The sequence below is a fragment of the Convolutriloba macropyga genome, chromosome 11 (genome assembly GCF_964194025.1).
Source record: "Convolutriloba macropyga chromosome 11, txConMacr16.3, whole genome shotgun sequence".
Classification (NCBI taxonomy): Eukaryota; Metazoa; Xenacoelomorpha; order Acoela; family Convolutidae; genus Convolutriloba; species Convolutriloba macropyga.
The window spans coordinates 1,363,924-1,436,012 of record NC_134478.1 but is presented as its reverse complement, the minus strand read 5'-3'; the positions used below and the strand labels follow the sequence as shown (position 1 = coordinate 1,436,012).

General features: G+C 35.1%; 2 protein-coding genes and 8 non-coding genes across 10 annotated transcripts; 9 read left to right on the top strand and 1 right to left on the bottom strand.

The window, feature by feature from the left end:
• Nucleotides 1–1,484: 1,484 nt before the first annotated feature.
• Nucleotides 1,485–1,570, top strand: Trnay-gua (transfer RNA tyrosine (anticodon GUA)). Its single transcript is given in 2 exon segments — nucleotides 1,485–1,521; nucleotides 1,535–1,570. It is a non-coding gene; the product is annotated as a tRNA-Tyr (tRNA).
• An 819-nt stretch (nucleotides 1,571–2,389) lies between these two features.
• Trnay-gua (transfer RNA tyrosine (anticodon GUA)) lies at nucleotides 2,390–2,475 on the top strand. The gene is given in 2 exon segments: nucleotides 2,390–2,426; nucleotides 2,440–2,475. It is a non-coding gene; the product is annotated as a tRNA-Tyr (tRNA).
• Nucleotides 2,476–5,092: 2,617 nt separating this feature from the next.
• Trnaf-gaa (transfer RNA phenylalanine (anticodon GAA)) lies at nucleotides 5,093–5,178 on the top strand. The gene is given in 2 exon segments: nucleotides 5,093–5,129; nucleotides 5,143–5,178. It is a non-coding gene; the product is annotated as a tRNA-Phe (tRNA).
• A 2,675-nt stretch (nucleotides 5,179–7,853) lies between these two features.
• Nucleotides 7,854–7,939, top strand: Trnay-gua (transfer RNA tyrosine (anticodon GUA)). The gene is given in 2 exon segments: nucleotides 7,854–7,890; nucleotides 7,904–7,939. It is a non-coding gene; the product is annotated as a tRNA-Tyr (tRNA).
• An 833-nt stretch (nucleotides 7,940–8,772) lies between these two features.
• Trnay-gua (transfer RNA tyrosine (anticodon GUA)) lies at nucleotides 8,773–8,858 on the top strand. The gene is given in 2 exon segments: nucleotides 8,773–8,809; nucleotides 8,823–8,858. It is a non-coding gene; the product is annotated as a tRNA-Tyr (tRNA).
• Nucleotides 8,859–9,696: 838 nt separating this feature from the next.
• Nucleotides 9,697–9,782, top strand: Trnay-gua (transfer RNA tyrosine (anticodon GUA)). Its single transcript is given in 2 exon segments — nucleotides 9,697–9,733; nucleotides 9,747–9,782. It is a non-coding gene; the product is annotated as a tRNA-Tyr (tRNA).
• Nucleotides 9,783–10,608: 826 nt separating this feature from the next.
• On the top strand, nucleotides 10,609–10,694 carry Trnay-gua (transfer RNA tyrosine (anticodon GUA)). The gene is given in 2 exon segments: nucleotides 10,609–10,645; nucleotides 10,659–10,694. It is a non-coding gene; the product is annotated as a tRNA-Tyr (tRNA).
• An 831-nt stretch (nucleotides 10,695–11,525) lies between these two features.
• On the top strand, nucleotides 11,526–11,611 carry Trnay-gua (transfer RNA tyrosine (anticodon GUA)). The gene is given in 2 exon segments: nucleotides 11,526–11,562; nucleotides 11,576–11,611. It is a non-coding gene; the product is annotated as a tRNA-Tyr (tRNA).
• Nucleotides 11,612–34,048: 22,437 nt separating this feature from the next.
• On the bottom strand, nucleotides 34,049–39,422 carry LOC142349353 (uncharacterized). Its single transcript, XM_075400836.1, has 5 exons — nucleotides 39,413–39,422; nucleotides 38,523–38,765; nucleotides 38,064–38,219; nucleotides 35,190–35,425; nucleotides 34,049–34,717 (listed from the first exon to the last, which is right to left on the bottom strand). Exons 2-5 carry the CDS (start codon nucleotides 38,755–38,757, stop codon nucleotides 34,274–34,276), a joined length of 1,071 nt encoding a protein of 356 aa, XP_075256951.1. The 5' UTR covers nucleotides 38,758–38,765; nucleotides 39,413–39,422; the 3' UTR covers nucleotides 34,049–34,273.
• A 3,537-nt stretch (nucleotides 39,423–42,959) lies between these two features.
• On the top strand, nucleotides 42,960–46,325 carry LOC142349352 (uncharacterized). Its single transcript, XM_075400835.1, has one exon. The coding sequence runs from the start codon at nucleotides 43,698–43,700 to the stop codon at nucleotides 45,993–45,995; it is 2,298 nt and encodes a 765-aa protein (XP_075256950.1). The 5' UTR covers nucleotides 42,960–43,697; the 3' UTR covers nucleotides 45,996–46,325.
• The last annotated feature ends 25,764 nt before the right edge of the window (nucleotides 46,326–72,089 follow it).

Here is a 72,089-nt window from a genome sequence, read left to right as displayed (position 1 = left end):
ACCAGAATAAGTTGAGAAAAACACTTTTATGTTCATACTTTAATCTTCAAACACGAGGTTTTAGTCTTACCAGACCAAAGTGGGGAGAATAGACCCACATACTCCATATTTAAAAAACTGAAATGAACTGTTGAAGATAGTTTTAATAAACCGTTGATCTGCTGTTTTATACACATAGTTATGGTAATTAAGTTAATTGTTAATTCAAAAGTTCACTCTTTGAAAAAAATTTACCTGAACTTTGTTTAAAGTCAAACAACTAAAATTGAAACTCATCCAAAAATACGTACGCAATGTGGTTCAGGTCCGTTTTTCGTTGTGGTGAATTCCGATCCAGAATCCGTCAGAGACATCGCACCTGACAAAACTACGCGCACTCATCATCAATATCTTCTGAACTGGCCATGACCCCACAGGCCTTCATTGCCCCCTTGTGTAGTTTTTGGTGTTGATATAATAACAGTCACCTATACAAAAAATATTTAATCAATTCCATTTCACAAAGATATGCCCAATAAGATGGCGCCCGTAAAAAATTATGCCATGCTGAATGACTTAAAGATAAGAACGTCAACCAACGATAGATGAGTTGATAGAGCGGAGGACAGTAGAGAAAATACTGAGATCCTTAGGTCCCCGGTTCGAGTCCCTGTCGGTGGAGTTCCGTTTTCTTTACCTCACTTTGTTTACCTCCGCGATAATTGAGTGAAGCTGATCCTTTGACTAACTGGCTACTTCTATAAGTTTAAGGGAAGACACGTTTAATTCTTCTGTTATGAGTCCCCTGATATGAGTCTCATTCATGCGCAAATAGCCTCAAACAAAACGATAACTATGAGCTCTGTCACATCAGACCCTTTCTTCATGAACAACAGTTGTCCCAGGCCTTCGATCCGGCACCTCAAACTTAGCATGTATTACCAGAATAAGTTGAGAAAAACACTTTTATGTTCATACTTTAATCTTCAAACACGAGGTTTTAGTCTTACAAGACCAAAAGTGGGGAGAATAGAAACACATATTCCATATTTAAAAAACTGAAATGAACTGTTGAAAATTGTTTTAATAAACAATTGATCTGCTGTTTTATAAACATAGTTATGGTAACTAAGTTAATACAAAAGTTCACTCTTTGAAAAAAATTTACCTGAACTTTGTTTAAAGTGAAACAACTAAACTTGAAACTCATCCAAAAATACGTACGCAATGTGGTTCAGGTCCGTTTTTCGTTGTGCTGAATTCCGATCCAGAATCCGTCAGAGACATCAGAGCTGACCAAACTACGCGCACTCATCAAAATCTTCTGAACTGGCCAGGACCCCAAAAGCCTTTAATGCCTCCTTGCTAAGTTTTTGGTGTTGATATAAAAACAGCCATCTATACAAGAAATATTTAATCCATTGCATTACAGAAAGATATGCCCACTAAGATGGCGCCCGTAAAAAATTATGCCATGCTGAATGACTCAAAGATAGTAATGCCAACCACCGATAGCTCAGTTGGTAGAGCGGATGTCTGTAGAGTAAATACTGAGATCCTTAGGTCCCTGGTTCGAGTCCGGGTCAGTGGAGTTCAGTTTTCTTTATCTCACTTTGTTTACCTCCGCGAGAATTGAGTGAAGCTGATCCTTTGACTAACTGGCTACTTCTATCATTTTAAGTGAAGACACGTTTAATTCTTCTGTTATGAGTCCCCTGATTTGAGTTTCATTCATGCGCAAATAGCCTCAACCCCACGACAACTATGAGCTCTGTCACATCAGACCCTTTCTTCATGAACAACAGTTGTCCCAGGCCTTCGATCCGGCACCTCAACCTTAGCATTCATTACCAGAATAAGTTGAGAAAAACACTTTTATGTTCATACTTTAATCTTCAAACACGAGGTTTTTAGTCTAACCAGACCAAAGTGGGGAGAATAGAAACACATATTCCATATTTAAAAAACTGAAATGAACTGTTGAAAATTGTTTTAATAAACCGTTGATCTGCTGTTTTATAAACATAGTTATGATAACCAAGTTAATTGTTATTTCAAAAGTTCACTCTTTGAAAAAAATTCACATGAACTTTGTTTAAAGTGAAACAACTAAAATTGAAACTCATCCAAAAATACGTACGCAATGTGGTTCAGGTCCGTTTTTCGTTGTGCTGAATTCCGATCCAGAGACATCAGAGCTGACCAAACTACGCGCACTCATCAATATCTTCCGAACTGGCCAGGACCCCACAAGCCGTTAATGCCTCCTTGTTTATTTTTGGTGTTGATATAAAAACAGTCCACTATACAAGAAATATTTAATCCATTGCATTACAGAAAGATATGCCCACTAAGATGGCGCCCGTAAAAAGTTATGCCATGCTGAATGACTCAAAGACAGTAATGGCAAGCACCAATCGCTCAGTTGGTAGAGCGGAGGACTGTAGAGTAAATACTGAGATCCTTAGGTCCCTGGTTCGAGTCCGGGTTAGTGGAGTTCAGTTTTCTTTATCTCACTTTGTTTACCTCCGCGAGAATTGAGTGAAGCTGATCCTTTGACTAACTGGCTACTTCTATCATTTTAAGTGAAGACACGTTTAATTCTTCTGTTATGAGTCCCCTGATTTGAGTTTCATTCATGCGCAAATAGCCTCAACCCCACGACAACTATGAGCTCTGTCACATCAGACCCTTTCTTCATGAACAACAGTTGTCCCAGGCCTTCGATCCGGCACCTCAACCTTAGCATTCATTACCAGAATAAGTTGAGAAAAACACTTTTATGTTCATACTTTAATCTTCAAACACGAGGTTTTTAGTCTAACCAGACCAAAGTGGGGAGAATAGAAACACATATTCCATATTTAAAAAACTGAAATGAACTGTTGAAAATTGTTTTAATAAACCGTTGATCTGCTGTTTTATAAACATAGTTATGATAACCAAGTTAATTGTTATTTCAAAAGTTCACTCTTTGAAAAAAATTCACATGAACTTTGTTTAAAGTGAAACAACTAAAATTGAAACTCATCCAAAAATACGTACGCAATGTGGTTCAGGTCCGTTTTTCGTTGTGCTGAATTCCGATCTAGAGACATCAGAGCTGACCAAACTACGCGCACTCATCAATATCTTCCGAACTGGCCAGGACCCCACAAGCCGTTAATGCCTCCTTGTTTATTTTTGGTGTTGATATAAAAACAGTCCACTATACAAGAAATATTTAATCCATTGCATTACAGAAAGATATGCCCACTAAGATGGCGCCCGTAAAAAGTTATGCCATGCTGAATGACTCAAAGACAGTAATGGCAAGCACCAATCGCTCAGTTGGTAGAGCGGAGGACTGTAGAGTAAATACTGAGATCCTTAGGTCCCTGTTTCGAGTCCGGGTCGGTGGAGTTCCGTTTTCTTTATCTCACTTTGTTTACCTCCGCGATAATTGAGTGAAGCTGATCCTTTGACTAACTGGCTACTTCTATAAGTTTAAGGGAAGACACGTTTAATTCTTCTGTTATGAGTCCCCTGATATGAGTCTCATTCATGCGCAAATAGCCTCAAACAAAACGATAACTATGAGCTCTGTCACATCAGACCCTTTCTTCATGAACAACAGTTGTCCCAGGCCTTCGATCCGGCACCTCAAACTTAGCATTTATTACCAGAAGAAGTTGAGAAAAACACTTTTATGTTCATACTTTAATCTTCAAACACGAGGCTTTAGTCTTACCAGACAAAAGTGGGGAGAATAGAAACATACATTCCATATTTAAAAAACTGAAATGAACTGTTGAAAAGTTATGGTAACTAAGTTAATTGTTATTTCAAAAGTTCACTCTTTGAAAAAAAATTACCTGAACTTTGTTTAAAGTGAAACAATTAAAATTGAAATTCATCCAAAAATACGTACGCAATGTGGTTCAGGTCCGTTTTTCGTTGTGCTGAATTCCGATCCAGAATCCGTCAGAGACATCCGAGCTGACCAAAATAAGCGCACTCATCAATATCTTCCGAACTGGCCAGGACCCCACAAGCCTTTAATGCCTCCTTGTGTAGTTTTTGGTGTTGATATAAAAACAGTCACCTATACAAGAAATTTTTAATCAATTCCATTTCACAATGACATGCCCACTAAGATGGCGCCCGTAAAAAGTCATGCCATGCTGAATGACTCAAAGATAATAATGCTAACCACCGATAGCTCAGGAGGTAGCGCGGAGGACTGTAGAGTAGATACTGAGATCCTTAGGTCCCTGGTTCGAGTCCGGGTCGGTTGAGTTCCATTTTCTTTATCTCACTATGTTTACCTCCGCAATAACTCAGTGAAGCTGAATCTTTTGACTAACTGGCTACTTCTAGCAGTTTACGGGAAGACACCTTTAATTCTCCTGTTATGAGTCCCCTGATTTGAGTCTCATTCATGCGCCAATAACCTCAACCCCACAATGACTATGAGCTGTCACATCAGACCCTTTCTTCACGAACAACGGTTGTCCCAGGCCTTCGATCCGGCACCCCGACCTGAGACTTTATTACCAGAATGAGTTGAGAATAATACTTTTATGTTCAAACTTTAACCTTCAATCAAGAGTTCTTATTCTTACCAGACCATAGTGGGGAGAACAGAAACAAACATTCCATATTTGGAAAACTGAAACGAACTGTTGAAAACTGTTTTATAAAACTGTTGATCTGCTGTTTTCTAAACAGAGTTATGGTAACTAAGTTAATTGTTAATTCAAAAATTCACTCTTAAAACAAATTTAGCTGAACTTTATTTAAAGTGAAACAATTAAAAATGAAACTCATCCAAAAATACGTACCCCTCGTTCCGCAATGTGGTTCAGTTTGGTTTTTGGTCGTGCTGAATTCCAATCCATAATCCGTCAGAAACATCCCAGCTGACAAAACTACGCGCACTCATCAATATCTTCCGAACTGGCCAGGACCCCACAAACCTTCATTGCCTCCTTGTGTAGTTTTTGGTGTTGATATTAAAACAGTCACCTATACAAATATATTTAATCAATTCCATTTCTTAACGATATGCCCACTAAGATGGCGCCCGTAAAAAGTTATGCCATGCTGAATGACTCAAAGATAGTCATGTCAACCACCGATAGCTCAGTTGGTAGAGCGGAGGACTGAACAGTAAATACTGCGATCCTTAGGTCCCTGGTTCGAGTCCGGGTCAGTGGAGTTCCGTTTTCTTTATCTCACTTTGTTTGCCTCCGCAATAAATCAGTGAAGCTGAATCCTTTGACTAACTGGCTACTTCTATCAGTTTAAGGGAAGACACGTTTAATTCTCCTGTTATGAGTCCCCTGATATGAGTCTAATTCATGCGCCAATAGCCTCAGCCCCACAATGACTATGAGTTATGTCACATCAGACCCTTTCTTCACGAACAACGGTTGTCCCAGGCCTTTGATCCGGGATCTCAACCTGTGCATTTATTACCAGAATGAGTTGAGAAAAAAACTTTTATGTTCATACTTTAATCTTCAATCACGAGTTTTCATTCTTACCAGACCAAAGTGGGGAAAATAGAAACGTACATTCCATATTTGGAAAACTGAAATGAACTTCTAAAAATTGTTTTATTAAACTGTTGATCTGCTGTTTTACAAACATAGACATGGTAACCAATTTAATTGTTAATTCAAAAGTTCACTCCTAAAAAAATTTTACCTGAACTTTATTTAGTGTGAAGCAATTTAATTTGATACTCATCCACAAATACGTACCCCGAGCTCCGCAATGTGGCGCAGTTCCGTTTTTCGTCGTACTGATTTCCAATCCAGAATCCGTCGGAGACATCCCAGCTGACATAACTACGCGCACTCATCAATATCTTCCGAACTGGCCAGGACCCCACAAGCCTTTAATGCCTCCTTGTGTAATTTTTGGTGTTGATATAAAAACAGTCAACTATACAAGAAATATTTAGTCAATTGCATTTCAGAAATATATGCCCACTAAGATGGCGCCCGTAAAAAGTTATGCCATGCTGAATGACTCAAAGATGGAAATGCCAACCACCGATAGCTCAGTTGCTAGAGCGCAAGACGGTAGAGTAAATACTGAGATCCTTAGGTCCCTGGTTCGAGTCCGGGTCGGTGGAGTTCCGTTTTCTTTATCTCACTTTGTTTACCTCCGCAATAATTCAGTGAAGCTGAATCCTTAGACTAACTGGCTACTTCTATCAGTTTAAGGGAAGACACGTCTGATTCTCCTGTTACGAGTCCCCTGACATGAGTCTCATTCATGCGCCAATAGCCTCAGCTCCAAAATGACTATGAGCTCTGTCACATCAGACCGTTTCTTCACGAACAACGGTTGTCCCAGGCCTTTGATCCGGGATCTCAATCTGTGCATTTAATACCAGAATGAGTTGAGAAAAACACTTTTATGTTCATACTTTAACCTTCAATCACAGGTTTTTATTCTTACCAGACCAAAGTGGGGAGAATAGAAACGTGCATTCCATATATCGAAAACTGAAATGAACTGCTGAAAATTGTTTTATTAAACTGTTGATCTGCAGTTTTACAAACATAGACATGGTAACCAAGTTAATTGTTAATTCAAAATTCCACTCGTAAAAAAAATAAACTGAACTTCAATTAGTGTGAAGCAATTTAACTGGATACTCAACCACAAATACGTACCCCGAGCTCCGCAATGTGGCTCAACTCCGTTTATCGTTGAACTGAATTCCTATCCAGAATCCGTCGGAGACATCCCAGCTGACAAAACTACGCGCACTCATCAATGTCCTCCGAACTGGCGAGGACCCAACAGGCTTTTATTGCCTCCTTGTGTAGTTTTTGGTTTTCATATAAAAACAGTCAGCTCTACAAAAAACATTTAATCAATTCCATTTCACAAAGATATGCCCACTAAGATGGCGACCTAAAAAGTTATGCCATGCTGAATGATTCAAAGACAATCATGTCATCCACCGATAGCTCAGTTGGTAGAGCGGAGAATTGTAGAGTAAATACTGGGAATTTTAGATCCCTGGTTAGAGTCCGGGTCGGTGGAATTCCGTTTTCTTTATCTCACTTTGTTTACCTCCGCAATAATTCAGTGAAGCTCAATCCTTTGACTAACTGGCTACTTCTATCAGTTTAAGGGAAGAAACGTTTAGTTCTTCTGTTATGAGTCCCCTGATATGAGTCTCATTCATGCGCCAATAGCCTCAGCCCCACAATGACTATGAGCTCTGTCACATCAGACCCCTTTCTTCACGAACAACGGTTGTCGCTGACCTTTGATCCGGGATCTCAACCTGTGCATTTATTACCTGAATCAGTTGAGAGTTCATACTTTAATCTTCAATCACGAGTTTTTAATCTTACCAGACCAAAGTGGGAGAATAGAAACGTACATTCCATACTTGGAAAACTGAAATGAACTGCTGAAAATTGTTTTATTAAACTGTTGATCTGCTGTTTTACAAACATAGACATGGTAACAAAGTTAATTGTTGATTCAAAAGTTCACTCGTAAAAAAAATTAACTGAACTTCAATTAGTGTTAAGCAATTTAACTGGATACTCAACCACAAATACGTACCCCGAGCTCCGCAATGTGGCCCAATTCCGTTTATCGTTGAACTGAATTCCTATCCAGAATCCGTCGGAGACATCCCAGCTGACAAAACTACGCGCACTCATTAGTATCTTCCGAACTGGCCAAGACCCACAGGCCTTCATTGCCTCCTTGTGTAGTTTTTGGTGTTGATATAAAAACAGTCATCTATACAACAAAAAATATTATATCAATTCCATTTCATAAAGATATGCCCACTAAGATGGCGCCCGTAAAAAGTTATGCCATTCTGAATGACTCAAAGATGGAAATGCCAACCACCGATAGCTCAGTTGGTAGAGCGGAGGACTGTAGAGTAAATACTGAGATCCTTAGGTCCCTGGTTCGAGTCCGGGTCGGTGGAGTTCCGTTTTCTTTATCTCACTTTAATTACCTCCGCAATAATTTAGTGAAGCTGAATCCTTTGACTAACTGGCTACTTCTATCAGTTTAAGAAAGACAAGTTTATTTCTCCTGTTATGAGTCCCCTGATGAGTCTCATTCATGCGCCAATAGCCTCAGCTCCACAATGACTATGAGCTCTGTCACATCAGACCCATTTCTTCACGAACAACGGTTGTCCAGGGCCTTCGATCCGGCACCTCAACCTGTGCATTTATTACCAGAATGAGTTGAGAAAAACACTTTTATGTATACTTTAATCTTCAATCTCGCGTTTTTATTCTTACCAGACCAGTGGGAAGAACAAAAACGTACATGTATATTTGGAAAACTGAAATGAACTGCTGAAAATTGTTTTATTAAACTGTTGATCTGCTGTTTTACAAACATAGACATGGTAACCAATTTAATTGCTAATTCAAACGTTCACTCCTAAAAAAAATTTAACTCAAATTTATTTAGTGTGAAGCAATTTAATTTGATACTCATCCACAAATACGTACCCGGAGCTCCACAATGTGGCTCAGTTCCGTTTTTCGTCGTACTCATTTGCGATCCAGAATCCGTCGGAGACATCCCAGCTGACAAAACTACGCGAACTCATTAGTATCTTCCGAATTGGCCAAGACCCAAAGGCCTTCATTGCCTCCTTATGTAGTTTTTGGTGTTGATATAAAAACAGTCACCTATGCAACAAAAAATATTTAATCAATTCCATTTCATAAAGATATGCCCACGAAGATGGCGCCCGTAAAAAGTTATGCATTCTGAATGACTCAAAGATGGAAATGCCAACCACCGATAGCTCAGTTGGTAGAGCGGAGGACTGTAGAGTAAATACTGAGATCCTTAGGTCCCTGGTTCGAGTCCGGGTCGGTGGAGTTCCGTTTTCTTTATCTCACTTTAATTACCTCCGCAATAATTTAGTGAAGCTGAATCCTTTGACTAACTGGCTACTTCTATCAGTTTAAGAAAGACAAGTTTATTTCTCCTGTTATGAGTCCCCTGATGAGTCTCATTCATGCGCCAATAGCCTCAGCTCCACAATGACTATGAGCTCTGTCACATCAGACCCATTTCTTCACGAACAACGGTTGTCCAGGGCCTTCGATCCGGCACCTCAACCTGTGCATTTATTACCAGAATGAGTTGAGAAAAACACTTTTATGTTCATACTTTAATCTTCAATCACGAGTTTTTATTCTTACCAGACCAAAATGGGAGAATAGAAACATACATTCCATATTTGGAAAACTGAAATGAACTGCTGAAAATTGTTTTTTTAAACTGTTGATCTGCTGTTTTACAAACATAGACATGGTAACCAAGTTAATTGTTAATTCAAAAGTTCACTCGTAAAAAAAAATTTAACTGAATTTTATTTAGTGTGAAGCAATTAATTTGATACTCATCCACAAATACGTACCCCGAGCTCCGCAATGTGGCTCAGTTCCGTTTTTCGTCGTACTGATTTCCGATCCAGAATCCGTCGGAGACATCCCAGCTGACAAAACTACGCGCACTCATTAGTATCTTCCGAATTGGCCAAGACCCAAAGGCCTTCATATTCTCCTTATGTAGTTTTTGGTGTTGATATAAAAACAGTCACCTATGCAACAAAAAATATTTAATCAATTCCATTTCACAAAGATATGCCCACTAAGATGGCGCCCGTAAAAAGTTATGCCATTCTGAATGACTCAAAGATGGAAATGCCAACCACCGATAGCTCAGTTGGTAGAGCGGAGGACTGTAGAGTAAATACTGAGATCCTTAGGTCCCTGGTTCGAGTCCGGGTCGGTGGAGTTCCGTTTTCTTTATCTCACTTTGCTTACCTCCGCAATAATTCAGTGAAGCTGAATCCTTTGACTAACTGGCTACTTCTATCAGTTTAAGGGAAGACACGTTTAATTCTTCTGTTATGAGTCCCCTGATTTGAGTTTCATTCATGCGCAAATAGCCTCAGCTCCACAATGACTGTGAGCTCTGTCACATCAGACCCCTGTCTTGACGAACAGCGGTTGTCCCAGGCCTTTGATCCGGGATCTCAACCTGTGCATTTATTACCAGAATGAGTTGAGAGTTCATACTTTAATCTTCAATCTCGCGTTTTTATTCTTACCAGACCAGTGGGAAGAACAAAAACGTACATGTATATTTGGAAAACTGAAATGAACTGCTGAAAATTGTTTTATTAAACTGTTGATCTGCTGTTTTACAAACATAGACATGGTAACCAATTTAATTGCTAATTCAAACGTTCACTCCTAAAAAAAATTTAACTCAAATTTATTTAGTGTGAAGCAATTTAATTTGATACTCATCCACAAATACGTACCCGGAGCTCCACAATGTGGCTCAGTTCCGTTTTTCGTCGTACTCATTTGCGATCCAGAATCCGTCGGAGACATCCCAGCTGACAAAACTACGCGAACTCATTAGTATCTTCCGAATTGGCCAAGACCCAAAGGCCTTCATTGCCTCCTTATGTAGTTTTTGGTGTTGATATAAAAACAGTCACCTATGCAACAAAAAATATTTAATCAATTCCATTTCATAAAGATATGCCCACGAAGATGGCGCCCGTAAAAAGTTATGCCATTCTGAATGACTCAAAGATGGCAATGCCAACCACCGATAGCTCAGTTGGTAGAGCGGAGGACTGTAGAGTAAATACTGAGATCCTTAGGTCCCTGGTTCGAGTCCGGGTCGGTGGAGTTCCGTTTTCTTTATCTCACTTTGTTTACCTCCGCAATAATTCAGTGAAGCTGAATCCTTTGGCTAGCTGGCTACTTCTATCAGTTTAAGGGAAGACACGTTTATTTCTCCTGTTATGAGTCCCCTGATGAGTCTCATTCATGCGCCAATAGCCTCAGCTCCACAATGACTATGAGCTCTGTCACATCAGACCCATTTCTTCACGAACAACGGTTGTCCCAGGCCTTTGATCCAGGATCTCAACCTGTGCATTTATTACCAGAATGAGTTGAGAAAAACACTTTTATGTTCATACTTTAATCTTCAATCCTGCGTTTTTATTCTTACCAGACCAGTGGGAAGAATAGAAACGTACATGTATATTTGAAAAACTGAAATGAACTGCTGAAAATTGTTTTATTAAACTGTTGATCTGCTGTTTTACAAACATAGACATGGTAACCAATTTAATTGTTAATTCAAACGTTCACTCCTAAAAAAAATTTAACTCAAATTTATTTAGTGTGAAGCAATTTAATTTGATACTCATCCACAAATACGTACCCCGAGCTCCACAAAGTGGCTCAGTTCCGTTTTTCGTCGTACTGATTTCCAATCCAGAATCCGTCGGAGACATCCCAGCTGACATAACTACGCGCAATCATATCTTCCGAACTGGCAAGGACCCAACAGGTCTTTATTACCTCCTTGTGTAGTTTTTGGTGTTGATATAATAACAGTCGCCTATACAAGAAATATTTAATCCATTGCATTACAGAAAGATATGCCCACTAAGATGGCGCCCGTAAAAAGTTATGCCATGCTGAATGACTCAAAGATAGTCATGTCAACCACCGATAGCTCAGTTGGTAGAGCGGAGGACTGTAGAGTAAATACTGAGATCCTTAGGTCCCTGGTTCGAGTCCGGGTCGGTGGAATTCCATTTTGTTTACCTCTTTGTTTACCTCCCTGATAACTGATACCTCCCACTCGTATTTATATTCCAACATTTTTTTTTCAGAATGGGCTAATATATATGCGAAGAGGGCTTTTTGATTCGTCAGTAAACTTTTTACTAACGTCTTTACGAATCGTAAAGGAAAAAACAGAAACATCATTTTGTTGATCTTTTCCCTTTGTCCGCCCCCCCCCCCCCCCCGTATACTATGGAACTGTCCCCCACCCCCCCCCCCCCCGTATACTATGGAACTGTCCCCCCGTGTTGGGGCACGTAGCCATTACATAGTAAATAATCTTGTAAAAATATGGCACGGGCGTGCAAACAATATGGACCCATTAAACGAAAACAAACTAAATGGCAGGGTCGTGTTCTCTCGAACTCAAGCAAAAGCATCTGGGACTAAACGTATCTAAGCCTACATCTGTGATGAAAATATGAAAATTGTGAACCTCTCTAGTCCTAAAACTTTCTGACAAACTTCAGCAACACAAAAGAACTATCTAAAAACTTGATTGAAAGGTAATTGAAGGGTTTTACGATGAAATGCGGCCAAGCTTTCTCCAAAATGTTCTTATTATTGCTGTGCTGATCATTTTCGACTGACAGAGGAGCTACGCCCTGGAGAACAGTTGCGGATCTTTACCGCTTGTGCCCCCCCCCCCCCCTTTACGTTATGCACCCCCCCCCCCCCTCCCCCCAGTTTCAGAGCACGTGCCAGTACATAGTAAACCATTATGTAAAAATATGGCACGTGCGTCTGGGGGTGCAAATATGCACCCACTGAGCTGGGGGGGGGGGGGACACAAACGGAAAAGATCCACATTTTCAATACTCAGTCTGATTGAGTTCCTTAACAATAATGAGCTACTATTTGAAATGAAAAAAAACAACGCTTGGCATCCTTTGATGTTGTATTGAGCTTTTAACCGGTTGAAACTAGGTAAAAAAAGATATACAGAAATCTTTCAGAAATGAGTGAAAAGTTCAGATCAAAATCTTTAATGAAGGATACAGCTGCTCATTTACCTGAAGGAATCGCGCAAACTTGCCTCTTGATATCAAAAAAAATAACAGCCTGGCTTTCTCTCACCTCCATACGCCTATTTTGTTGGGCAACAAGGATTGACTGATTTGAGAAATATGACTTGTTAGATAAGTTGTCCATAAGTTATCAACTTATCATGCCAATTAACATATTTTTCTGACTCATCTTAGTAGGGGAGGAACTATATGCTCATTTGGGTTTTTTGTTCGGTTAATTTCGGGCGATCGATATATTCATCGTAGAGTTCTGAGTGGTATTATTCGAAAGCTCGTACAGCGTAGAATTTGAAATTGAAAAATTTGGAATTTCGTTTTTCCAGGCAGTTATCGAGGTTTAAAATTTTGTAAACAACCGAATTATATCGGTTGTTTTTGTTCACGTTTTCCCGAATTTCGCACAATTGTCGTCAAAATTGCAAAAATTTGTTAATAGTAGTTATCTTGGTTTCACTTTAAAAAAAGAGGAGGTTCGGTGAATTGTTTAATCCGACAACTTTAACTCAGATTTTTGCCAAAGTTTTCAAAATTCAGCCTTTTGTCATTAAAATTGGCACCAAAAATGCTTTTTTAGCCTTTTTCTTCAAATTTGCCGAAAGCAATCGCCTAAAAACTGCTGACACAATTTTGAGTCGAATCGAAAGGCTCGTTTTGCTACCGCTTCTTATATGAATGACCTAGAATAAACAATTCGCCGGTTTCTTGCCAACGTAAAACGATCATTATGCAACATACACTAAACGAAACATTTATTTTTGATATATTGAAAATTTGGGAAATTTTGTCAAATTAACAATTGCGGTAACCTTTGAACCAATTATTTGCAATAAATGAAAGCTCAACAACATCAACGCTAATTTTCTCATCGTGCTTTTTGATAATCAAAACTTTTTCTGAAAGTGTCGTTGCGATGTCTTTTTAAAAACATACTAGCTGAAAGAGCAGTTCAGACAGTGAAGCGGGCACTTCAAGTGTGGACTCCCAACCTTAATGTGTCAATTGGAGCATTCCTGCAAAGGGCACTGATGACACATCACAACACTTCAAAGACGAGGGGCAAAACTCCAGTTGAACTCTTGTTGGGACGCAGAGTGAGATTACCAGCAAAAGCAGATTTGGACTTGTGCGAACCCATTCTATTCAAGGCCAACGAAAAGACAGAGACAATTCCTGCTACCTTCATCATCACGAAGGGCTTGAACACATCTTTCATACAGCCCGAAAACTCAGCACGGACTATTCTAGTGAGCGACAACCAAATTGCGAGACTAGACGAGGACAATGTGAAAACTGAACCAGCAGTGGAGCAGACCATATCTCAATCAGAACAACAACTTCAGAACACAGATGTGGGACCTTCACTTCAAGGTGAAGCCTCTGCAGCCACATCATCTGCAGAGCACCAACAACCCGAAACCTCAGAGCCTTCACGAACATCAACAAGAAACAGAAAACAACCCGACAGATTTGGAGAACCTATACCCACAAACTTGCTTAAAACAGGAGTGAGGATGTGATGGTTTCAAAGAAACATCAAGAAACTTAGAAGTTTTCTTTATTAAAAACTCAAAGAACGAAAGAAGAACTTACCTGACGAACTTTATTGCTGTGTCGATAAATAATGGCCACAAAACGACTCAATTCTAATTTTTTGGCGCTATCATTATCTTATTGACCTATCAATCATATGTCAGAGGCAAATTCTCCCACCAACAGAAAACTGATTCTAACATCCACCGACCTCCAACTAATGAGCTCGATTGTACCCAAGCCATATATGATTCCCATGAAATGTTGATGAAAATAGAAAATCCCCTCCGGGATTCGGAGCTAAGATCTATTCACAAGCCAATCATTTAAAATATTTTTAGCTAATCTAAATTTTCTCGGTACATTTTCGCATAGATAACTACTATCAATACAAGCTAAATTTTGTATATTGAGAGCATTTGAGATCACAGAAAAATCAAAAAGCGTGAAAAACTAAGTTGAAAGCTAAGAGTGTTCTAGAATAGCGCAGATTCTGTAAAGCTAAAACTTTGCAGAAAAACAAACGTTTACAATTAGAACTTCAAACTTAGTTCTGGAGCATTTCAAAAACATTTAGAACCCAGGAAAGTATATCCTCCCTCTGGGCGAGCAAACTTTCAAGCTCTCTTAGCCTCGTGGTAACAGCACCTCACTAACAGTCTTTTGTCCCAGGTTCGGTTCTCACCCATCTACTTTGAGCCTTAAAGTCATTGACCTCTCTCGATATGTTCGCTAAACCATGCAGCTCAAAGCGGCTCTTACGCATGCGCTTCGAGAGGCCCCTTAAACAAGCAAAAATTTTGTCCCATTTTAGAGCTCACGCATTTAATAAATAGGAATTTAGCAAATTATTGTTTTTCTTTTCTATGTTAATTTTAGAACAGAATCGTTTCTTATCACGGTTCAAATATTGGCAGCTCCTACTTACGCCAAAATCATGACTAATGAAAAATCATGATTTCATAGAAAAGCTCCTGGTTTTTATGCCTTTGACAGGGTTTTCGTAAAATTAAATTGAATTCTTGTGTTATTTCCCGCATTTGTTGTTCTTTTTGCCGTCTCGTGACTTTGTGCCATTAATCGAAGAACCAGTTGGTTTCCTCAAAAGGTAAAAGTGAACAAGTGAACCCACACAATGCTTTCAGTTGATACCTAATGGCTGACATGACTTCGATTATAATTGGTTAGAGAAAGTTTCAGTGAAATTTTGAAATTGGCCACTCTTTTCATAATTAAGTCAATTTTCAGTTTAGTCTTAGTAAACTAAGGTTTAATCTTTTTTTCTAGACAATACAAATTAACCTTTTTAAAGTTTAACCTTTTCAATTAATGCTTATTTGGCTTTGATACAAGTTTTCGTAATTCTTGTAATTTTTGTCTAATCGTGACGTTGTTTTTATGCCGCTTTGCTATTGGCTATGAAAAAAAAAAACATTTGAAATATTGGCAACGCAATTAACATACATATTGTTCTTCTAGTGAATAGCGCATGGTATAAACGGTTGCAAAAGTGTTTTCCTGGAAAAACCAATTTATTTTTTGATTTTAGTTTTATTTCGTTCCTTTTGTAGTTGCATAACCTATTATGGCTGATGGGCGGTCTCAGCAGCTTCTCCTAGAGATATATTGAACATAAACATGACCGAAGTTGATTGCTATTCGTTTTAATGACATTGAAATAAATTGTTTTGAAGAAACTGAATTTTTTGAACACAGCGCCCTTTTGTTCTTCTTTTTAACAACTTGCAACTTAGTATGATTGATGAAACGTCCCATCCAGTTTTCTGAAGGAAACATTAATCTCTATACCATTTATATGTTGCAACTCATGGTTTCATGGCTTTGACACTATGTCTCGTCATAAAATTTTGATAGTTATTGATAGTGGTCAATGATTGTGGTTTCTAGTGTTGTCTATTTCATCTAGACCCTCTAAAATGAGGGCACAGTGATTTCTAAAATTTTAGATCAAGTGAACACTCATAATTTCTTCAGTTGATAGCTTATGGTCGTAATCGCTTCAACGAAGTGTTTTGGTTAAAAAAATGTTTGTGGAATTTTGAGATGTGGCTGTTGTCGTTGTTAATTTCTAGTCTTTAGACTAATTCTCCACGAACTAGAGGTAAAATTGCTTCATATATATAGCTTCATATATAGTTTGAGCGTTCAAAAAATATGACTCTTATTTGTCTTTGAAAATATTTGGTTTAAAAGCAACCAGTGATTTTTGAACATTGCTATTTCTTTATCATATTGATGTTAATTTGTAGCAGAGTCTAAAAAAAACTCGTTATATCTTTTTTCTAGATTAACAAAACAGTGCTTGTTTATTATTGCTTTTATAGTTGTGCTACTTCGAGTTCTCATAAAAATTTTTGATTTCAGGATGTTTGCTCAATTTTTTAGTTTATTTTTGTATTCTTGTCACATTACAACAATCATGACGGTTCCCATTGGCTTCAAAGGACAGATGAACTAATCTTACATAATGTTTCCAGTGATGAGCTAATAGTTTTAATGATTTCGAGGCCGTTTCCTCTAAAAATGTTTATCTAATTTTCTATTTTTGTATGAATTTGTTGCTTCTTTTTGTAGTCATATGTCATTATGGATAATGAAAGGCCTCAATGCTTCCAATGCAGACATAGAAGAACCCATCTGATATTTTCAATTTGTAGCTAAAGGTTTTAATGGCTTCGGAAGTAATTGCTTTCATAGAATTCATTGCCAAAAACTCCTCATTGACATCAAAAAATTGAACAGATCTTTATAAATCAATAAAACTCAAGTTGCTCCAAGGAATAATATTTTGTGCACCAACGTCTCCAAAACAAAACAATAATGATGTTAAAATTGAACAAATTTACGTCAAGACTATTCAAATTACCAAGAAAACTTGCAAAACTGCCGTTCCAAACCGTTTTGATAGATAGTAACGGCTCTACCAGCGCTCTGTAGAGCATGTAAAGATTTTCTGAGCACGTTTTAAGGTAGTGCTCACAAGGAGTATACAATTTCAGCTAAAAATATCTGATTTGGGGGAAGCTTTTATAAAAAGAAGTCAAAGCAAGAGACTCGTTGGCCCCGCATGATCTTAAATAATACAAAATAATGTCATTGAGCTCATTTCAACTCATTAAAGCAAAAAAGATCAATGCCATCGGAATCACTTAAGCCAATGGGATTTAACAATTTATGCAGATTTCGGTGCAAAAGTCCAAATGGTCAAACGCGAGATTGATCGGGCGAAAAATTGCAGTTAAAAAGACCAACAGAGACCAATTAATTGCTTTAAATTTTCTTTGAAAACGGTAACAAAATACAAGTATCCATTAACTTGTTGAGACATTTAATGGTGTAGAAAAATCATAAAATGATCAGATTGGTTAATCAAGACAGACAGTCAGTAAAATCACCAATAATAGGATTATCAAATCAAAAAACCTAAACAATTGTTCAAATTTGACGTCGATTACACCGATTATTCTCAATGCTCAGTTTCTACAAGAAAAATTCTACTTGTTTTCTCTGTAATTACTATCATCTGAATTCTAAAGGTTTCATCATGTTCTTTTCCAATCATGTCATTCGTTTGGTGAGATAAAAGAGTGTGTACATGTCCATTCTCATTGGACACAAAAAAAATGCATCGAATTTTTAATTGGGTTCCTATCAAGAAAATAATAAAGTTTAATGTGATTGAGAAGGCGATAGTTAATTAGCATTTCAACGTATTGTGATGCAATGAAAAATCTAAACAGTTAGATAATTTTTATTTCGGTTTTCAAAACTTCAATAGCAATTTTTTAACTCAAAAATTACAAGCAACAAAAATTACAATATCAAATTTTTGTTAAATTTTTCAGGTGCTAAAAAGAAAAATTTTATAATCTTTCCGCCAAGTTTTAGGATGACAAGAACGCACATTAATGCCTGCGGCGCCTAATTGCAACTAATTACATCGATTCACGCATCCGACTAAACAGAACAAATTGTTAAAGTTTTCATAGGTCAGTCCGATGTTGATTTCTCTATGATAAAAAATGCATTGTTGTTGTGATGTGATAAACAAAAAAGGTCTGTTGTTAAGTGATGTGAATCAACTTCAACAATTCAATAATTCTGTGGCGACTGAAGGTTCATTCGTTAAAATGAAGACGGACCAGATCACTGACCGACCGAAACTTGTACTTAAATTCAAAACAATTCAAAAATTCAAAAAACCGTGATTAATTGAAAAAATTAGCAAACACGAAAACACTTGCATAACATAACTGAACTGGCAAAACGTGATTCGAAACACAGAAAGCAACTAAACTATTGGTCAATTAATTAACCAACTAAATGAGATCAAACAAGGAGGCTCGGTAATGTGCGATTCAAGTATTTTTCAAAAAAATTGTTGTATGAACGAAAAGATAGCCTCCAAAGCAAATAACTCAGTGGAGTAAAAAATGATGCATTAAATTATTGAGATATGCCAATATTAAGAATGCGAGTCAAGACGAACAGCAAAATCTAACAACAACAACAAACATTAATTACATCAAAAACTTTATGTCCGTTTTAAAAAACAAAACTTAATAACAAAGTCATACTATAGTCATATAAAACTGAAACTAAACAAAACTACTTGTAAATCGCCAGAAAAGATATGGGACCAGTCCATAATAAGGCTTGGTAACAGCTAGACAATAAAGAACAAAAACAGTAAAGTTGAAAAATTCGCTTATAATTAATAAAAACAATTAAATTCAAAGTAATGAAAGCCATTAGAAATCAACTAAAATATCCCATAGGTTTACAATTACCAATGCTTCTATAGAAGTGGTTTAACAACTGTTGGTATTACATTGTTTATGCTGTCATAAAAAGAGCAACAAATAGACATCAAAAAAATCAATTAAAACTCGCCAGAAAACGGTTTCGAAGCAGTAAAGCCATAATTTGGCACCGAGACTATGTTCGATTGCACCTTCGTTGAACAATGATAATGTATTAAGTGAATTCTCATTAAAGAAACTAGTTAACAAGTGGACAAAAAGGAAAAAAAGGCAAAATAAAGTAACATTTTTTTTCGAAAAAAAAATTAATTCCAAAGACATGAAAGCCGTTGATTACAAAATGAAATATTTAAATAGGTTCGTTTATTGTTCCAAAGGAAGCCCCTGACATTTGCAATTATCTAGAATATGTCTTACGTTTAAAAAAGTACGTCAAATATGACAAAAATCAAAAATTAAATTACTTTTTTTTAAAAAACCTGTGTCGAAGCCAGTAAAGGCATAACGAATTTTTTAAAAACATACCGTTTTTGACAATTTTTTGACAAAATAATGTCATAATTGGTCTGTAATTAACTAGACTAGGTAACAAACAGACAATAAAAGGAACCAATTCCGAAACTAATGTTTTTCAATTTTGGAAAACAATTAATTTCGAAGTCATGAAAGCCATCAGCTGTCTACTAACATCAGAATATCGGCTCATCTTATCTTCCATGGAAGCCAATGAGAAGGTGTCCTTGTAGAGGATATTAAATACAACTAAAAAGACAAAGTAAGAACGACAGTTAAAAACAAGATTAAAAAGTTCAATAAAACTCTTCGAGAAAGTAGTGTCGAAGCCGTTAAAACCGTAATCTAAATCTTTCAGGATTTTAATATCAATTGTGCCTTACTTTGAACGCCAATAATGTGATATATAAACTGTCAACAACATGATAATGCGACAAAAATAGAAGACATGAAAAATGGGCAAAAAGCCAAAAATTAAAAAAATGTAAAATCTAGTATCAAAGCCAGAAAACCATAAATTAAGGCGTAAAACCTCAATAAAGATTGAATTTGAATTCAGTAGAAAGAAGAAGCATTCTTTCATTGCCGACAATAGGCTACAAGTTGACAAAGTAAGAAAACAATGAAGGCAAAGTTCATAAGCAATTTTTCATTTAAAAATCAAATATTTTTAAAAGTCAAAACGACCAAAAGCTTTCAAGTAACAAATTAGATACATTAAATTGGGGCTAATTTGAAAGCCAATTGGACCTAGCACTAGTAAGCTTTGATTTGAAATGTTCTGTTATTTAATTAACAAAAAAAGATCAAATTTTTTAATAAAAAAGACAGACTGATTACAATCCAAATTATTTTCGGATTGTAACAGTCCAAGATTGGTCCAAAGCTGGCCTTGCTTCTGATGCTTGTCCATTAGGAAAACTTAATTGTTTCGAGTGTTATAGATCTAGATATTTAACATATTGGTTAAAACATCAAAAGTAATTGCTGCGTGTGATAATCATCGAGTAAAGTTGGCAAAAAAACGGCAAAGTTTTAAGTACAGAGCACTCTCAACGGAAGTTGAAGTAGAAAATGCCCCTTTGGAAACTACAAAGATTTTGTTAGTGGTGTTTGGGTGTGCACTTTCTGCAAATTTAATCAAAGTGGACTGAAAAAACTTATTTCGTGCTGTTTTTGATGAAAAAGTCTAGATTTTGAAATATTTAGTCAGATTTTTTGACAAAATTAAATAGAAATAGCCGAAAAAATTCTCTGTCCTTAAAAATAAAATCAACAAGACTTTCTTAAAAAAAATTCTAACAAACTTTATCAAAACTGGCGAAATTTTTCGGTCAAAATTCCGAAAAATGTGAAAAAAAATCAACGGAACTCAGTCTTTTTTCTCAAAAGTTTAAACCTCGATAACTCCCTGTAAAAAATGAAAATAAAAAAAAATCAATTCCATATTCTACGCTGGACAAGCTTTCTAATGATACCAGTCTCAACTCTCTACGATGAATATATTGATCAGCCAAAATTGACTGAACAAAAAACCCATTTGAGTATATAGTTCCCCCCCTCAAGAGGGGTGGGAACAATAACTTTAATTGACGCTATTGATGGAAATTGGAGCGAAAAGGATGATTATGATCGCAAGTTAATAATCAAAAGAATATCTCTACATAGACTTGTATCTCTGCCCGCTTTACATCATTAACGAATGCGTTAGAAGATACACTCGGCTTAAAAATAAAAGCATCTTTGTTCCTTAAATTTACAGTTTTATACGTTCATTATTTAAATTGTTGCAGAAAAAATACAATAAATTTGATTCGTCGTTTTCGAATCAAAATGCGCAAAGTTTTGAAGCATGACGTAAACATACCAAGTAGGTCTTGCTGTACATAAACACAAAACAGCAGACTCAATAAAAATAGTTCTTGGGAGTTCTCGTTTAAAAGAGAAGTCGACCTTTACCTCAAATTAGAAAATAGACGTCAAAATTATTATTAGTTATTCAAAACCACGCTGATCGAATTTAAACTGTTCTACATATGGCATATTTATTTATACTTTATGCTTTGAATTACACTTTATCACTCCATTCGGATCAATTTACCTCGTTTACCTCTAAATTAAAGGCTAAACTATAAAAATGTACCAAGGTAGACAAAATCGGTCAGAAACTCAGACGATTTTTGAGATATCAATTTGGACTGGCGAGGACAGTCAAAATAGAATCTTCTGCGGATAATATAGAGAAAAAGTGAACGTTGAAGTGCCGAAAAACAGCATATTTTTTGAATATGCAAAAATATTTGGGTGCAGAAGTTAGTTTATGCATTTGTCCTTCAAGACTGCCAAATATATTTATAATCCGTGTACGAAGGAATAGTAGGACCGAATGTGAGAGTACTAATCAAACCAATTAAATAAGCGCTACAAAGTGATAAAAATGCATCTCGGAAGACAACAATTTAGTATCATTAGATAAATCAACGAGATAAAAAATCTTTACTTCATTGTTGCTGCTCTATCAACCATCTTCGCAATTCATGGAATTATTTCGTATTTATCACTTTTCGTGAGGAAATCGTTGGTAGGAACAAAAAATACATAACAAAACAAAAGGAACTGGCGAACGAGAATTTGTTTTTTTAAACAAAAACGAAAAAAAGAATTTTCCCATTAATGAGATTATTGAAAAAAAATTACATATAGGCTGGATAGAAATCAAATACGTCATCGTGCTTTTTTAAAGTTTTCAAGCTATTTGTTTGTAAAGTTTGCAGCAAATTGAGTTTTAGCACTAAAAACTGTTAAATAAGCGAGCAACATTTATCATGCGCAACTAAAGTCAAGGGCGAAATAATTTATTAAAAAATCAAGTTGAAGAAGTAAAAATATTGCATAAAAATGAATATAATAAACACTTCAAGTTTCTTTACACAGCAAATAAATTTTGCAACACGAATTAAAGAGCCAGCTGAATGGCTGTTTAACAACAAATGATGCTCGATTCCTGTGAATAATCTGCTTCAACCAGAGACATTGATTGTAAATTGCCTCAGACAGCTTTAAGGTGAAAATATCACAATTTCAACCAACTGTTTCATGAGTTCAAATAGAAAAGTTCAGCCAATCAATTCCACTGCAGGTGAATAGGCCAGAAATATTGACCATACTCAGCTCAAGTTACAGGCGAGCAAATAATCAAAAATCCAATCGGTCAAGCAAAAATTTTGCATCAAAAAGATTAAAATGATAGCTTCAAATGATCGACAAACAGCCTAACTGCTTATAGGCCACTCCATAATACAATTTCAGCGCACTTTGACATGATTTAAAAGTTAACCTCAAGCTCCCAAAATAAAAATTCGTCAATGTCAAAGTTACAATTTTCAAAACTTCATTCATTTAGTCAAATACTTTTTTCAACGCTCATTCGCCGATTCAAACACATCTAGTAGTTCTCGAAAAAGTATTCAAATATGCCACTTGAGTGCTTGCTTATACCAAATTTAAATTGAAGGATTCTTAACATCGATGTATTTTGCAGCAAATTGAGTTTTACCACTAAAAACTGTTAAATAAGCGAGCAACATTTATCATGCGCAACTAAAGTCAAGGGCGAAATAATTTATTAAAAAATCAAGTTGAAGAAGTAAAAATATTGTATAAAAATGAATATAATAAACACTTCAATTTCTTTACACAGCAAATAAATTTTGCAACACGAATTAAAGAGCCAGCTGAATGGCTGTTTAACAACAAATGATGCTCGATTCCTGTGCATAATCTGCTTCAACCAAAGACATTGATTGTAAATTGCCTCAGACAGCTTTCAGGTGAAAATATCACAATTTCAACCAACTGTTTCATGAGTTCAAATAGAAAAGTTCAGCCAATCAATTCCACTGCAGGTGAATAGGCCAGAAATATTGACCATACTCAGCTCAAGTTACAGGCGAGCAAATAATCAAAAATCCAATCGGTCAAGCAAAAATTTTGCATCAAAAAGATTAAAATGATAGCTTCAAATGATCGACAAACAGCCTAACTGCTTATAGGCCACTCCATAATACAATTTCAGCGCACTTTGACATGATTTAAAAGTTAACCTCAAGCTCCCAAAATAAAAATTTGTCAATGTCAAAGTTACAATTTTCAAAACTTCATTCATTTAGTCAAATACTTTTTTCAACGCTCATTCGCCGATTCAAACACATCTAGTAGTTCTCGAAAAAGTATTCAAATATGCCACTTGAGTGCTTGCTTATACCAAATTTAAATTGAAGGATTCTTAACATCGATGTATTTAACTATTTAATGCTCATTTTGAAGACATATACTAACGGAAATGCTGATACAATTGCCAAAGCGCAGTCGATAGCTCGTAACTTAGAAAACATTTTGCTATTCAATTCCACTTTTGAGAATTTTTGTTCTAACATCACTTCAATTTGTGCCCTCAGTCGCGTGCAGAGATAGGAGATAAGATTTCCTGTGGGACAAGGAGGCTCCGTAATGTGCGTTCGCACATGATGTTCTGACCCGAGCTCATCTAAATTTTTGACTTAATTGTCAAGCAAATGTGAGAAAATAAAAAAAGGATGTTTGAGTTTAAAGAAATCGTTACACATCCAAACTACTAATTGAATTAAATAACGCCATGCCTTATTAGAGCGCTCACGTGATCTACCATTAATAAAATTACTAAAAAGAAAAAACAAACAACAAAGCAAGCAAAAACAAAACATTTTTTATAACAAACACTCAATATCTTAATTTAAAAGGACCTAGTAACAAAGTCAAATTACAATCAGAAAAAACCCTAACTACACAAATTTACAATTTCTTAATTACAAAGACAGTGGACTTTTCCTTAATGAGACTAGGTAATAGGTAGACAAAAAGAAATAAAGATGTGAAACTCAACAACAAATTTCAAACATCTTAAAATCCAGTAGCTTTCAACAAAAGAATTCTAGAGAAATTTACTTAAACGTCATTAGGAAACTAGAAGGACCTGTCTTTGATTAGACTAAGCAATAGAAACTTACTTAAGGTGCAGAATAACTAAAAAAACACAAACAATTTGCGAAAACGCAAATTATTAAGGTAATTAAAATCATTATCTTTTATCTGAATATCATGTTTTTTTATTTCAATTGTTATTCATTCTAATTCAGTTAAAATTATACTGAAAAGTTAAATATATCCACCTGGGCCTCATTTGAAAATCATTGGAATATGTTATTCGGTGAATTTGGTTAGAGTAGAGAAAAAAGAAACAAATGTTGACAACTCACAAAAAATTTATGAAAACGCATATTGTCCTACAAACAAAACAACAGTTACGAAAAATATCAATAAACACGTTAAAGTTTGAATTAAAAGGAAGCTGATGGGACCCCATAAGGATGAGAATAGGTTACAAGTTGACAAAGAGAACAAAGTGAAGTTACAAAAATTTGAAAACAACTATAACAAACTTTAAGATCTTCAGCTATAAACTGACTACATTGAAAAACTTAATACAATCCTCAATTATAAGCTAATGAGAACTCACAGCATTTAGAAAAAATTTTACGATTACGTAAAAAAAAATACAAAAACAGCAAACTAGAAAGAATGAGAAAATGTCGAAGCCATTAAAAAACCAGTAAATTCAGTAACCACTTTTTATTTCCAATTAATTCATTAACAACAATGGGATTGTTTTTTTAAACAAAAATGACTTAAAAAACATCAAACCATAAACAAAAAAATAAAACCACGAAATTCTGAGAAAACCCGTACTTTCAAAGCCATTAAATTCAATAGCTTTCAGCAGAAATCACAAAATACGCCAATTTCAGTCTCGATGGGAAGGCAAGGATATTTGACATTGCTAAGTCATAAAAAAGCCATCAAAACAAGTCTTATGAGTATGAACACGACATTAGAGGCAAAAACAAAAAATTCATTCAAAAAAGCGTGAAGAAAGTGTCGAAGCCATTAAAACCATAAGCTTTTTCTCTTAAATTTTTATCCATGATCAATTGAACTCCTTCTCTAAGCCAATGGGGAAGTCAATAAAAAGATATGATATTTCAAAAGAAATAAAACAATTTGAAAAAGATGAAAAAAAATTATAAAAACACGTGGCATCGAAGTCAAAAAACCAATGGCTAGAAGACAAAACCGCTAACCAATTTCATGTTGGTTGCACATAAAAAAGAACTCCTGTAAAACTGTTTTTGAAGCCTTAACAGTCAGTAGCGCTCCAATCAAAGCACTAGCTAGGTCTAGTTGATGCTAATAAGGGAACCTATTCAAATTTCAGTTACCGAGACTGCCATAGCACTACAAAAAAAATTAAAAGTCTCAAAAAGAAAATCCGAGTATCATTAAAAAATTACGAAAACATACGCGTCGAAGCCATAAAAAATTGAGTAATTATTTCAAAAACGAATTATTTGTTCATTGGGCATCATTGGTAAATGAGGTTTGTTCTTAACGAACCTTGATATGAAAGTAACTAGTCTCTAAGTGACTTAAACTGAAAACAAAAAAAATGAAAAGGTTTTAAACACAGATCTCAATTATAATTCGATTTTTTAATAGTAAAAATCCATGGGACTATAACTAGCCTTTTTATTGCCTTTCGTCTATTAGGAACACAAAATTGTTTGATTTTGAGGCGTAAAATGTAATTTTGAATCAATAATTTAATAGAAAAAAATATTAAGTTGAACGAAAATTCCCCTAAAAAGTGGATAAATTCATGCATATTATCACGTGTTCACACAAAACTGTAAACCTCCATAAAAACGCAATTCAAAATATAGCTGGCAATTTGCCAGAAAATAGCCGCAATCGCTTCATAGATCTGTAGTCTGAAAAAGAAGGTACAAAAGACAGACCAAAAAAAAGAAACTTATTCTTTTCATTAGGGGGCTGAGATGTTAAATTTTGATTAAGAATCTGTATAACTTACTGCTGTTTCTATTAGCTGCTCTTAAATAACCTTCAATAAGAGTGACAAGCACTCATTTGACCTTATCTCTTTGAATTAAAGTAAAGAAAAGTCAATTTCAGAGTGCGGAAGTCATTTTTAAGAGTGAGGTAAGTCACCTGTGACCAAAATTTTAATCACGCGAATGAACAAATTAGCTCCACTATGAGTGAAAAATGACGTCACGCAGGCATTTCAGTTGAAATTGCATGAACGAATGAACAAAAAGCAGATTTGAAGTGGTTGTGACGTCATATGGTCGTAACAAAAATCGTGACGACGAAATAAAAAAACCAAGAGAAGGCAAATAATAGCCTCAGCTATTGCTCCGCGGCTATTAAAAAATCTTTTTAATTTCGAATTCTACGTTGGGCGAGCTTTTTATTGATACACTCACATTTCTCTACGATGAAAATATCGATCGGCCAAAATTGCCTCAACAAAAAAACCATTTGAGTATATGGTTCCTCCCCCACAAGTGGGGTCGGAACAAATATCCATGCTCTCATGATTTATTTCATAATGCTCCTATTGCCATTTCGACTAACAATGCCAAAATCTGTAATTTTCAGGTCTTTTTTATTTTACTGTGCTTTTATTGAGTACCTAAAGATTGATGCCTTCAAGTCTGACTGTCCTTCAAAAGAGTGCAAATATGCACCATTGTCATCCTCTTGCGTATCGCTGGAGAGTATGTTGATTTCAAGTGTAATTTTAAATGCAAAAATTTTGTTGGGCGAGAGAAAATTTCGTTCAGCAAGACAATGTTGGCCAAACGTTCAAAAAAATGCAAACCACGGTTTTTAAAATTCTTCAATTTTTTGCCAGCTTAAAAATCCATCTTACACTTCGTCTTGACAATATTTTGAGAAGCAGGAGGCAATCACAAATCAACATCAAAAATTTTGTATCAATGATTGCAACTTGGACATGCTCCACCTAGACATACCAAAGCCATATTGTATAATTGGACTGATGTTTAAAAGTTTAATTAAATATTGTACACTTGTCCAAAATTGAACTTCGAAATACTGTCCAGGAAAAATTTGAAAGTACGAATTTGAGCAAATACAGAATAATTTACCAATTATTTTGAAGCAACCACCCCGTTAAAGACGCGATTAAAACGTGCATAGATCAAGTTAGATCTAATTGTCTAATTCTATCACGCAATAAATCTGACTAACCCTTCAATAAGTAACTGGTGGTTATCTACCACAAATTAGTCAGTATAAATCATCATTATGATCGACATTTTGCAGTTTCACAAACCTTCTCGATCGATCTGATAATTGGACAGCTCTTGATCATCGACCTACCTGATGTCGGCTGGGCTCTGCAAAAGATCTCTCATCTTGTTTTTTTTTTGTTTTATCAAACCCACATGGAATTGGACAATCGTTGCACATCTTGATCAGCTGGCACTGAGCACGGCACAACTTTTCCCTACTTGCCCAATAATCACTGAAATTGTGCTTATCGAAACACGGCATATTTTGTTGATTTTTATGTTTCGTATGATGGTTAAATATTGTTCTTAACAGTAAGTAACATCTCGGGACAACTCTGAATGGTTATCTTGTAAGATCTTGCAAGATAACCATCCAGTCTCGCCCAGGGATGACGAAGACTGTCAAAAAATAATCAAGATCTCCAAGTCAGATAAATTACCCGGCTCTCTCATCTTTTTCAATTCTCAATCAATGATCAATTAGTATCAGGGATTGAACCCTTGTCATCAAACGCAGAAAAAAGATCTTCCGACGTTTAAGAAATTAAAGTCACATCAAACATTTTTGTTACCATCAATCATTTTTACAATATTTGATATGGACTAGTTCAGGCCAACTTACAATCTGTCTCATCATTTTATTTGATCGAACCCATTTTAAGGCAGAGAACTCAACTTCTCATCGCGGCAAAATTGACCAGAAGCAATGTGAAATACTTGGTTTCAAGTTAGTAAACACTCATTTTGCATAGAACGACAAACAAAATGTCAACAAGATTGATAACTTTTGCAATTAAGGTTAATATTAAAAAAAATAAATATCGAGATATCGTTCGCTGGGTTGCAGAAAAATTTCAAAATGTAAATCGCCCAAAATTTGCATCCAATCAAATAACTACGCGCTCGCCAAGTACAGAGTTTTCAGATTTCTTTATTTATTTTATTGATACATCAACAATATTGGATGATAATATTGACCATATTCATTAACCGCTTATTCTCTAAAGACATTGATATGCTGATTGTAAAAACAGGCAAGCGGTTTTGGGAAAAAAAGTCACGGAAAAAATTCAACCCATTTTAGCTAGATCCATAGACAAGGGAATGAAAACCTTGTTCCATGTGCGTTTTATGATAAAGCGGTGCTTCTAATAGTATCTTGGAGGCAAAATGTGGGTTCAAAGCCTTTTATTCCAACGACTGATTTTTGTTCTTTCCGATTACTTCAAAAAATTTAAATGGGGAGAAAAGGTTGACTCAAGGTTAAACAACAGAATTTCAACATCAGAATTATTATTCTAACATTTCTCCAATCAGAGAGAAAGGGAATACCTCAAATGTGCTTTTCCATATGTTCGCAATCTTCACAAAAGAACGCGACATGACAGAGTTTAAGAAACAAACAAAGCAGAGATCATACGACTGAAAGTATAAAGGTCAAAACTAAACATGAATTAAATATAGTTCTAAAATTATTCAAGATAATTGATTCATTCATGACTGATGCTGTGCATCGATTCTAATTCACTTGACTCCAAAACCAAACGATTTAACAACCAAAACAGCACTTTAAAACAAAAGCTCTCTTTGAACGAAAAAAAGTTCAATAAAAAAGTTCAATAACTTTTTAAAATCAACAGCTTCAAATCAATTCATGGGTGGTATCATAACGTCTTATAATTTCAAAAAGAATTCAAAGACAATCGAGCGTCACCGAAAACAAATATTAACGCAAACTTGTCATATTTTGGCCAACTAATTGAAGTTCCAAAGTTAATTTCGGGTAAATTCAACTTCCAATTTAGTTTTTGCATCAATATGCATTCAATTTTTGCATTAATTCAAGCCTTTCGCACCACACGATTGAGGAAAAATTCGCCAGATTTGCCAAATGAAAAGACTTACTGAAATAAAACGAACGAACTTGCTTTGCCGTTAGTTTTTCGGTAGAGTTCCTGTTCACGCGAAGGTTAGAAATCGACTGGAAACAACTTAAATTCATAATTGAAGTTATTGGAAAGTTCAGCTTACCAAGATGCTGTCAGGCGCAGTTGAGGATACGAAATTATTGAAATTAACAATGCCAAGTTTACCTTGAGACGACCAATCAGTTTTTCAAGCAGCCTGAATTAGAAAAATATCGATAGCTGTAAGGAAGAAAGGAAAGTAACGGAAAGACGAGAGTTGGCGAAAAATGAAACTAGCCTAGAGTGGAGTCAAGAATATTACAAGCAAATTTAAAAATACGGGATTGTTGATATTGATACAGCAAAACAAAATTTCCAGCCGTTAAAATTGAAAAAAAAACGTGAAAACAGTTGATAGCAACTCTGTCAAATCGAAAAAGCTAGTAGAATTAAACAATATTAAAAACCAAAAAAAAAATTACAAATTACAATTACTAAAGATTATAACTGCAAAACAAATAAAAATCTGTCAAAAAAGCACCTAGCAAAAGGAGTCAAGACACCCCCTATTTAAACAAAATAGCCTACAGATTGCTGGACAATAGATTTACATTCACATTCTCAATTTCTACTGAAAAGAGTAGTGCAGAATTCAGTAATAAATGACATCATGCACACAACTTTAGTTGAAGAGTGGCAGGAGTCACTGAAAGTCACACTGACTTCTGGCGCGTGATAAAATGGTGGTAACCAAAATAGGGCAGACGAATTAAAAAAACGGATCGTTTCCGTTCCTGCTTCCCAGCTTATTGGGTCCATATTATTTATACCCCCAAGTTCACGAATGCAATATTTTCTCAATGCTTTACTATTTAATGGCATGTGCTATGTAACTGGGGGGTGCATTACGTACTGGTGAGGGGGCACAAGCGGAAATGCTCCAAAATACATAGCAAGAGAGAAACTTTAAATTAGCTTGACCTGACAATGAACAATTTAACATCAACATCAAAATAAGACAGTTAACAAATCCCATGATCCTATATGCACAAAATTAACCAGAAGAATCTGAAAACAACGAACTTAGAAGATTTAGTTTTAAGCTTAACTAAAAATATTAACAATTCATAAAAAATAATGACTGTGCTCATCCTTAGAGTGAATATAAAAAAAAAACAACAATCTTCTGGTAATCAAAGAAAGACAAAGCAAAAAGGCAAAAACTAAAGAAATGGGCAAAAATAACAAAAGTCAGTGGCGTCCAAGTCAGCGTATCTAAATACCGAAATTCTTCACCACGGCATATCATGAAAGCTTTTGTCAGTTCTAATTACTGAAAAAGGGAAAGTAGAGCTACAGATGAAGGCAATATTCAAGTTCACCGGAACATTTCAAAAAACAAACGTTATCAAAGTCAATAAAAAAGTTAGCTAAAAGTTGTAGTCTTTTAAATACGAAACGCACAAAATCATCCAAGACTAAAGATATGAACTGTATGAACTCAAGCAACTAATAAAAATTTACTTATTCCTTATTAGGAACCAATAAAACCTGTCATTAACGAGACTAAATGAGCAACCAAAAAGACACAACTAATTTTGAAAACATCAAAATCTAGCTGATACTTCTGGAAAACAAATAAGATAAGTTAAGATACGGAACGAGATGGCTACGGAACGAAACAATTATTAAGATGAAATAAGTCCTCATTATCAACCAATGAGACCTGTCATTAACGATACCAAGTTGTACGACACCAAATAATAAAAAAAGCCAAAGATCAAAATATTCACTTATTTATGACGATTATTATTTGAAGAGTCGAAAGTCAAACATTCACTAATATTTGATGACGAGTAGTATCAAATTCATAAAAAACATTAGGTGCCCGTTGATGAATTCAAGCGATTGCAAATATGTGCAATCAGAACACATTTATCAGATTAATAGCACTCAAAAAAGAAACTCTGAAACTCTGAAAAGAAACTCTGAAAGTCAAATAGTCGCAATTGAAAAAAATTCGCTATCAAGAATCAAAATCTTCAAATACAATTTTATCACTCCGCTGTCAAGTTAAATTGAAAACTTACGCTTCAAAGCAACACACTTCTTCGCTCCCTTTACTACTCCAGCCTAATTAAAACCAACATTCTAATTTGACTTCTCACTGCCGTTACTTATCAACCTTAATAAAAAACATTTCTAAAGTCAACACAGCATGCACCAAAAAAACACAAGTACATGCACCAGTAAACTTTGATAGTCAAGAGCATGCACTAAATTTCACTTTCAAATTTTTCAAAAACAATATCCGCGCCAACAAAACATAAGTAATAAGTAAAAAAGAATAAAGATGAGAAAATTGGCTATAGTCGATTTCACTAAAGGTTTCCAAAAAAATGGCATTAAACTCTTTTAAACAGGTGACTATAAATCGATCCCTTATATCAAAAAATTGTCACTTATTAAAAGCATATTAAAACATTTAAGTAATAAAACACAATAAACATAACGAATGCGCAGCGCTGCGAAGGAACAAACGCAGCATTAGTAAAAATATATACATAAAAAATTTAATAAACTAATAGTAAATTTAAATTTAGAAAATGTTTCAAAGTAAAAATAAAATTGGTTACACGCTGGAAAAACTTAAGAAGTTGTAACGCAGTCTCGCGAGAAGAACAAGGAGGCCTGTCAAAACTGAGACCAATGGCTGCTTACCAAATTGATAAATAAGCACGGTTTAAGGTAAAAAAAAATAATTTTTTCAAAGCAACTGTTCCCAAAATAAAAAGGCCGCTAATTAAAAGATGAAATAACTTAACCTTTATATCACTCGAAAGTCTATAACATCTGCCATTAATAAGACTAAATAAGAACGCGAATGAGTATCACAATTAGAAAAAGATCAAACTCACTGATAATTTTTGAACATATGCCAGTCATTAAAACCGTTCCACGTGAAATAAAAAGATTGAACAAATTTAATTAAAACACTTTAGAGAGACAAGAAGACCAGTCACGACCGAAACTAATTGATAGGACAACAATAAGAACTTCAAAGACGGGCAGAACTTTTTTCTAAAAAAATTAGTCAAAGCTATTCAAAAATTTATAGATTTTAATTCAACCCATTAAATAGCTTCAATTAAGCGTCACCAGAAGTAAGTGAAACCTACCATTCGCAATGAATTCAGAGGACAACATGAACAACTATAAACACGGGTGATCTAAAAAAACAGCCATAATTTTTTGAAACGATTAGTGTCAACGGCGTTAAAAACGTTAGATATAAATTGAAACCACGAAATAGCTTTAATTAATTCTGAGAATGGAGCACCATTCCTTGGCTAATATTTAATGAAAGCGCCATTAGAATAAATTCTTCTCACTGTCAAGGCTGAATTGCTCTCGGACGACTGAACTATTTAGTAGGTGCGTGAAGGGGGCAAACTAATAGAACCGCCAATCAAACCATGTCTCCAAAACTTTTGGCGAACAGCATAATTAGTCTAGCCAGCCGAAACGCTCTTAGAGCCCTTAATGCCCTCCGGGTGTTACCTGTTTATCCCGTTCTTCAGGACGAAATATCAAAAAATTCAGTCAAGCAAAAATCACATAAGACCACAGGTCTAATATAATTGCTACAAACTTTGTTTGAGCAATTGAAATCACTCAGAAATGAAGCGTGAAAAACTCACTTCAGTTTAAAGACAAGTTCAAAGTAATTGTCTCAAACCTCGTTCGAACGAGACAGCGAACCCATACAATTCAAATTCTTTGAATTGTAAAAACCAATAATAGCCTCGGAGCTATTAATAAAAAAGTGTTAGACGTCAAAAAAAATAGAATTGTTCAATTCAAACTACCTGTGTAGCAAAGTGACAATGAAGCAACAGTATTGCACAAACGCAAGACGATTTCAGCACATGACTAACAAAAAAGTGTTCAACTTTTTGATGAAAGGCTTGAAAGATTGTCAGGGGCAAAAAATTGATTTCAACTTATTTTACTAAAACTGACCTAATATCTTTTTCACATTACCTGTGCTATAACCAACAGGTAATGATTAAGTTGAAATTGCCAAAATATATCGAATAAAATCCTGGCCAAAAACTGATGCAAAAAATAAAATTAACAAAAACTGTTAAAGCAACAAAGTATAAATGCCTAAATATACACTTAAATTGTCACGAAGGTTTGATAGTAATTAGAAAAGTCGATTTTTAGACTAGCGATTTTTTTCGTAAGAAAAAGTATTAAAAAACAAGAGCCCAGAGCTGTAATATTTTCGCGAGATAAAAATGCTGCTTACGTCACGAAAATTTAACGGTTGTAAAATATAGCGACAGAGAAGAGATAGACAGCTATATAAATCTAGAACAGCTTATTTTTGCTCTCATCTATCGATTTGACAAAGAAGGGTCTTCCATCAATATTTCTTTACGAAGGCTTGCACCATATATTAATTTGATTATTTACAATTTATATATTCATTCAACATCTTTGTGCCCACAAAGTCAAAAAAAGTTTAAATATCACAGGACATTTTGACACTTCAACCAATCCATAAAACAAAGGATTACGCAATAAAACCAATGGAGTCAAATTGATTAATTTTACTTGGTTAATTGAAATCACGGGCATAATTTAAAACCCGGCTTTGGACAACACAGATTCTCTGTCCTCTTTCACAAAAACACTTCCCGGCTTTTGGATGCAATACGCCGCCGCGGCTTGACCAAGTTGAACACATTTCGATAGTTCACAACCCTGGGCCAGACCAGCCAAAAATCCACCAACGAACGAGTCGCCAGCACTGTTTGTGTCAACGATTTGGTCCTTTGGCAACTTCGATACTGCCACGTCTAGAACAATCTCTCCCTTTGAGGCTACGATGACTGGATCCAAGCCCTGAGTGAATACGACAAATCTGCTTCGCTTTTCGTTTGCCTTGGGCAGGGTGCTAGCCCATTTGGCGATTTCTCGTGTGTCCGCTCCTTTGGGACCCCCGTTTGCCTCGGAGAATTTCGCTGCTTCTGTCTCATTGCCAAAAAGGTAGTCTGTATAAGGGAGCAGTTTAGACATAGGCTCCTAAAGCAAAAGATACCACTGTCGTAAATGCGATTCAAGATTTTATGCGAACAACTTTAGATTAGATTAGATTTAAACTTTAAGTTGAAGGCGTGAAATTTTGAGCTAAAACACTTATTCAATGCTGTAGTTGATTTCTTCTGCCGATCAATCAATACAAAAAGAAAGCGGTTTAAAAAATAATCTTTTTTCAGATTTAACATATACCTATTAAACAAACATCTTTCTGCTACACTATAGCAGAACCATTTCACAGAGATGCAGAAGTGATAGTCATTATAAAATCTTAATTATTAAAATTTTGAAGCTTATATTATTAAAATTTTTAATTATTAAAATTTAAACTTCAATTAAAATTTAAAGTCATTATTAAAAATTTTTGCATCTTGAAGGCAGGTACACAATTTTGCAGTTTTCATATATTAATTAGCAACGCTGTTTTTACTGCGTTTCATTATTCTTAGATTTCAACCTGAAAAAACTGACAAATGAACTCGGCCGACAGATTGAGACAGTAAATTTTGTCATTGGCACACGCATACTCGGCTAAAGTCAACATCCCGTCAGGAGTGACAGTCAATGGGAAGCCAGCACTGTAGAACATCTTCGCTTTAGTCACCAAACTCCAAATCTCGTCACTTTTCAGATGGACGTCTTTATTGTACAGGTCAGCTGCTGCTAAGTTGGCCACCAAGGATCTATCATGGCCTAAAATGTAGTTTAATTATCAAACAATGACTTCAGACGAGGAGGATTGGTAATGTGCGTCCGCGGCCCCATTTATCAACATTTTTGGCTTAATTGTGTTTCAAATGAAGCAGAGAGGAAACTTTCAAAATAACAGAAGAGTTCAAGCTTTATAATTTAAAACTTGATAGATTCTCAAACAGGGACAGACGCGTCTACCAGTGGGTTTGTTTTCTTCTTTCAATAGATTTAACAAAATTTTAACTGATCAACAATTTTAGTATAAAAAGATGAGATCAACTCTAATACGATTGCTCGAGAAGATAAAAATTTTTTATCAAAAGAACACCTAATTTTCCCAAACAACAAAAAATGAGATTCTGCGATCAAACTGTATTCTAATTTCAAACTAAATTTCAAACACAAATGTCTTTCCAGTAATTTGACATCTATTTAATTCCCATAAGATTTGCATTTCTCAATTTGGGTTTAATAAGTGAGTGCTCGAGTCAATTGATTATAGTGAGTGAACAGACAAAACAGTCCCAAATAGCAAAATATTCCCCGACAAAATAGTCCCAAGAAAGCACACAAAACAGTCCTAGACAAAATAGCCCGAACTAAATATAGAGTTAAGCAAATTCACACCAATTAACAAAAACCCCTTAAGTTATATTATTGTTGTATTATTATTACCCCATATTATTGTATTTCATTGAACAAATATTAAGCTGATTACAACATAGTTTTTGCTAAATTATGTATTTTGAAACAAATTTTTGGTTCAAACTAAATTCATATCAATGCATTCAGAAGCTTAACTCCTAGATTTTGTTTGTTAATTGTTTCGAGAACATATTTACAAATGTTTCGATATTCATTCGGGACTATTTTGTCTGGGACCATTTTGTCTGGGACTGTTTTGTCGGGAATATTTTTTAATTTGCGACTGTTTTGTCTGGGACTGTTTTGCCCGGACACGATTTTAGTGACGTAAGCAAAGGTGCTAAAAACTTTCCCACAATTGACCAATACCGCTTACAGCATACAGTAACAAATGGCCTCACGCACACGAGATTAAAGGAACAATGTGACAACACAACCAAAAGAACAAATATGGGCAAAATACCAAAGACAAAACTTATAAGAAATTATATACTATTATAGTAAAAAAATCCTTAGTTAAAACCACTAAAAATTAACTCGTAGTTTATTAGAGACGGGACCTGTCATCAATGATACTGCGTTACAAATCAACATTGTGAGAACCTGAGAAGAGGAAAGGTTCAAGAACCCACTGATTTACTTTTCTAAAACAAATAATTTCCCATTCAAAAAATTTTCGCCCGTCAAAATATCAACAAAAATTCGATACGTTCAGTTATAACTCCCAAAGAAGCCAACTACACGTCAACAAGAGGAAAAAGCAGAAAATACAAAATCAAAAACCATCAGCTGATATAACATAACGGAACGAATTATATAGGTTGTTTTACTTTCATAAGCAGCTAATGTCATCTCTCATTATGAGACCACAAAAAACACAAACTCCAAAATAAATATACCAAACATACACTAACATTCAAAAATGTTTACGAGCCAACAAACAACAAGCCATTAATTGAAAACCGTATGTAGGTTCAAAAAAACTGTTCACACAATACACCAAAAACAGAAACACACAAAGGACCGAGAAGTTATTTCATTGAGTGAGGTAAGCTCAAAGACTTATCGCACGCCTGACCTAAAAATCTGTGCAGAATGCTGTAAGAAATGTAACGCAGAATTGTAGAAGTCATCGAAAAAGTCGTAATTGACTTTTTGGTGCGTGATCGAATGGTCGTAACGAAAATGAGGAAAACGACCAATTAGAAAAAAACTACGATGAGACATACCAATAATAGCCTTACTACCGCTGCGCTGCTATTAAAACATACTTTGTCAAAAAATATCTTATAAAGCAAACCCGATAACTCCTCGCAAAAGCGAAAAAGATTAAATTAAAGGCACTCCAGTTAAAACAATCGATCCGCCAAGGTGACTGAATATAAAAACGAATCTGTTCTGTTTCGATCCCCAGCTGATTGGGCATATAACTTTCACCCCGACACGCACGTGCTATATGACAACACAATTTACTAGTGGGGGTCAAAAAACACTGGGCCGAGGGGTGAAATAGAAAAAACAGACTAACGTCGGAGGCATTGGCGGGGCAACTTAATTCAGAGGGGAAGGGTTTCGAACCAGCACCCTCCCGGATACGAGTCGGCTGCCAATCGCCCTTATCGGCTGCCAATCGGCTGCCAATCGCCGATCGCTCACAATCGCCCTTATTTTATCAACAGACTTAATTTCAGAATCAGATTACGCAAAAATTAAGAAGTCAAGCGTGAAAAAGCCACTCGAGGCAAAAGATTATTCCCGCGCGGAAAATTTCAACAAAAGTTTTGCATGATAAACACACAAACACGTTTGCAACAATGGCTACAAACCTCGTTCGAGATAAATTAAAAAAACTATCAGACAGGTTGGTAGTACGAAAAAGTTGCCTTATAAAGACCAACAGGACAAATAAAATCGTAACATACTTCTTTTGAGAGCCACTAAACAATGTTTTCAGACTTCCAAAGAAATGAAGACGCTTTCAAATTGAACTGACCCGTGATACATACTGCACATGTTCCAGTGGGGTGTGAGTCCACTTCGTAAAACTGGACATTAACTCCGTCTGCCACACAGAGGTCCCTGAGAGTAGAGGCATACGCGTCCTTACCCACACATCCCACGAAGGAACAGGCCAGTGGCTGATTTTCACCTACAACGAAGGCAAATATCTGCAAATAAATAGCTGAGTTTTAATTAGTTTCAGTAATTATTACTTATCAAATTCTCTGATCAAGTTCTCTTATTAAGTGCTTCTTCTCTTCTTTTTATTTTCGATATTTCAGTTGCAGCTTACAATTTTCTGAGAAACAACACGCTCTAAATGTATGGAGTTTTTTTACAAACAGAAGCTCACGTAAACTTAAATAATTTAGAATGTAAAAGTTTATTCTAAACTTTCGTAAGAATGTTTTCGAACTCGAAGTTGATGAAATCAAAATAAGTTATCAGTTACCAATCAGCCACTGGCAGTATCTGATTGAGTTGAGTGTGGCACCACCTGGAATGAACATATGATCGGGGCAGTTGTCAATCATCTCCTGGTACATGGGCTGGTGCTCTGGACCCGCTAGGATGGCATTGTTTGACTTGAGACCATACTTGTCCAGGAACTCAGGGGTGACCTCGGCTGATATGTCCAAAAGAGGGTTCCCAAGGGCAAACACACAACCTTCACTCAGACCAGACATCACAATCTGAAAGTCGCTCACCGTCAAAATTCCCTGATTTGGTTGAATTACGTGACAAAATTGAAGTAATTCATTAAAAAAACGAAACCTTGTGCAATACATGCGCAATAATAGCTACGTTTTCAATCGCAAAAAAACGTCAACTGTTTTGCTCTTGAAAAGTCGGTATTGTCGCGTTCAATAGAAAAACCCACCATTTCGGAAACATTAATCAGGTATCTGATAAGCTCTTACGTCACCAAAACTAACTATTTTATTATAGCTACAATAGTTTTCATTCCATTTCCGGGATGGATATTCATGTTCTGTTTAAATAAAATTTGATCTAGTAACTTACCCGAAGTGCATTAATTAGCAAAATTTTGAAAAACAAAATTAAAGAGCCATGTACACATACGTTGTAGCATCAGAACCACTCAAGCATAAAACTCGAAGTACGACGAAAAAACTGTACTGTTTTAATTTCGGACAAAATATTTGACATTCAAGTTCAAGAAGAAAAACAACTTAAAAACTGCAAATGCCTGTTCAGAATTAAACAAAATGATACTTGGGTAATAAACTTGAATTGCCATCAAGATATTCAAGATAAAATGTTTTAAACGAATTTTCTTGAACACGATACGCTCTCGAACCGGTGTTTCTAATGCCGTAAATTTAATAAGATGAAAATCATTAATTTGCAACAAGATTAAATCAAAGAAAGTAAATCGTTTAAAATTTGTGACGAAATTCAACTTTGATGATGTGATAGATCTTGAACGCTTGAAGATGAAATTGATATTACGTAACTGATAAGGTCATCGTATACAGTAACGACGTTTAATACAAATGACCAACGAATAAGATAAGCCGTCAAAGTGATGTGTCCATTGATCAAATTAGTGTCATGGGTGCCGCCATGTTAGAAATATTGCTATGCTAACTATTATGATCATTATTTCTGCAAATATTATACAGCAGCTGCATTGAACAACTGAAGACGGTTTATCTGATCATTTGATCAGTAAAGAGGAAAAGATAAACAACTGCATGTAACATAAACCGACTAACGTCGGAAAAATTGCTCTCGAATGACAGGCGGCGTAATTTAAATTCAGGGGCTGCAGCCAAGATACATTTATGGGTGCAAAAATATCATCCAAAGGTAGGATTCGCACCCCAACCTCCTGAGTCCGATTCCGTCACCTCGACGGAGTCTTTAACCACTGGGCTATCAGGGCCTTGTCATCTACTCTCTAACAATCGGTTTTGTTTGAACAACAAACTTTATTTCGGAGTGAGAGCAATTGAAACCACTCAAAAATCAAGAAAAATTGGGTGAAAAAGTAATTGCGAAGTAAAAGATTATTCTAGTAGAAAAGCGCAAACGATCAAGCGAAAAGTTTGCATAAAAAAACACACACATGTTTAGAATAATTGCTTCTCATTCGAGAGCAATTAATAACAAAAATATCATTTACCTATCTCCTTCGATTAAATTACGCGAAAGGTTCTGAGAACGAGGAAATGAGGTCATTTTTATTTGAGATGTAACAAAAATATTCACACAAGCGAACAAAACTCACTCAACTGATAATAGATAAGTACGGCAAGCTTAATCGAAAGTATAAGAATGAGTGAACAAATAGCAGATTTGAAGTGAGTGGGAGAGTTTATATGGTTCGAATAAAAAATCCAGATGACGCTACGGAAAAAGCCACAAGAATTCCTGAAACAACTCGGAACGTAGGCACTTCTCCGAATAAAGCTACCATATCAGAAAAACACAATTGGTGTAATATAGCCCACATCAAACAAAACGGTGAAACGCAATCTATCACTTATTCTAATGGACAAGAAACGCAACACTAACAGAGTTTCAGCAAATAAACGAGCATAACGGGAAACTGATAAAACCTATTTTACATAAACGCCTAAAGACGGACTAATTGCTCTCAAGGGACAGGCAAGGGGTTGATGTTAGTTGTCGATAGTCTAACAAAAGAGGCTAGCCCCAGAGCTGGAGGAAAAAACGCCTCAATTGTTTGTCCCTCCTCAAAAGTTTCTCAGCAACTTCGCTGAACCGTAAACTTAAAACAAAGTAAATCATTAAGAGGGCTGCTGCACGTAATAACCATTACCAAAACAACCAATTCATTCCGACGAGAGGTCAAATTACTCCAGCGAGGAAAAGAACATTCTAGAAGAGAATGGTCAAGGTAAAATTTTTCATAAGAAACGATACACACGTTTACATTAACTGCTGCCAACAGTTTGATTGCTGCCAACATCACTCGGCAGCAATCAAACTCATTCTATCTGCCAAAGAAACTGAGTTGTAAAAACAGAGGAGGCCAATAATAGCTCAACATCCCAGCTATCATTAAAACACTTCAGGTAGAAGAAAACCGCTCATACGACAGCAGAAAAAACACTCAATTCAATTTTTTTAGAAATGGGGAATATAAATGCCAGGCTGAGTTTTCTTCATTGAAATTTAAAACTTTCATGCATTTTGGAAGCACACGAACAGCACCAACTTAAGTCTCTTGAAAAAATGATTTTATTTTCAAAATGTTGGAAAATGTAATGTTGGGCCACCCAACCCCGCTAAATTAAACCAATTTTGCATCTTTATTGTCGATTTTAGCCATATTCTTTTCGGAATATTTTTTGTTTGTCCTTGATGTTATTCTTACATCAAATTGTAACATTTTCTTGTTAAGTAAACGCCAGAAGACATTGATTGCTTGAAATTGAGCACCAATGAAAGATAATCAAATAAAATGGGCTTTAAATCAAGGCAAGGATGTTCCTAACGCTTTGGTTGGATAAAGAATCACGATTTCTCTTTTTATAATCAAAACAACCTAGAAACAATTTTTTAATTTACTTTCCCCTGAAACTCTGCGAGCTGCTGAATTACAAAAATACTTCAAAAAACAGGATATTGAAAAGCTTGCTTTGGGTTAAGCGGGAAATTTGCGGCCTTTAAATGTCAGAATTATCTGTGACCTAATTATAACATCTTTTTAAAGGTTTTAGAAGTCCACAAAAATATTCAAATCTACTTAAAGTTTCAGAAATGTGCGCGCGGAAACAGTAGCTCAACTCTAACATCTAGAGTTTACATAAGGCGACAAGGTTCCCAGAATATTTCGTGATAACAAAAGATAAAATTATTTGGGAAAAAGCCAAGTTTTCGTTCCAATTATATTTTCCAAAAAAACTTAACTTTTTCCTGCCCGACACTATTTTTTGCGGCTTAAGAGATCATCGCTAAGGCATCAACTTTAATTCAAAAAAAGTTTTTTCAAAAAGACTATTCGTTTTTAAGTTGAAGCCGAAAAAAATTAATTTTCCACAATTTTGTGGTTTCCGAGCTCATTGTTCTCATTAGTCAAGATTTTCTTATATTCTTATATACTTCAAGTCTTTGATTTTTACATTTTCGACGATAAATGTTTTACATTTTTGATGCAAAAAATCTTACTTTTTTAATTAAATAGATATCTTTTACGAAGACATAGGAAGGTGGCACTAAATTGATAGTTTGCATAGTTTTTATATCTCGGGGGGGGGGGGGGGGGAGTATGGCTCAAACCATTCCATTTTAACCCATTTTATAAAGATCGCCAGCTAACATCGGGCGAACTGCCCACATACGACTGGCGAGCAGTTGGCTTTCCCCGTATCTAGCTGTGACAAAGCGAGGATAGCTTAAAGGACAGCTTAACAGAGAGACGAAAAAAGGATGCATTAGCACTTTTTTTGAGGGGGGATTGGAGCGGATGGTGAATGCCCTCAAACAGTCCGTTTTTGAGGACAAAAAATCAAAATCTTTGCCGTTTGTGCCCCCCAGCTTTAGTAGGTGCATATTATTAGCACCCCCAGACACACGTGCCATATTTTAACAATGATTTACTATGTAATGGCACGTGCTCTGAAACGGGTGGGGGTGCATAACGTACTGGGGGGGGGGGGGGGGCACAAACGGAAAAGATCCAAAAAAAATCGAATGCGTCAAAAAACATCCAATTAAGCATAACATTGTACAAAAAAGACCGCATTACTCATATAATTGCTATAAATTTCATTCGAAAGCAAACATTTTGTTCATCTATTTTTATAAATTTTTTGGTTTCTTTTCTTTTTTTGAAAAAAAATGTTGGACTTCTCACGCACTCACACAGCAATAGCCACTGTTTGTCCTGGAAGAACTCAACTTAAATGAGAATAAAATCATTTGCCGCGTAGTGAAATCGGGAACATCTGTAACTTAAGAGCAGAGGGAACGGAAAAGTGACGTAAAAGATAGAAACTAACTTTTATTACACCAGTAGTTTCCAGCGAATCAATTTTGTATTACTAGTGGCAGCATTGTCTTGTAGTAACATGTTGCCAAAAAAAGACTTCCCGGATCTAAAAGTACACAATTTGAGTTCACATTGACAGACATGACAAAAGTTAAAAACTGCAATAAATCATATATTTACACACAGAGCTTATACGAGCAGTTTTCAATCATTTATCTTAAAATACATCATGCGTTAGTTTTTCAAAAATCAGTAAATACCGGCATGCCAAATAAAAACTTCTGCTAAGTAATTTATTTTCTAGAGCGAGCTCCTCAACAAAGATTTGAGACGCTTGAATTTTCGAGTGAAATTTTCAAGTTTTCGCGCGTAACTTTCAAAAAAGTTGCATGTTTTACATGTTGTGACCAATTATGAACTTGTCGGCAAACTAGCTTATTATCCGCGGTCTGAACAACCAATCGTTGAACTGGCCACCTCGTTGGTGCATGCTATGACAACTTTACTAATTTTCTAATTATTTTTAAGTAAATAAACTTGATTCACAGGCATCTGTTAATTTCTTCGCTAGTCAAAATTATAGACTAAATCGATCAAAGCTTACAATCCGCATAGAGAACATCTAAAAAACAAGTCATTAAAATGGAGCACGAAGATCCAGCAGATTTATCGTTAAAAGAACTTAAAAATCCGAGAGACAAAATGGAGTTCTTAGAGCGGAACATCATCGGAGGAACCGCAATGACTTATGGGCCTTTTGGACCTCGTCAAATGACATACGCTGACTTTACGGCTTCTGGCCGCGCACTGCGTTGCATTGAAAACTACATACAACACCGGGTTCTACCGTGGTACGGGAACACGCATACCGAGTCATCGTATTGCGGGTTACAGACCACCATTCTGCGCGAGGAAGCGAGAGATGTTATAAGACAGGCCGCTAATGCTCCTAAGGAGGATTATGCTGTAATCTTTGCAGGAAGCGGATGCACTGCAGCGTTGCATAAAATCATCAGTGTTCTAGAAATCGACGAAAACAATCCTTGCATTGTATTTATTGGACCGTTTGAGCACCACAGCAACGTTTTGCCATGGCGAGAAAACAAACACGTCGAGCTCATAAGAATTGATCACAATGCGTTTGGACAATTCGATATTTATCAATTGCGGGAATACCTTGACAAATACAAATCAGACCCCCGACGCAAAATTGGGTCTTTCTCTAAGGCGAGCAATATTACAGGAATCCTGGTTGATTGCCATGCTGTTGGAACTCTGATGCACGAGTATGGTGGCATTGTAATGTGGGACTATGCAACGGGTGCACCACATTTAAAGATTGATGTTGTGGGTGAAGGATTGGGGTACAAAGATGCGGTCTTTATTGCTACTCACAAACTAATCGGTGGACCTCAAACACCAGGAGTGTTGATTGCCAGACGCGACCTGTTCGCTAATGCTGTTCCCGATAAATGTGGAGGAGGATCGGTCCTTTATGTCTCAAGAACGCGACAACGGTACCTTGATGACATCGAAGCCAGGGAAGAGAGCGGAACTCCCCCCGTTGTTCAATCAATTCGAGCTGGACTGGTCTACAAAGTCAAAGAAACTGTCGGATCTAAAATCATTGAAGATCGCGAGACTTTTTTGGCCGCAAAAGCAATTCAACGATTGAAAACAATACCAGGTCTCAGAGTATTGGGGAGTCTTCACATTGAAAGGGTTCCCATATTTGCTTTCCTTGTTCTTCACGAGGATTCGGGTCTGTACCTTCATCACAGTTATATAAACCAGCTCTTCAACGACTTGTTCGGTTTGCAAGTTCGAAGTGGTTGCGCATGCGCAGGCCCATATGCGATTGACCTTCTCGGTATGGATGAAGACATGGAAAACAGATTTTTGAAAGCTTTTGACAGTGACATTTCGAAAGTAGGTTCTCTAAAACCAGGCTTCTGCAGATTCAACCTTGCGTTTTACGCTTCAGATCAAGAAAGTGACTTTATTTTAGATGTCCTTGAATTTGTTTGCAGATACGGAATTTATCTGCTTCCATTTTACAACTTAGATGTTGCAACTGGGGTTTGGAGTCACAAATCGTCCAATGAAAAGACGCACAAATTTCGCCATTTGGATGAATTCAGATGCACTGATGTCATCACAGAAGACTTGACCCACACAAACCTAAGTTCAAAGCAGTTCAGCCGTCTGAAGTTGAAAACATACAACAGATATCTACGAGACGCTGAACTCATTGTCAAAAGAATAATGGATGGCCAGGAAAAATTCCCGGATAGAAAAGATACAAAAGCCAATGACGGCTTTGACGAGCCCCTGACCTGGTTTATGACACCAAAAGAATCTTTGCAATGGGTACAAAACCCAACGATGGCAAAAATGCAAAGTAATGGACTTCTTCCCGTTTTTGAAGTCGCTGAATTTCCACCTCCTCCATTAGCCAGAGGTCGCAGAATGAGCATCAAACACCGAGATGTAAAAGAGCCAAGAGTATCATTGACTGTTCCTCCCGTCAATTTTGAGACGATCGATGAAGAAGAGGAAGATGAGGAATCAAATATCGAACAAAACTCCGAGCATCAAGAACGCAAATCACAAGCTTCGTCTATAATATCAAAAGAGAGCAAGACTTTGAGCACCCATTCCGCAACGGTTCAATCCAGCTTTCAGGAAAAATTTGCAAAGAGAAGTTCACTGAACAGAAGGCCGGATCAAGCCAATCAAAGAATCACAATTGATCCTACTGATGGCAATATGACAATAAACATAAATATATCAACATTAACAACAGAAAGCTTGGAACAGATCATTCAAAAGCGTTCTGGGAAGAAAATCAAACCAGGGAAACAGTTTTCTCGACATCTAGTGATTGACCCCAAAATGCACTCAAGCGGTTCTAAAACCTATAGAGACCATATTGACTAAGAAAGCTTCATTGCCTTACTAAATTATTCGCACAGACGCATTAAAAACTGCAGTTGTAATCTGGCACTGTCAATTTATGTTCTATTGGTATTAACAAAAAAATATTTTTGTATGAAATTCACTGTTGATAGTTTAGGAACGCAATTAAAAGACAAGTTCGTTCTCCATTTAGTTTCAATTTACATGAATTTCTTCTCCAATTATCTTTGCAGTATACCCATAATCCGTACAAACCAATAAACATTTAGAGGTCAATCTGTTCATAAGCTCGTCATTGTCATTAGTTTTAGTGTAACAAACTTCTGGTTTTAATTCAGCATTCGGATTTTCCTTTCTTTTTGAGTTAGTTTTCTGCTAGCAGATAAGAACTTTTCACAAACAGCCATCAGATTGCCGAATTAGCTGCCAACTATCTCTACGTGCCGTACGATAGAGAAAACGTAAAATAATAACATCCTTCTTAAACACTGGGTGAATATTGCCTCTGGGTGAGTCCGGGGTCATCACAGCCCTAAGTATTTTTCATTTTACAAACTTGAGAACGAACAGCAAAAACAAACATACCCGGCAGATTGCCGGAAAACAGCCGCCATTTATTTCCATAACACCGATTGGGATTGCAATAACAGAAAAAATGAAAAAAAAACTCATTGATGTAAGAAAAAAATTTTTCAGTGCGAACTATTTCGATTTCATTTTGTTGTTCTGTTACTTAACGAGAGGATACAGGGGCTACTATCAATACCAATAAGAATTAGAGACGGTTACTAATACTCACAAGAACAAAGTTCAAGTAGCGGGCATCTAAAATTTGCTGTATGTGTCCATCTGGTTCCTACTTTAATTTTGTTTTTCGATACTAATTCTGCTTCTTTAGATTGCTTTGCTGAGCTAACACTGTTTTAAAGCGCTTTGAGTAGAATGAGCGAAGAATAAAACTAGCCTAGAGAAGACGAAACGATTTCGAGCACAATGGCCAAAAAGCGGCAAAATGAGGTAAAGCGAAAAAAACTTGTTAAACGAAGCCTGCTCAGAAGATGAGGGCGGTTATTAAACATAACTGGTTGCTTAGGGAGGCTAGCATTAAGGCCTACCAGGTGTAGAAGGGTGGATTGAGGGGCTGGGGGATTGATGGGGGAGACTGAGGGGGCGGGGTCGAACTCTGAAGATTAAGAACCCGCCATCAAATCATGAATTTTGGAGAACAGTTTTGGAAAATCGCATATTAGTAGACTATTAAGACTCTAAGAGCTGATCACCCAATCAAAGCCCTCCGGGATTTACCTGTTTATATTGTTCTTGAGGAAAAGAAGTTCAAAGCGTCGGACAAAAAAGTGTTCGAGCCAAAAGTCGCATACAAAAAACATTGCCCGTAGAATACAGGATCCGCCAAAAAGGGTCGCGCAATATAAACTCTGAACTAATTTGTCAAATTAAAATGAATTCTGATATTTAAAACAAACGTTTTCGAACTTTATATACTCTAAATTCTTTCACTTAAAATTGAAAGATGACCTAAAGTCAACGACGTTAATAGAAATTAAGTAATTGGCGGCGTGGATAGTTCGACTAAGAAAACAGTTGTCAGTTTTGAACTTTTTGTTCAACGGTTGTTCAAAAAAGGTTTTGACAGATCCTCGGGAACTGAGTGTCGTTCTATTGACATGTAGCTTGATGTCACTCTCGATAGTTCCATGCCAAGTTTTCCATAGTAGAATAAGGTCAGCTCGCGAAAATGATAGTCAACATACTTATTTTGAACAAATTTGAACATCAATGACTTTAGATTAGAATAGAACGAGGAAGGGTGCTCAAACACATCAAATGACGCAAATTTCTCATTGCAACAGCTGCAGAAACAACTGGACATTAGCTAAGTAGTAGTAATGAAAGACTTACATTCCAACAAGAGGAATACATATTAAAAGAAAGACATGACAGTACAAATTAACAAAGCAAAGTAACAAATTAAGATCTGCACTCCACACATCGACATTTAAGAAAATAAGTTCATGGCCGATAGTAGTTAAAAGAAAGTTTGAAAGAAACCGATTTGTCAAATTAAAATTACTTCCGATAATTAAAACCAACGTTTTCGAACTTTACGTTCATCGTCAGTTTAAAACTGTTTCACAAATTGTTTAAGGATAAAATGAATATGTACTTACATTTGTCTGCGACCACAATTTAAACAATTCTAGTAGCTATCCCAATTTATTTGTTATCAAAAATTTTCCATTTATACAATATTTATCCTATTTACAAACTCATATTTACAGCTGTTATCAATTTCTTTAAAAAACGCTCCTATTCAGGATTTTTCGATTTTTACCGAACTCCAAAAAAATTGCAAATTGATTACACAACAATTTGCAATTTACCTTAGAAAAAGTTAACATGGAAGGGGATTTGGATTTTCTTGACAGTAAAATAAATGCGAGCAGCAAAAGCAATATCACCTGTCATTGGTATCATAAACCAACTGACACTGGAAAAATTTTCGCAGCTGTGCACCGCTTGAGCATAAGAAAAATGTGATTCAACTGACGGTTCACAGTGTTTTTAATGCAATCTCTAATTGGTTGGCCTTCGATCAGGCTCTTGAAAAGAACAAAACTTTCTGGACCAAAAATCAGTATCTGGAGGAATGGTCTTCAAAAACAGTGAACCGGACTTTAAAAAATATAAGTGGCGGTAAAAACCAATTGAGAATGTAGTAAACCTTAGAACTTAAGGTTTTTTATGAGCATGTCATACATGGTCTTGAAAATCAAAGGTTAAGCGACCAATTGCTTGTGACCAAACGACTGCTTGAATACGCTGGGAATCAGCGGGAGTCCTGCAGGAGGCAGGTGGAAATATTGAAGAAAGAGTTGGCGGAGGTTACAAATGCAGCCGAAACAAAGACAAGTGAATGTATAGCTCTGGTGGATGAGCGGGAGTGTTTGACTCGGGAGTTGGAGAATGCCGAGAAAGATATCAGAAAACTGAGGACTAGGGTAGGAACAGAACAGACCTCAAAGAACTATTCTACAGGCAAAAAAACTTATGGAAGTTGAGGAGCTCCGTAATATTTATGACAAGTACGGGATTGTAAAAGCAGAGGAATATATGAACTCGAAATTGGACCTTTGAAACTCTGGCTAGTGAGTCAGTGGAACACTCACATTTGCTAAGAGGGAGGCAGTGTAGTAAACCATAGAACTTAATGTATGACATGCTCATAAAATACATAGTGAACGCACAATTCGAAATTTTCAAAATAAATGGGGGAACATAAAGAGATGGTTAATAAGAGTAAACCAAACCGGGTTTTAATAATATAAAGAAAGCGTCAAAAAGTATGATGAGAATCATCACGGAATTTCATCTTGACGGGAGACGTCAAGGGATGTTTGTTATTGACGGGATTCGTCAGGCAGGTAAACCTGTTATCTGTTAGTTCAACTAACAGGGACCCGTGCGGTAGAAAATAACTATACGAAAATCCCAAAGAGATTAAAGAAAATGGGTAGAATAACCTAAGATTTATCAAACCATTGATAGGACCGAAACCGAAGACCATGTTCAAAACTAAACCTCATAAAATTGAGCTGGCTTTCTCTCAAAAGCTTTACAACTTCTCATCTTTTGAAACTTATTGTATTGCCAATCAATAATTCTAACTCTATATTGAACCGTTTGAATATTTACATCTTCGCAATTAACTTAAAGTCGTAGAATTAGCGGATTTTTATCAGTAACCCCGAGGTTTAAAGTGCTTAAGAAAAACCCCAATCCAACCCGTAACCGTACACAGTGCACGGTTGTTACAAGAACAACACCCAAAGAGCATCAAGAAAGCAAGTCTAGATCTCATGATATGCCAACAATTTTTCTACAACACAGAGTCAATCTTTTTCAAAACTTTGCCAACAAATTGAAAGAAATATAGGAATTGCAAGTGGTTTTTAAAACGCGGAAATTAAGATCATGCCTCCTCACCCTGAAATCATCTTTCCTTAGAGACCTGAAATCCCACGTGGTATATGAGATAAAATGTAATGGATGTGGTTCTATCTATGTTGGGCAAACAAGCCGACTTGTTAACACAAGGATAACAGAACATCAGAAGAAGGATTCAGAAGAGTCAACATCTGGTTGAATGTTGTGGCGCCACGAATGACCTTGAGTGGAAAATTCTCGACGCCTGTCGGACAGTAGAAAAGCTAATGACTATCGAAGCCATATACATCAGCAAGTTGAAGCCCGCATTAAACACACGCCATGATTATAGGGGCGGGAACTCACGCTAAATTATTATTTCAAATCATAATTTTGACTAGATAAGGATACATAGGGCAAAATACATTTAGTGCATGACAAAACAATATTTGCAGAACCGCCACAAGAGGAATACTTAGGGTTAGAGCAAATTCGGAATACCCCCAAAAAACAAAAAATATGGCCAAAATCGAAAAATCCGGAACAGGAATGTTTTTAAAGGAATTGATAGCAGATGTAAATATGAGTTGTAAATGGGCTAGAAATTGTATATAGGAAAAAATTTTTGATTGAATATTTTAGAATAATTACTAGAATTGTTTTAATTTTTTTCTCCGACAAATGAAAAATCATATTCATTTCATCCTTTAATTTGACGAATTGGTTTCTTTTACAGTACAAATTTTAGTTTTTTGGACAATGAGGTGGAGGAAGGAGGCTGTTTGGGTGGACTGTTTTCACCATTGCGTTAGGTTGTTGTAGTTTGGTGGGGTAGGTGCATATTTTAAAAAGAGAACACGGAACTTCCATCTGGATTTAAAATTATAGGATCAATTATCAGAGGCATTTTAGAGGCTATTTACAAAACAGAAATTTTATTCTAATTTAAAGTCTTTCCAAGTATTAATTTAAAATATTTTATGTTTTTCTCGCAACTATGATCATTTTGAGATATTGACAGTGTTGTTCATTTATTTCAAATTTGTTATAAATTAAGGTACCTCGCTTGAACGCGCAGTTTTCTATATAGCTGGATTGAGCTTTGATACTCAGACTTTTATTTGACTGTTCATGTTTTGTTAATTTTAGAGTAAGATATTTCAACATACATTTGATTTTCTGGAAGTTTCTTTGAGACCATTTTCCAAAAATGGAAATAGTTACAGATCTAAAAATGACTACTCAGTAAAATCTTGTTTTTTATTTTGAGATCTAGAGAACTTTGATATTTTTTCCTAAGAAAACAAGTCTTTAGGTCCCAGCTTAACTGTTTTTTGAGTGATTTTATTAGATCGTTAATAATTCCAAATGCCTAATAAAGAGGGCTGATTACCATGGTTTCTCCTTTGATATTACCTCTCGAAAACAAAACATGGTTTTTACCAAATGCCAACTTACTTAGTATATTTTTCGCTTCTGCACTTGTTAACGCAGAATCTATGTTTAACCTAAGTATTTGATAGATTCGGATTTACTAATCCAACAATCCATTATTTTAAGTTTAACATTTGTTTAAAACTATTAGACTACGCACTTAGTAACAAGCACTAAAAAAATTCGAGACGCTTCCTAATTCGGTTTCGGCAGCTATCATGACTGGACGTTAAGAGTAGATTGTCGTCTGCAAATTGTACTAGTTTGCCATCTTTCAAAAGTTTTGATCTTAGATCGTTGATGTGAAGAATGAATAGTAGTGGCACGAGCTGGGACCACACTTTGATGAAATTGAACGCAATCTGACTCAGTGCCGTTCAATTTTGTTTCCTTAAGACGATTAGATAATTGTTAATTATCAACAATTGAGCACTTGTGCTGAATATTTACACTTCGAGTTTTGATTTCACAAATTTGTGATTGGTTGAGTCAAATGCTTTAGACAGATCTAATAATGCTGCTGTTAGGCATTCATTTTGTTCAGTTAGATGTCTGAAAACTCAGTGCTAATAACTCGGGCATCTATAGTGGACATTTCTGATCAAAAACCAAATTGTTGTCCGGTAAATTATTTTTTTCATTGAAATTTCAACTGCTGGATCTCACAAAATTGTTTCAAAAACTTTGGAAAGCGAACTAGTTATAGATATAGACTTTTCAGGGTGGGTAGTCAACAAACTTAGAGAAACAATAATCTGATAACGTTACTATTTGTCTGTTGTCAAACAGAATTTCACTAAACGTTTGTTAGACTGAAAATGTTGTTGCTAGACACTGTTATTTCGAGCACCAGTGATTGCAGGCCATTTATCTGTCGACTCTTTGTTCAATGAAAGATCTATGACAGATTTTTCTTTTGTAAAAGATATTTTGTTTTCATCATTTCGTACAAATTTTTTCACTAAAGACGCGTATTTTCGAAAGATAGAGTGAAGTTTTAATTGAATTGTATATACAATTTTTCTGCCTTTTCCATTAAACAAAACTTCTATCACAAAACATTAGTTCCGAAGTAAAACCATCCATTGAGTAGTTCAATTTATCCAAAATATTTTTTTTTATTGGTTTGCATATTTTGTGATGCTCTCTTGTGTTATTAAACCTACAGTATAGTGGTCGATTTTAATTTCAAAATTGAATGTGTAAACAATTTTCACAGGGTAATTACCCTCCATTATCATATAGCCGATGAGCTTTCTCCTTGTCTTGGTTCAGTGATTAACACTTTTAGATCATACGGGTTCAAAACTGTATCTGTACTGTTTAACTCTTTGTTGTTCAGATAGTGTATAGTGCAATCAGTCGTTAGAATCACTTTCTTTTTTCTCGCAGCGACATCAATTCGCAGCACAAAAACAATCAAAGAGTCCTTATGGTCTCTCTTATTGGAGTTATAGCTGAGGTTTATGAGAAAATTTTGATGTCCGTCTGTAGTGTTTTGTTGTAATTCAACCCAAAACAACTCCGTGTGGTAGTCACTTTCGTCAAAAACTGTTCACTTTCTGTAGACTCAAATGATTTGCTATAAAAAAGCAATTGATTTTGGCCTTGCTGTTTTGCTCTGTCCTAGCGAAACGAGCAATTCTGAGCATTTGCTGATTTTTGCTAAAAAAAAGTTTGTTTAGGTCCAAGAATGTCATGAATATAGCCACATCTTAAAAATTTCATAAGATTAAAATTTTAGCGAGTAATTTTAACTCCAATATAGCAAGTAATACAAATTTTCCTGTCCACAAATGGCAGCGCTTATCTTTAAGATGATTGTGATGTATACAAATTGTTACCGTGAAAATTGCTGCTGCTGCTGACGCTGCACGAATGATCACAAGCGGCAACATAATTCCCGGCAACAGCGTTATTTTCTGATAAGAATCCATTAAAACTGAAAAAAAACGCTTTTACCATTCTAATTGCTGACCATCTAAGTGCAATAGACCACAAAATGTGACGGAATTTTCAGCACGGGCTATATCTGCAGTAAGTAGAGTAGTTTTGTTGTTTCTTTCACGACAACATTGTTGTGTGGTTCAGATGTCTGTTGATCGTCCAATCCATTCATGTTAAAATGGTTGCCTTATTATTGTTCATGAGATGAAATTCCATTTACTTGGGCTACAGATTAACAATTTTGCTGTTGATAACTTTGGCTGATTTTGCTTCCATTTTCGAAAGTTGATTTAATTTTGTCTCGTTTATTAGTAATGAGTCCACTCAAAAAAAGTAGAAATTCTGCTAATATTTGTTTTCGAAAAATTGTACACTTGTCCGAAAAATAGAAGATACGCATTCAAATGAAAAAGTGAGTTGGTAGTTTTCGAAACTTTTGAACATTTGATTCAGTTTAAAGATCTCAAAACTGTCGCAATTTCCTCCTTAATGACAAGAATCAATGCATTAAACTCATCAATGCAACTATTTTTGTTTTTTTGTTAGCATTTTGGCTTAACTTTGTCATCGGAATGACTTTGCATATATTAAATTGTTTCGGATTGATTTTTTGAAGTCATATGGGGACAAATTTCAGAAGGACTCGAAGATGTCTGCAGATCTTCTTTCATATTTTAACAAAATCAATTCTACCGTCTTGCAAACCTGCAGAATGCATTTTTAATTCACTGTATATAACGACAATAGCACTTTTTCTTTTGTTGTTGAGCCGCGGTACGGTTGATTAGTAATATCACTAGGAATCGTACTATCAGTTTGTAGTATAATGCTGTCCAAATTAAATTTGTACAATTGTTCGGAATATTGATTAAATCTTAACCCTCTTACAAATTCCAGCTCAACTTGTTTTGTTTCAATACTTGTTGACCATGACGTCGAATGTAAACAATTGTCAACAAACTTTTCTCATTTTTGGAAGTTTTTGTTATAATTGTTTCCAAGTATTACATATTTGGGATTGTTGAGGGGATATGTATGATTCTTCAGATAGCATGACATATCTTCAAGAATGGAAGATTGTTTTATCTAGGACAGAGTATAGCATAAAAAGGTAAAGATTTTCTATTCAGTGTGAACTCAAGTTAATTTGAACTATCGGACGTTGGATTAAGCTTTTATGTCAGCTCTGTTTAAAACTGTCTAAAGATCCTGAAAGCTAGATATGATAAGGACAGTACGTTATTGGATGTCGGTAATGAGAAAAGGAGTAATTAGGTAGATGTGGGTCTGTTTGTAATTTGAATAGGGGAGATTGTGGGATGAAAAATTGTATAATGGCCGTTCGACCTAATATCAACTTTTCCTATTTTCTAAGTTTTAAACCTACGCAGGTATTAGAGTCCAATGACCAAAGCAGAAGTCAGCGGTCATAAACAGAAGTAAAGGTTCAAAATGAAATTTCAAGCGTTCATAAGATGAATGAACTTGTTAAAAAAGCGTAGAATAACAATACTCTACTCCGAGAGTCAAAAAGACCGAAAGATTGACATAATTGCTAAAACTTCATCAAAAAAGCACATAAAATGGAGTAAAATTACAGCCTCCGTCATTTATATTGTATATATATATATATATATATATATATATATATATATATATATATATATATGTATATTTATATATATATATATATATATATATATATATATACATATATATGCATATATATATATATATATATATATATATATATATATATATATGTTTAGAGAGAGAGAGAGAAAGAAAGAGAGAGAGAGAGAGAGATAGAGAGAGAGAGAACACTATAGTAATGTGTAGAGATGAATTTGCTAAATACACAATAATATAAGTAATTTCTAGAGAGAACATTGAGTTTTTTGTTCAAATTTAACTGGTCAAAGGTCATTTGAAACGGATTTTACACCAAATGTTAGCTTTTTGGATGAGAACTGCTGTTGACTTGGCTATCAAAATTTTTTCAATCAACTTTTTTGAATACATGTAAACACAAACTTGCATCTCGCGGGTAAAATGGTAATGAGTTTTCACTTCAAGAGTACAAGATTAAAGAATGATTTTCGTTAGGATGAAAAAGATGAATACGCCCCCAAAAAATCATTTGTTTTTGTGCAATTATTAATCTTATATCTGGCCGTAGCTAATTTAAAATATTTTTGTAATTAAATACGTTTAAAGTTTTCGACTTGATCAAATGTCATATACCAAATGCATTTTTTTGCTTTCTCATTTCATTTTGACGACTTGATACTAGAACAAAACAAATACACTATTCAAGGCCCAATTCATTTTGTGTCTCCAAATAAAGCACACAGTTGAAATGATTTGAAAGAAACAAAAAACACAGCCATCTAATGAGAATTGTGTAAAAAAAGCATGAGTTATACCAAAGTGGGACATCCATATTGTACAGTTTTCAAAAATTTTGATACCAAGAGTCATATTTATCATATCATTATTCCCTTGTGTTTGAAAACATAGAATTCTCTATAGTAGCACGTAAATATTTAGACTGATTTGATTTCTTCACTATTGCTAACCCTACTACTACAAACGCAGATCGTTGAGCCTGTTATATTTTTGGGCGCGAACTAATAAACTCAGTTCCTCCTCGTCATACACGTTTAATTTACAGTTTTAGGGTTCCTCTCATTAAAAGTACCTACTTAAGTGGTGCATGTTTTTTGCTGCACATATTAAACATATCATTGCCATTTGAACGGTCATTTACTTAGAACCATGGCATATCTGACAATGATTTGCAAACAAATTTTATCATGAATTTTCCTATAGAATCTTTTTAAAACGGCAATCTTTTGTTTTTCAACCTTTACTCCGTTGAACAATAAGGAAACAAAATGGTTGGTTTTTTAAAGGACTGTTTTTATGAAGTTTTTTGTGTTACTTAGTAGTCACACGTGTTGGTAAATTGAGATAGCTATTGTGAAACCGTAGGGTAGAACTACTGAGCCCAGGTTTTTGCTTTTGAAAAGATTAGGAAAATCGACGTCATACTCTCTTTTTTTGGAGTTCATTGCACATCTATCACATATAAATAGTTGATGAGTTTTTTAGAGCTAGATTCCACATGAGACGTTTTATGTGCTTTCTGCCATTTCTCTGTTTCCAAACCACATTAGCATTTTTTCCTATGTCATAAACCAAAGAATTCAGTTGCGAACGCTTTTTAGATAAGTTTTGAACTATATTATGACCAGCGCTTAATTTTGTTTATGATTCTCCAAAAATTTCTCTGTTCTTTTCCATGGCCCGGATTTTGTTTGATGTCACCACAGATGTTCAAAAACGTTGATGCTCGCGGTGTCCCAATGTTTTAAAAGGGCAAAGCAAAGATTTTACATATTTACATACAGATCGAAGAATGGCTCATTATCCCCTTTTTTGGAACTTTGTTCACAACTTTTGGACACAAGTTTTTGAACACAATCTTTCATTGTCCCGTAAAAAGACAAAAATCCTCTCATTAACAGTAAACACATTACGAACGTTATCAATTTTCCTCAATTCATTATTTATATTGGCACAAATTGGGACCAGGTCATCAAAATGTATTAGCTTTTTTTACATTCCAAATTTTGTTCATCAACTGATTTTTTGTATCACGTCTAACAAATTTGCCGATTATCGGCTTCCTGTTTTTACCCCCACCTGGTAAGTAATGACAATACTAACATCATATGAAATGATTAGAAGATAATTTTTCTCAGCTACAATTGCCACTTTTGCAAAGTCGGCCTCCGTGGGCTCCTCCTCCATACAAAAGATGCGCGCTTTTTCCCTGCGCCCGTACTGCTCAAAGCTGTCAAACTCTATGACTGAAGACAAGTCCTCTAGAGTAGAGCAACGCTTTCTTCCAGTTCCTAGGCGAAACACAAACATCATAGTAAGAGTCTTGTGAAAAAATTTCTGTGATGAGTGTCGGCACCCAGATGTTTGTCCAGAAGATGCAGCCAATCCCATTAACCCCAGTACACTTAAGAAGTTGACTGCTAACATCCTTCTAATTTCCCGAACTGATTGCAGAGATCTTTTTAGTATGATTCATCTCATTGGTCTTTTCAAGAGTCTACAATTACCTGCAGATTAATCCCCCAGTTGGAAGGTCGACTTATGAAAAGACCGTGGTTGACCCATATCGGGTACTAAAAGAAAGTGGTCGGCGATAAAAAATAACGGCTAAGATTTTCGCTAAATGCCCCACTTTTTCATAGGTGATACATTTCTTGTACACCTATGTATATGTATGTATATTTATATATATATATATATATATATATATATATATTATATTTATATAATATATAAATATTTATATATATATATATATATATAAATATTATATATTATATATAAATATATATTATATATATATAAGAATATAAATTTATCTACAATTAAGTATATATACTAATAAGTCAATGTTTCTCCAAATTTTTTGAAAGTAAATAGCGACAAATTTACTTTTTTGATAGGCTATCAGTTGAAAACTTAGATTTAGATAAGCCTCATAATGCCTGATCAAGATACTAATAAATGAGATTGAAGAGCAAAATAAAAAAGTATAAAATATATGTTTAGAGAGAGAGAGAGAAAGAAAGAGAGAGAGAGAGAGAGAGAGAGAGATAAAGAGAGAGAGAGAGAGAGAGAGAGAGCACTATAATAATGTGTAGAGATGAATTTTGCTAAATACGCAATAATGTAAATGATTTTTAGAGAGAGCATTAAGTTTTGTTCAAATTTAACTGGTCAAAGGTCATTTGAAACGGATTTTACACCAAATCTTAGCTTTTGGATGAGAACTGCTGTTGACTTAGCTATCAAATTTTTCAATCAACTTTTGAATACATGTAAACACAAACCTGCATCTCGCGGGTAAAAATGGTAATGAGTTTCACTTCAAGAGTACAAGATTAAAGAATGATTTTCGTTAGGATGAAAAAGATTGAATACACCCCCCAAAAAATCATTTGTTTTGTGCAATTATTAATCTTATATCTGGCCGTAGCTAATTTAAAATATTTTTGTAATTAATACGTTAAAGTTTTCGACTTGATCAAATGCATATACCAAATGCATTTTTTTGCTTTCTCATTTCATTTTGACGACTTGATACTAGAACAAAACAAATACACTATTCAAGGCCCAATTCATTTGTGTCTCCAAATAAAGCACCACAGTTGAAATGATTTGAAAGAAACAAAAAACACAGCCATCTAATGAGAATTGTGTAAAAAAAGCATGAGTTATACCAAAGTGGGACATCCATATTGTACAGTTTCAATAATTTTGATACCAACAAGCATATTCATCATATCAGTATTTCCTTTGTGTTTTAAAAATAGAGCTCTCAATGTAACACTGAGAGTTCTCATTTCATTGGTAACACTGAGAGTTTTTTCATTTCATTTTGACGACTTGATACTAGAACAAAACAAATACACTATTCAAAGCCCAATTCAATTGCGTCTCCGAAGAAAGCACCAAAATTGAACTGATTTGAAAGAAACATAAAGCATAGCCATCTAAAAGACTAATGAGAATCGTGTAAAAAAAGCATGAGTAATACCGAAGTGGGACATCCATTTTGTAGAGTTTCAAAAATTTTGATACCAAGAGTCATATTTATCATATCATTATTCCCTTGTGTTTGAAAACATAGAATTCTCTATAGTAGCACGTAAATATTTAGACTGATTTGATTTCTTCACTATTGCTAACCCTACTACTACAAACGCAGAATCGTTGAGCCTGTTATATTTTTTGGGCGCGAACCTAATAAACTCAGTTCCTCCTCGTCATACACGTTTAATTTAACAGTTTTAGGGTTCCTCTCATTAAAAGTACCTACTTAAGTGGTGCATGTTTTTTGCTGCACATATTAAACATATCATTGCCATTTGAACGGTCATTTACTTAGAACCATGGCATATCTGACAATGATTTGCAAAACAAATTTTATCATGAATTTTCCTATAGAATCTTTTTAAAACGGCAATCTTTTGTTTTTCAACCTTTACTCCGTTGAACAATAAGGAAACAAAATGGTTGGTTTTTAAAGGACTGTTTTTATGAAGTTTTTGTGTTACTTAGTAGTCACACGTGTTGGTAAATTTGAGATAGCTATTGTGAAACCGTAGGGTAGAACTACTGAGCCCAGGTTTTGCTTTTGAAAAGATTAGGAAAATCGACGTCATACTCTCTTTTTTTGGAGTTCATTGCACATCTATCACATATAAATAGTTGATGAGTTTTTAGAGCTAGATTCCACATGAGACGTTTTATGTGCTTTCTGCCATTTCTCTGTTCCAACCACATTAGCATTTTTTCCTATGTCATAAACCAAAGAATTCAGTTGCGAACGCTTTTTAGATAAGTTTTGAACTATATTATGACCAGCGCTTAATTTTGTTTATGATTCTCCAAAAATTTCTCTGTTCTTTTCCATGGCCCGGATTTTGTTTGATGTCACCACAGATGTTCAAAAACAGTTGATGCTCGCGGTGTCCCAATGTTTTAAAAGGCAAAGCAAAGATTTTTACATATTTACATACAGATCGAAGAATGGCTCATTATCCCCTTTTTTGGAACTTACTCACAACTTTTGAACACAAATTTTTGAGCAAAACTTTTTCATTGTCCCGTAAAAAGACAATAACCTTCTTGTTAACAGTAAACACATTACGATCATTATCAATTTTCCTCAATTCATTAATTATATTTGCACAAATTGGGATCAGGTCGTCATTAACGAATATGTTAGTGTTTTTTACATTCCAAATTTTGTTCATCAACTGATTTTTAGTATCACGACTAACAAGTTTGCCGATTATGGGCTTCCTGTTTTTACCCTCACTTGGTAAGATACTAACATCATATGAAGTGATTAGAAGATAATTTTTCTCAGCTACAATCGCCACCTTTGCAAAGTCGGCCTCAGTGGGCTCCTCCTCCATACAAAAGATGCGCGATTTTTCCCTGCGCCCGTACTGCTCAAAGCTGTCAAACTCTATGACTGAAGACAAGTCCTCTAGAGAAGAGCAACGCTTTCCTCCAGTTCCTAGGCGACACACAACCACATAGTAAGAGTCTTGTGAAAAAATTTCTGTGATGAGTGTCGGCACCCAGATGTTTGTCCAGATGATGCAGCCAATCCCATTAACCCCAGTACACTTAAGAAGTTGACTGCTAACATCCTTCTAATTTCCCGAATTGATTGCAGAGATATTTCTAGTATGATTCATCTCATTGGTCTTTTTCAAGTGTCTACAATTACCTGCAGATTATTCCCCCAGTTGGGAGGTCGACTTATGAAAAGACCGTGGTTGACCCATACCTTTTCATAGGTGATACATTTCTTGTAACACCTCTGTTCATGTATGTATATTTATATTTATATATATATATATATATATATATATATAATTATTTTTTAAATATGTATATATATATATATATTATATATATATATATATATATATATATATATATATATATATATATATAGAGAGAGAGAGAGAGAGAGAGAAAGAGAGAGAGAGAGATAGAGAACACTATAATATTGTGTAGTGATGAATTTTGCTAAATACACAATAATATAAATAGATTCTAGAGAGAACATTGAGATTTATTCAAATTTAATTGGTCAAAGGTCCTTTGAAACGGGTTTCATACCACGTGGTAGCTTGTTGGATAGGAACTGCTGTTGACTTGGCTATCAAAAATTTTTTCAATCAATTTTTGAGTACATGTAGACACAAACCTTCATCTCGCAGGTACGGTGGTAGTGAGTTCCACTTCAAAAATACAATATTGAACAATAATTTGGGTTAGGATGAAAAAGATGGAATATGCCCCAAAAAAATCAATTGGTTTGTGCATTTATCAACCTTATATCTGACCGTAGCTAATTTAAAATGCGACATCCATATTGTACAGTTTCAATATTTTTGATACCAACAGTCATATTTATCATATCATTATTCCCTTGTGTTTGAAAACATAGAACTCTCTATAGTAACACGTAAATTTTTAGACTGATTTGATAATTTCACTATTGCTAATCCTACTACTACAAACTCAGAATCGCTTAGCCTGTTATATTGTTTTTTTGCGCGAACGTAATAAACTCTGTTTTCTGGCATTCGAGTTTATTATATTGATACAAGAGTAAGTTTCCAAATTTTTATTGTTTTCCATTAAAAAAATTTTAGAGCATTATTCGAATTTTTGTTACTACAGAACAATAAACCATCTTTCGCATACTGCAAAAACTCACTATTTACACTTACTTGCTCTGGGGAGCCATATTCATAGAACTGCAAAAAAAGGTGGCACTAAAACTGTTCCCTTAGGAAAATCAAATTTACATAACTCAATTAGCACAAATTTGTTGTATGCAATCTGTAACAAGTAAAAAGTTTTTTGACATGTTATGCAGAATGTGAACAGTTTAGAGATCGTAATTTTCTTGAAAATATTTACTGAGATAGAGAATTGAAAGTTTCAGATAAATCTGGCAAAACGGCTTGAACAATATTACTATTATCAATTTCGTGTTGAATTGATTGAGCAAACTCAATAGAAAACAGAATAGCATCTTGTGCTGATACCATACGTAAGAGTCCAGATTGAAACCGCAAGAGTAATTTCCTATTCTAAATTTTACTTGTGATTTTTTTTGCACGCTTTTTTCTAATATTTTAGAAAATCAATTAGTTATCGAGATAGGACGATAGTTTACAGGTTCCATGATGTCATCCTGTTATGGATTTTTGCCTTGACAGTTCCTTGCATCCTAAGAAAAACACAATAATTCATTCATAATGATTATCAGGTAGGAGGCTAAAATTTGCTCAACATCAATTATAGCCCTAACGGGTACTTTACAAAGACCAGTGAGTTTGTTGGGATTAAGGTCTCTGAAGATAGCAAAAAATGTTTTTCTGATATTACAAAAAATCAAATGATGAGCCGCCAACATCTAAAAGTGGTGTCTGCAGTTTTTTGTCGTCAACAACCATATCAGCCGAGGAATTTTTTGCAGAACATTCATAGCTTGCTTATTTGTCCCCCTAACAATTTTTTGATAGGCTCATAGGCTCCCGCGATCTTTAGCTGTACTAAGAGAGAGTAAACAGTTCCAGGAAAACTTCTCCTGTCTTCTTTCTTTTCAATGGATAGTTTGTTTCGAAGCTTACTGTATAGTGACCCACTTTCTGGCGATGAATTCAAACTAAAATTCCCACACCTTTTTTGACCTTCAAGCAGTAGAATTTTGCTTTCCTCGTAATACACGTACCTTTTAACAGTTTTAGGGTTCCTCTCATTAAAAGTACCTACTCATGGGGGAATGATTTTTGCTGCACATTTTAAACAAATCATTGGCATTTGAACGGTCATTTACTTTGACCCATGGCACATCCGACAATGATTTGCAAAACAAATTTTATCAAGAATTTTCCTATAGAATATTTTTAATATGGTAATCTTTTGTTTTTCAACTTTTACTCCGTTGAACAATAAAGAACCACAATGGTTGGTTTTTAAAAGACTGTCAAATCCAAAGCCTTTATGTTCGGCAACGTTTTTGGTTAAAATGTAATCATTATCAGACTGTTTTTGTATTACTTAGTAGTCACGCGTGTTGGTAAGTTTAAGATAATTATTGTGAAACCGTAGGATAGAACTTCTGAGTCCAGATTTTGCTTTTTTAAGATTAAGGTAATCGGCGTCATACTCTCTTTTTTTGGAGTTCATTGCACATCTATCACATATAAAGAGTTGATGAGTTTTTAGAGCCAGACTCCACATGAGACGTTTTATCTGCTTTCCGCCATTTCTCTGTTCCAATAATAATATGATAAGTTTTGAACTATATTATGACCAGCGCTTAGTTTTGTTTATGATTCTCCAAAAATTTTCTCTGTTCTTTTCCTTGGCCCGGATTTTGCTTGATGTCACCACAGAAGTTCAAAAGCAGTTGATGCTCGCGGTATCCCAATGCTTTAAGGAGCAAAGCAAATATTTTTTCATTTTTACATACAGATCGAAGAATGGCTCATTATCCCCTTTTTTGGAACTTTGTTCACAACTTTTGAACACAAGTTTTTGAATACAATCTTTCATTGTCCCGTAAAAAGACAAAAATCTTCTCATTAACAATAAACACATTACGAACGTTATCAATTTTTCTCAATTCATTATTTATATTGGCACAAATTGGGATCAGGTCACCAAAATGTATTAGTGTTTTTTACATTCCAAATTTTGTTCATCAACTGATTTTTAGTATCACGTCTAACAAATTTGCCGATTATCGGCTTGCTGTTTTTACCTCCCTTTGGTAAGTAATGACAATACTAACATCATATGAACTGTTTAGGAGATAGTTTTTCTCAGCTACACTCGCCACCTTTGCAAAGACAGCCAAAGATGCGCGCATTTTCCCTGCGCCCTTAGTGCTCAAAGCTGTCAAACTCTATGACCGAAGACAAGTCCTCCAGAGCAGAGCAACGCTTTCTTCCTAGGCAACACAAAAACAACTTAGTAAGAGCTTTGTGAAAAAATTTTCTGGGATGAGTGTCGGCACCCAGATGTTTGTCCCGAAGATGTAGCCAATCCCATTAAACCCAGTACACTAGAGACGTTGACTGCTAACATCCTTCTAATTGCCCGAATTGATTGCAGAGATATTTCTAGTATGATTCCTCTCATTGGTCTTATTCAAGAGTACAATTACCTGCAGAATAATCCCCCAGTTGGGTGGTCGACTTACGAAAAGACCGTGGTTAACCCATATCGGTATTAAAAGAAAATGGTCGACGGATAAAAGATAACGGATAAGATTTTTGCTAAGTGCCCCACCTTTTCATAGGTGTTACATTTCTTGCTAAAAGCCGGACACAGCTTGCTACTGTGTGGCTTACCGCCACATCTTATACACAAGTTACCATTGCCTTTTCTAACAGTGATTTTTTTCACTCGGTTTTCAGAATGCATTTTTAAGTTGCATTGCATTTCTCCCTTCACTATGATGGGTTTGTTACTTGCTGAAGAACTTACAAAAACTGTTTTTTGATTTCTGAAATGTGGGCTTTCTGTCATTTCAGAAAGAGTCTTCTTTTGTCTAGCTTTGACGCTTTAATAGTCTTAATTTTGCCTCAGGGTCTCTCAAACCTAAGAAAATCTTATATTGCCAACTCTTCCCTGAGAATGGTAACTGTTTTTAAGGTCTGGAGGTCAAAATATTGTGCTTCTTCTATTAGGTGCGCTAGAACATCATCGTCGAATTCTCCAGCGCCTCAGACAACGCAAATAAAATTAGCCCTTTATGCCGCTATAACTCTCTCTTTGGGAAAAAAATAAAATTGAATTACTAGTCTGATCGCTTTAAAAGAAGAGTCTAGTAGTTGCTTAGGGCACAAAGGCTCCTAAATTCACGACATGCGTCTTGACCGCACATAATGAGAAATAGATTCTTACCAGTAGGTCCACAGTTGTGCCGTTGGTGTTGGGATAGCTTCCCCAACGTCTTGGTCTTGAGCACGAGCAGCTGAAATTCTATTGTTTTAATAACTGAATTCCAAATGACCTGAGGGTACAAAAATTCACAAGCATTTTTAGATGCTATCAGTATGAAAGTCTACAAAAAACGTCCGGATATAGATAAACTTGTATTGGTTAATTTACATTCTAAACGTGAGCAAGTGCTTCCCCCTGTCGTATATAGCAAGTACTGGTGCAGTTTTTTAAACTGAAACCACCTAACCTGAGAACGTGTCATTGGTATCCACAGTGAGGATCATCGAGCTTGTTCATGGTCACCACTGATTGTGGAAAGGTCGAGTTTATAGCTAAAATTTTTGGTTTTTGTACGCTGATAATTTTGTAGTATGAACGAATTTGAAGCAACGATTTGATTCAACTTAGTAGCTTTTATGTAAATATACTTCACCAACATCACCAACTAAGAAAGTGTTACTTATATCAAAGTCTTGACCTAAACTCTAAGTTCTGATCTACGCGATATATCACACTTCCATTTGAGTTTAAAAAACCCTTGAATTTTGTTATAGAAGTTTTCTTTGGCGTCCTTCATCATAGAGGCCGAATTTTTTAGAGCAATTAGTGCCTTTCTATTTAGTTCATCATCAGAAATTTTATTGTCAAAAAACACATGCAATTCTTTTTCAGATTATTTCTCTCCTGTGTCAATCTCAATTTTTCAATTATTTTGTTTCTGTGTCAATGCCGCATATTTTTTTGTCTAGAGTGGAGGATGACAAAGAGCAACAATGTCTTTCAACCTAACGGATAGAGCCTCTGTTAGGTTGAAAGACATTGTTGCTCTTTGTCATCTTCCATTCTAGAAAAAAAATTTGCGGCATGATTAGCGCGTCTTTGTATGTGAGCAATTACTATGTTAAAGTTGATTATTCTATCTAAACCATTCCAAAGTAATGTCGGTATTACTTTGAATTGAAAACATTGCGTGAGTTTCAGTTTTCAGTTAGAGTATTTACTTTTTACTTGATCCCTAAATATTGTGTGAAAAGTAGTGCAGTGCATATTACAAAGCTAGAAATTTTTTGTAGTAAACAGAGAACAACTATTGCGTTGCATTAAAAGTGTGTAATCCAACCTTTACAAGCGCGTATGTGTTCTTTTTTTTCTTCCCACTTTTGGTTGCATATTCTTCCACTATATGTTTGAAACCTGCAGCGTGGTAACTAGAGTCACAGTAAATAGCTACCGTAAACGGCTTTGTTCGCATGTTACATTTGCTGCTTCCATCCGGTCCTTCAAAGCTACTTCTAATACTTTTACGTGTTCGTTTGTCGTTTCTATTAATGCCTCCTTCATCTGGAGCTTATAAAAAAATGTCATTAGATTCCGGACTAAATTAGTAATGCATTTACGAAAGAATTGCTTCAAGACTGTTAACTGTTTTACTTGCTTTGCTGTTTTTGGCATTTTTAATTTTATCAAGAAACTTTGTTACATTTGTCTGTTTTGGAGACACTCGTTCTGCATTAATTTTATTTTTAAAAAAATCATTATTTCTGAAGCTATTCCACATTTTTTTTGTGATGGTTATATCGCCGATTGACGTAAGCAGATGATTATTTCAACCAAAGGTGGTACAATTTGTTCAAACTTGAAACTGCATTCCCATCATCGTCCATAATTTTGATAGAATTATCTAAGGCAAAGCACAAAATCTCAGCACGGCGCAAATTATTTTCTATTGAAGGAATTAAATCTGGTTAATGACTTGCTCAATCTTTGATCAAAGCCTAGTACGCCTGAGTTTTCTAATAAAGAACAAAAGCTAGCAAATGCACTGATACAAAGTCTGCCATTTGCAGCCAATGCTATGACTGAGAACAACCAATTTTCGTAAAAAGGTTTTTCCCAGGAAGTGAGTTTATTGCATCACTTATGTTTTAGAGTAAAAAAATTGTTTTCAGGTAATCGTTTCTGAACAAATGGTTTACTCTTAACAAGTGAATTAACAAAGTTTTCGTCAGCTTTTTGTTGGGCAAAATAGAAGCTACTACTATTCGATTGAAAAAAAATTTTCAGTGCGTTGAAAAGTATCAATACAAATTATACCTGCAGTTTGGTTCTTAGATGAAAAGGTGGCGGCGGAATATCTTCATAGAGTGGTATACTTCTTTTTAGCGTCAATTTTTTCAACTCTGTTTTATATTCCACGTCTGTGTTTTGCAAAGATATTGCTAAATTCAACTGATAGTTCGCCTACTATAGCCTCTTGATCTTCATTCACAGCCATTATTTTGCAAGGAAACTTGGTTAAAAATGTGACGTTTTTGGTTGGATTTGGTTTTTGCATTTCTCGCAGTTCTAACAATTGTTCATTTTTTTTCCTCTGCAAATTAGACAAATTTATTGGAGCGGGGCACGTTTCAAATGTTGGAAACTACACTTTTTCATATACTGGGACCGGTTCGGGCGTTTGTTATTTTTTCGGGCTATCTGTGTCTTGATTGAAATAAATTCTATCTGTAATTATCTTTTAGTCATATTTGCAAATCTCATCAAAAGAGGATCCACTTCTAGTAACCGTAGTCAGATGTTAGGAACCTAAACTTTTTGCAACTTTTTGCCTTTATTTATTGTGACTGGATGTTCAATGATATTCAGGACATGTATATATATGTATATATATATATATATATATATATATATATGTGTGTGTGTATATACATATATATATATATATATATATATATATATATATATATATATGTATGTATATATACGCCTATATACATATACATTTATAACATTATTTTCAACAAATTTCTAAGGCCAATATTAGTAATAATTCACTGTCTTGTTAAACCATTTCATTTGGGATTATTACATCAGAGAGGTTGACGAACAATTCAAGCTTTTCTGGGAGCCTGCTTTCCTTGAGTGCTTTTTGATTTGGTTGTAATACTTCCTTTTTCAGGATATTAACTGCACCTGACTATCTGGATCCCTTCATCTACCACTATTAACTGCTTTTCTAACAATTGTTCATATATTTTTCTCTGCAATCGTGACAAATTTGTTGAAGCCGGTCACGTTTCATGTGTTGGAGACCACACTTCTTCATATACTGGTAACAATTTTGGAGTCTGCGTTTTTCGTTTTTGTGCTATCTGTGATTTGAATTAAAAAATTTTTACTTGTAATTATTTTTTAGTTTTTTTGCAAATTTTATCAATTGAGGATCCACTTTTAGTAACCTTAGTCAGATGTTAGGAATCAAAACCTTGCAGCATCTTTGCCCTTATTTATTGTGACTGGGTGTTCAGTGATATTCAGGACGTCTATATATATATATATATATATATATATATATATTTATATAGATAAATATATATAACATTATTTTCAGCAACTTTTTCTCAGGAATATGTTAAATTACGTCACTATCATTTTTGCAAATTTCATCATTGGAGGATCCACTTCTATTAACAGTAGTCAGATGTTAGGAACCAAACTTTGCCACTTCTTTGCCCTTTAATTATTGTGACTGGGTGTTCAATGATATTGACAACATGTATTTATATATATATATATATATATATATATATATATATATGGTTATATATGTATATATATACACGCCTATATACATATACACTTATAACATTCTTTTCAAAAACTTTTTTAAGGCCAATATTAGTAATAATTCACTATCTTGTTAAACAATTTCATTTGGGATTATTACTCCAGAGAGGTTGACGAACAATTCGAGTTTTTCTGGAAGCTTGCATTCTATGAGTGCTTTTTGATTTGGTTGTAATACTTCTTTTTTCTGGATATAAACTGCACCTGATTATCTGATTCCCTTCATCTACCATTATTAACTGCATTTCTAACAATTGTTCATATGTTTTCCTCTGCAACCTTGACAAACTTGTTGAAGCTGGTCACGTTTCAGGTGTTGGAGACCACACCTATTCATATACTGGTACCGATTTTGTAGTTTGCGCATTTCGTTTTGAGCTATCGGTGACTTGATTTAAATGATTTTTTTTGTAATTTTTTTTCAATTTTTTTTTGCAAATTTTATCAATTGAGGTTCCACTTCTAGTAATTTTAGTAGATGTTAGGAATCAAAACTTTGCAACAGAACGTGCCATTGGTATCCACAGTGAGGATCATCGAGCTTGTTCATGGTCACCACTGATTGGGAAGGTCGAGTTTATCGCTAAAATTTATGATTTTTGTACGCTGGTAATTTTGTAGTATGAACGAATTTGAAGCAACGATTTGATCACCATGTAAATATTCTTCACCAACTTCGATTAAGAAAGTGTTCCATATATCGAAGTTTCGGCTTAAACACCATGTTCTGATCTTCGCGATATATCACACTTTCATTTGAGATTAAAAATCCCTTGAGTTTTGCTATAGAAATTTTTTTCGGCGTCCTTCATCGTAGAGCCCAAGTTTTTTAGAGCAACTATTGCCTTTCCATTTAGTTCATCATCAGAAGTTGTAGTATTTTAGTGCCTAAAAAACACATTCAATTCTTCTCCAGATTGTTTTGTTTCTCTGTCAATCTCAATTTCTCAATTATTTTGTTTCTGTGTCAATGCCGCATAATTTTTTCTAGAATGGAGGATGACAAAGAGCAAAAATGTCTTTTAACCCAACAGATAGATTGATTCTCTGTTAGGTTGAAAGACATTGTTGCTCTTTTTCATCCTCCATTCTAGAAAAACAATTTGTATGTGAGCAATTACTATGTAAAAGTCAATTATTTTACCTAAACCGTTCCAAAGTGATATCGGTATTACTTTGGATTGAAAACATTGCGTGAGTTTCAGTTTTCAGTTAGAATAATTACTTTTTACTTGATCCCTAAATATTGTGTTAAAAGTAGTGCAGTGCATATAAAAAGCTAGAAACTTTTTGTTGTAAATAGAGAACAATTATTGCGTTGCATTAAAAGTGTGCGATCCAACCAATACAGGCGAGTATGTGTTCTTTTTTTTTTCTTCCCACTTTTGGTTGCATATTCGTCCACCATAAGTTTGAAACCTGCACAGTGGTAACTAGTGTCACAGTAAATAGCTGCCATAAATGGTTTTGTTAGCATGTCACATTTTTGGCTTCCATCCGGTCCTTCGTAACTACTTCTAAAGCTTTTACGTGTTCGTTTGTCGTTACTATTAATGCATCTTTCATCTGGAGCTTATAATAAGATGTCATTAGCTTCTGGACTGAATTATTGATGTATTTACGAAAGAATTGCTTGAAGATTGTCTTCTGTTTTACTTGCTTTGTTGTTTTTGGCATTTGTAATTTATCATGAAACTTAATTATTTTTGGAAACATTCGTTCTGCACTGATGTTAATTCTAAAAAAATTGTTATTTCTGAAGCTATTTCACATTTTTTGTGACCTTTTATCCCGATTGACGTATACAGATGAGTATATCTCCCGAAGATGGTACTAGTCTAAAACTGCATTTCCATCATAGTCCATAACTCTGATAGATTTATCTAAAGCTAAGCACGAAATGCTCAGCACGGCGCCAAACATTTTCTAGCGAAAAGTCTTACTTCTAAACAAATGGTTTACTCTTAACAAGCGAATTAACAAACAAAATTTTCCTGAGCTTTTTGGTCGGGCAAAAAAGAAGCTACTATACTTCAATTGAGAAAAAAGATTTTCAGTGCGTTGTACAGCATCAACACAAATTATACCTGCAGTTCGGTTCTCAGATGAAAAGGTGGCGGCGGAATATCTTCATCAAGTGTTATACTTCTTTTTTAGCTTCAATTTTTTCAACTCTGTTTTATATTCCACGTCTGTGTTTTGCAAAGATATTGCTAAATTCAACTAATAGGTCGCCTACTATAGCCTCTTGATCTTCATTCACAGCCATTATTTTGCAAGGAAACTTGGTTAAAAATGTGACGTTTTTGGTTGGATTTGGTTTTTGCATTTCTCGCAGTTCTAACAATTGTTCATTTTTTTTCCTCTGCAAATTAGACAAATTTATTGGAGCGGGGCACGTTTCAAATGTTGGGAAACTACACTTTTTTTGATATACTGGGACCGGTTCGGGCGTTTGTTTTTTCTTTTCGGGCTATCTGTGTCTTGATTGAAATAAATTCTATCTGTAATTATCTTTTAGTCATATTTGCAAATCTCATCAAAAGATGATCCATTTATAATAAACGTAGTCAGATGTTAGGAACCTAAACTTTTCAACTTTTTGCCTTTATTTATTGTGACTGGATGCTCAATGATATTCAGGACATGTATATATATGTATATATATATATATATATATATATATATATATATATATATATATATATACATAAATATATATATATATATATATATATATATATATATATATACATATATGTATATATACGCCTATATACATATACATTTATAACATTATTTCCAACAACTTTCTAAGGCCAATATTAGTAATAATTCACTGTCTTGTTAAACCATTTCATTTGGGATTATTACATCAGAGAGGTTGACGAACAATTCAAGCTTTTCTGGAAGCCTGCATTCCATGAGTGATTTTTGATTTGGTTGTAATACTTCCTTTTTCTGGATATTAACTGCACCTGACTATCTGGATCCCTTCATCTACCACTATTAACTGCTTTTCTAACAATTGTTCATATATTTTTCTCTGCAATCGTGACAAATTTGTTGAAGCCGGTCACGTTTCATGTGTTGGAGACCACACTTCTTCATATACTGGTAACAATTTTGGAGTCTGCGTTTTTCGTTTTTGTGCTATCTGTGATTTGAATTAAAAAATTTTTACTTGTAATTATTTTTTAGTTTTTTCGCAAATTTTATCAATTGAGGATCCACTTTTAGTAACCTTAGTCAGATGTTAGGAATCAAAACCTTGCAGCTTCTTTGCCCTTATTTATTGCGACTGGGTGTTCAGTGATATTCAGGACGTCTATATATATATATATATATATATATATATATATATATATTTTATATATATATATAACATTATGTTCAGCAACTTTTCTCAGGAATATGTTAAATTACGTCACTATCTTATTAAAAGTTTTCGTTTGGGATTATTACGCCAGAGAGTTTGATGACCAATTCAAGCTTTTCTGGAGGTTTGCAGCGCCTGTTGATTTCGTTTTCATACTTTTTTTCTTGGCATAAACCGCCCCAGTTTAACTTTTTTCCCTTCAT

What these genes read in the sequence shown, in the direction of transcription:
- LOC142349353 (XM_075400836.1), bottom strand. Translation starts at nt 38,757, where the DNA reads ATGTCTGGTCTGAGTGAAGGTTGTGTGTTTGCCCTTGGGAACCCTCTT. An exon ending in ATACTGCCAGTGGCTGATTG is followed by an intron (nt 38,220 to 38,522) that starts GTAACTGATAAC and finishes CCTTCGTTGTAG; the next exon opens with GTGAAAATCAGCCACTGGCC. An exon ending in TCATTTGTCAGTTTTTTCAG is followed by an intron (nt 34,718 to 35,189) that starts GTTGAAATCTAA and finishes CTTTTGCTTTAG; the next exon opens with GAGCCTATGTCTAAACTGCT.
- LOC142349352 (XM_075400835.1), top strand. Translation starts at nt 43,698, where the DNA reads ATGGAGCACGAAGATCCAGCAGATTTATCGTTAAAAGAACTTAAAAAT.